General features: G+C 30.3%; 1 protein-coding gene across 1 annotated transcript; it reads right to left on the reverse strand.

The window, feature by feature from the left end:
- Window positions 1–30,139: 30,139 nt before the first annotated feature.
- LOC107441323 (G patch domain-containing protein 4) lies at window positions 30,140–46,389 on the reverse strand. The gene is made up of 7 exons (XM_016054538.4): window positions 46,100–46,389; window positions 44,374–44,447; window positions 43,095–43,187; window positions 40,147–40,230; window positions 37,203–37,282; window positions 35,164–35,205; window positions 30,140–30,300 (listed from the first exon to the last, which is right to left on the reverse strand). Exons 1-7 carry the CDS (start codon window positions 46,176–46,178, stop codon window positions 30,222–30,224), a joined length of 531 nt encoding a protein of 176 aa, XP_015910024.1. The 5' UTR covers window positions 46,179–46,389; the 3' UTR covers window positions 30,140–30,221.
- Between the last annotated feature and the right edge of the window lie 25,700 nt (window positions 46,390–72,089).

Below are 72,089 nucleotides of genomic sequence, written 5' to 3' on the forward strand. Positions count from 1 at the left end.
ATGCCATCACAATTTTGATCCTCTGCGGAAGGGATGGCACCCCCGCTTCGGTAGCCCGACGACCTGCGCGTGAAGTCGAGCACTTTACGGTAGCACAGTTTAACGAGGACCAATACCGCACACCCTCGGTCCCTACGCAGACTGATCCAAGTGGTCACCCACCCGCACACTGACCGCAGCCAGTGATGCTTGACTTCGGTGATCTGCTGGGAACCGTGTCTTAACGATCAGTCCACTGCGGGACACAGCCGATCGAAGACTTCCCGTGTAGTAAATGGTGACTGATACACGTTAAATCTGTCGAGTCCTCCATGTTCCCATAACAAATTAATACCTCTGAGGGTAACGATCCAGAAGTTTCCTTGTCTTCTGGATTGAGTTCAAAATGACAAGGCCACGGAGTTGAATATTGGTAGTTGTAAACCCAAACAATTGGGTCGGCTGTTCAACGACGGATATAAAATAAAATATAAAAAATACTTCTGGGGGTACAGAATTGGATATGGATCGTTCTCTGGATCCGGTCAAAATTACGATCTGTGGATGAATTAATGGATGTATGAATTAGTCCCCCCAATAAACTGGTGTGGGAAAAGTTGAATTCTTGTCGATTGATGACTCCATTGGCAGACGAGAACAACAACAACAACAGCAAAAGATGATTAGTAACTAATTTTTTTCTGAAAAAATAAATATCTTTGATTACTATTTACCAATTTTTAATTTAAAACCGTTGCTTGACATTTCTGTACGGAAAAGCGGTCAAACTTTCTCACCCAGGTTAGACTGTTTGTCTTTTGTCACACAGTCTAACTAATTTCTTCTTTGAAAGCAGACAAAAAACAGGATTCGAATTATGTCATTTTCTTCAGCTTAATTAAATCTCTCTCTCTTATCTCAGCAGACGTGGACAGAAAGTAAAGAAAATGTAATTCCAACCAAAGATATATTCAGAAGTTAATATTACGTAGGCAGAGATTGAAAGTGTTTCTTCTCTTTTAGATTACTTGTACAAATATTTATGTATATCCAAGTCGTAATTAAAGCCTCTTTATCGAACGAAGACAAGATAAATTGCGGTCATTATACAAATCATACTCTTGAATATTTGTCTGAATTCATTAGGCATTCTGTAAGCAGCTTGGGAAACCAGTAATGACGGATGAGTGTTTTAATTTAATCTCAAATGTAAGTAGGATTGATGTATCTAATGGTAAATGTACTTTTAGTGTTCTGTAAATGGTTTATAATCCATTTCCTGACTTATCGGTCAGATAAGTAGCTAACATCCAGTGAGTATAGTAACTATTTACCATTTCGATGTTATACAGTGTAAATTTTGGAATTAAAACGCTCCAATCATTGACACTTAGTATATTCAAATATATCTGACCAGAGCCGTGGTGAGCTTTCGCTTTCCAATGAGGTGAACCGGGTTCAAATGTCCGCGATGTCTGGTCTATACGAATTTCACATCCGGCTTGCACCGACCACAGTGCTGCCGTAAAATATCCTCAGTGGTAAACGAATCATGGGTTAGAATCCCCTTATCGTCAAGCTAACCGTGGGAGTTTTCCGTGGTTTTCCCAACCATGTAACACAAATGCCGGTTAGCTCCATCAAAAAGTCCTCTACAGAGGCAAATTTCTCCCAATACTTGATCCAGGACTTCCCTTGACTTCTGGATTGGGTTCAAAATGACAAGGATACAGAATTGAACATTAATAGTCGTAAATCCAAACAATTGGTTCGGTTGTTCAACGACGGTTATAAAATAAAATAAAATGTATTTGACCCTGGTGTGCAGAAATTTTCTGCGCCAAAACCACTAACATCTTTCTGCAAGATACTTTCAATAATAACAAAGATGCATGTTACTAATTAAAGGTAACGCTGTGTTTACAGAAACAAAAATACAATATAATTTTTTTAATTGATTATGCGATATTTTTTTTAATTCTAAGGCGATATTCTTACATTTTGTTGGGGGTTGACGCACTAATTATTTCCTTTATCGCATTTTGCAAATCGTCATCACATTAAAAAAATAATTAAATATCATGACATTTGTAGCAGGAATTATAGAAAAACTGATCTACGACGAAATCACGCAAATCGGACTCTTCAGAAAGGGGTTACTCCAATTCATGTTTCGTATCAAGATTTCAATTTTGTAATAAATAATATTGCATAAAAAATATCGGGTTTTGAAACCTATGTGGAAATCAAAAGCAATAACAGTAAAAAAAAATCGATATAATCATTGCCTTAAAAAGTAAATGATCAAATACGCATTTCGAATTTCCCATATCGCCTGAAATATATCAAGATATCTAAAAGCCACGTGAAAATCAATGTCCATAACTGCCGAAAATACAATACGTTTTTTAATGGATTTACGATAAAATGATTATTTAAATACGCGATTCAAATTTTACGTATAAATTTCTGAAGAAAAGCAAAAAAAAAAATTTTTTTACTTTCCAAAAGAAAAATATTTCTACAAAAATATTTTCATAAATATTAAAGAAATTATTCGATTTAGAATAATTTGCTTATTAAAATTTTTTCTAGTCAAAAATCTTTTTTTTAAATTTTTATACCGCGCTATACCGCGGGAAAAAATTTTAATGGCAAATTCTATTTCATTTCCATTTGTATTTTAAAATTTAAAGAGCAGTGAGTTCATGCAAACATAGGGTAAACCATGAAGTTCCGAATGCTGAAAATGTAAGTCCTTACACAAGCTGATCAAAGTGGTCACCCACCCGCTTATTGACCGCAGCCAGTGAAGCTTGAATTCGGTTTTTTACTAGGAACCGTGCCTTTACAATCATTCCACTGCAGGACATAATATTTAGGATATGAGGGTAATTTAGCAACAGGGATATTTTTCAAAATAGAAAAAAGAATAAGATAGCGATATTGAAATGGAGATGTTATAGCGATACAGCAATAGGATAGCAATCGGTGGATAGCAGTATGGAAATAGAAATGTGATAGCAATCGGTAGATAGCGGTATGGAAATAGATATGTGATAGCAATACAGCAAAAGAATAGCAGTCAGAAGATAGCAATATCACCATCGGAAAATGATGTTAATATAGTAATAGCAATAAGAATCTGATAGCAATCTGTTTATAAAAGTAATATAACAATAATAATATGATAGCAATTGAGAATATGATAACAAAATAACTATAAGAATTTGAGCGCAATATAACACTGTGAGTATTATAGCAATAGGAATGTGACAACAATGTAGCAATGTAACTGTGACAGCAATATAGCAATAAGAATTATGATAGCAATATAACAATAAGAGAGCACCAGTAATATTATAGCAATGTTTAGTTTCCAGTTGCATTTACCTATTTATTTCATGAAATTTAAAATGAATTGTTCGAAGAAATTAAATACATCAGCTGCTCGATTATCAAATGTTCAGTAGATGAGATCCCGGTATATTTATCCTTCATTTTTGTATTTTAAACATCATCCATACCACAATAATACTTACATGATTAACATAAGTTGAATAATTTAAGGAAGTAAAAATTATACAAATTGCATGCAAAATATTCGACGATGTCACTCATAGTTTGCTTCTTCTTTTTTTACGAAATTGTACTTTAACTGATATAGAGAAGAAAAAAGAACTATTTCGTAAACTCGAAAATGAAATCATTTTATTGAATAACAAAAGTGGATAACCATTGTTGTTTCGGTATGTCCTTATTCTAGAAAGTTCTTCAAAAGCTTTGAAAAATCTGGCGTATTTTCCAATGTTTTGGGGTGAAAAACGTCAAAGAACGCCACGACTTCCTCAATCGCAATTTAAAAGTGAAAGAAAAGGTCATTCCGAAGTCAGGAAAAAATACAATTAAGTGATTGGACGGAGAGTGAAAATGGCTTTTCAGTTTAAAAGATTTATCTGTGGGGGAATGGCAACGCAAGGACAACTGAATCTTTATCTTTGGTAGCGTGTGAGTGGCAGCCTGAACACTGACAAGAAGTAGGTGTAGGTGTTATAGGGATTAGTGTCAAACATAAGAAAAGAAGTGCGTGCCTTCATGAGCACTTTATCGTGACAAATGCCTCGGATGGAATAAGTAGGAAATCAAAAAACGGTAATGCCTCGGCTCTTTTTAAGCCACAAGAGAGGCTGATTTTTTGATAATCACTTTTATGGACGCTTTCAATTCTACTTCGCTGCAGTTTATGATAGATTACGATTTCATAAGAGTGACTAATGTATTTTTTGCTCACATTTTATTATTTCTTTTACAAAAGGGACCTGATATTGCATAGCCGGAAATTAATAAGCTTCTGCGAGTTATTTTTAGGTTGAGTGGGTTAATGAAATCCGACAGAAATGAGCAAATCAGGACTAAGACGAGAGAAAGGTGGTTTAATTGTGAATGGATCCGTTGTACTAGAGGACCTAAAAAATAAAGCAAGGTGCAATTTCAGGCGCAGCTACACCGCGGGACCCCAACTGGGTAACATGAACACTATAGTGTTCGATTTTCCGTGGTTCCTAACCTTAGTAATTTAGAATTCATTCTAACGTAACGCGGTTATAGAGCCATAAATACGTCGGTTGAAATACGTGGGGTGATTACTACTATTACTTGCTTATTAATCAAAATTTCGAAGGTAGGTTGGTACTTTATTTACGTCGCACTAGAGACGCACGATGGACTACTGGTGACAGTCGGGAAAACATCCCTGAGGATGATCCGAAGGCATGCCATCGCAATTTTGATCCTTTGAAAGAGCTCCCCTTCTTTGGTAGCCCGACGACCTGCGCGTGAAGGTACTTTACAGTAGCAGGCACTTAACGATAGAATAGTTTAACGAGGATTGATACCGCGCACCCTCGATCCCCTACGCAGGTTGATCAGAGTAGTCACCCACCCGCTTACTGACCACAGCCAGTAATGCTCGACTTCGGTGGTATGCTGGGAATCGTGTCTTTACGATCAGTCCACTGCGGGACCAAAATTTCGGAACTCGCGTGCACTGATATTGCCTTCTGATCACCACTAGACAGTTGTTGCCGGTATAGCTCATTAATGTAGCTTTGGTGAAACAGAAACAGTCAAAATCAAACCGTATTTTTAAAGAAAAGTTTTGAAAGTAAACCTCTGGTTTAAAATATTTCAGTCGTGCAATAAAATAACGAATCTTCTTTTGGATGAAAGGGTGCAAATATATCAGCAAACATTGACAGACGTGAAAATATTGGTAGATTGTCGACCCTAATGATGAATTAGGTAATCTGAAAACTGTTTAGTAGGTCTGCACATCACGAACAAAGCGTTCGTTAAAGATCTAATAAGATCTTTAACGAGCTCCTTAAGATCTTTAACGAGATCTTTGCTGCTCTTTAAGATCTTTAGCAATCTTGATCCTTGTAAGATATTTGCTGGGACAACAGCAATGTCATTGTAATTTAAAGTTAGGAAGATTTCGCACTTATACCTTAGCTTCCGTACGCTTCCATACATAAGATTGAAGCAACTACGCATTTTTGTGTTGATTTTAGGTGCTAAGCATCATGTTGGCGTGATTTACCATAAAGACAAAGCTATAAGCACGCTGTTTATAGACATTAAATGTTGTTTTCTGTTTCTTCGAACCAAAAACAAGGAATGCGAATTTGAAGAAATGTATTGATGAAATTTAGAAATGAATCGTGTGATCTTACAACAATTTATTCATTAAATACAAAAAAAAATTATTTTTTTTGGTTTTTGTCTATTATTATGGTAGTCTAATTGCATTAGTTCCGTAAGAAACTAGATATATTTTCGCTATTTCAAAAATATTAATTATATTTATTTTAAAAAATTTAGTTCAAAAATGTTCAATAATCAATAGAAATTCAATATTTTTTTAAAAAAATATTATTAATAATAATAAGTTTCATTCTTTTCCACGGAATTCATCAAAATCTATAATCTATCACATTTTTCTGCTCCCAGATCCGCAGTTTTAAGTAGGGGGAAGCATCTTAAATAGTATGCCTCAGATTTAAAGAAATAGTCTACATCCATTGTAAATGTTTGCTTTGATTTTGTGGTCGAAGTTAAAATGATAATCCACGACGCTAGCGTTTTTAACTTAAGGATTTTTGCTAAATCTCTTATTTTCACTTACGTAAGTTTGATATTTTATCCACGGTCGAATGCTCATTTTACCAGAACTGACGCATGCGCACAATCAATCACTTTAAAAACTATAATACAAGGAATTAAACGGTTTAAAAAATTATCATAATGTTATTGATTTATCTTTTAATACATGCAGAATCAAGTCAATGAATACAATTAACAAATTAGTTGATGGAATGAGAACTTTCTGATTAAGTGAATCCCGCAAGACAATGGTTTACAAAAGTGGTCATGGAGGTTAATATCAAGACCACCAGCATGTGATCAGCATTGCACACCGGCTGGCTTTACATTCCCAGACTAACTGGTACCCACTGGTCTGAAATTGAGTGGGCTTCAAGCCGTCATCTAGGTTGAAACCCTTCACAAATATGCCCTTTAATAAATGCTGTTAATGGATAATTTAGCGCCTTCCTGAAAACAGGACACGTCAAACACCCATGCGATAAAGAGGCCCGGTCAATTAGGCAAATGTCTCAAGGTTTACATACATCAGTTTGAGTTTTATAACTGGCGCTGAACAGCCAATGCAATTTTGAGTTTACGTTTCTCAATGTTCAACTCCGCAGCTTTGTCATTTTGAACACCAACCCAGAAGACAAAGGAACCCCTGGATCAGGGACTTGTTTGCCTTTGTGGAGGTTTTGAGGGAACTAACCCGTATTTGTGTTAAATGGAGAGGAAAACCACGAAAACCTTCCAGGATTACACCAACGACAAGGACACTCTAATCCAAGATCCATGTATCACTGATGTTTTTTTACGTCATCATTATAGTCAGTGTGAGCCGGGAGCAAAATTGGTATCAACCATCTACCGTTGGGATCCGAACCTGGGTAACCTCATTGTGAGGTGAACACTCTATCCCCTGAGCCTCCTCGGGTCACATGATTGTCCATTAAAAAAGTTTTTTTAGAAAAACACAGCGAGCATGCTTTGTACAGTGTCATTTATGCGTTTTGTCGAATATTACACCTTTTGTGTTTTGTATATTTTTCCAGCAGTTCCTGTTTGTAATAAGTATTTAGGATCAGATTGTCCACTTTTTTTCCTAAAATATCCTCCCATCCATTAAATATTTTCCAGTATATTTATTAAAAAAAATATTATATTTAGTCCATGCTTCTGAAAGAAACCTTATCCACACATTCATAATTCATCCTACGAACTGTATGTTCATTAAATGCAAAACTTGCAATTTCATCTTTTTGGATTAAAAAATATTTCTAACGAGGTTGATGCTAGCCTTCAGCTTAATCAAGAAGTATTAGCTTAGAAGAAACAATGGCAAGACGCAATAAAGATCAGACATGTAGAGCACGCGTCTGACGAAAGAGAACACAAACTGTCAAGAAGCCGTTTTTGTACACATTAGTCCCTCTTGGCTTCAGTTAAGAACAATGATTTGTGAGGTTTAGCCTTCAGCATCTAATTACACGTTCTGCCTGTTGGAAAAAAGCTTTATGTCTAGTAATCATAAATCAAAATTCAACCTTTTCTCGACTACCTGAATAATCTGAACTGCAATTATGATTTTTCCGAATCTCTTCGAGGAGTGGCCATATGCGCGCGCACCTGTCTGTTCTACGTTTGACCGCTTCGTATTGTGTAATAGCTTTTATTTTCAACACGGACCCTTGTTTATTTATTTTTTTAAACTGATCTCTTTGGTTGATGGGGAATAAAGAGGAAGGAAATTGGAATAATTGAAATTCGCACCCAAATCTGCTAACTGTATCGTAATTCTCATTCTTACCATTTTCAAATGATTTTGAGTAATTAAAGACTTGGAAATATTGTGACATAAAAAGCTTCAACTGATCTATTTATGTTATTCCTTTTCTGTAAATTTCTTACATAATTTATGATTCAAAACGAGACGCTCTTTTTCACACCTAACACCCTGTCCTTGAATCTATTTTTAGTTCAAGTATGCATTATATATATAATTAACATTTTGGCAATTTCCCCTTTGCTAAATTTTCCTAGACCTATTTAATAGAGCAAAAACAATTACAAAAATGTCCCTTATTCTCTAAAGTGAAACATTTTACGGATTTACTTTGAAAGATTTCTCTTAAATTGTATTGAGGAGCCGAGGCTTCCCAGGAGTTGCCTCCTAAGTCATGTAAATACTGCAATAAGTTTGGAATTACTAATGCTTATCGTTGGTGCCAAAATTGTCTAAACAAACCTAATTACGGTTGATTTATGGCTGAGAATCAAACCCAGCCTAAACAAGAAAGTGACCAACCACGAATATGACAATTAATAGTATCTTGATACATTCGAAATAAAAATGTAAACAATAAAAGTTACTAATACTCGATTGTGAAACTATCACGTTAAATATTGACACAGGTAGTACTTTAAATGTAAACCGAACTAAAATTTTTAAAAAACTAAATGTCCAAAAAGAAAGAAAAACTTTGTGAATGTAAAACAAACAAAATGTAATTTTTAGCTTAACCAAACTTGCATTTCAGATTAAAAATTGGAAAAACAGCTGGGTGAGTTAAAAATTAAAGACTGATTCACCTTACGCCATATCAAGTTTGAAAGCTTGCTTTGGATTTCAATTAGCAATTGATTCTGTTAAACAGATTGTACTGTAAAATCGGAGAAGACTGATCACCTTTTCTGATTATAAAAGCAACTTATCCTTACACATTTTTCCTGAAATCCTGGTTAATGATAACAATATAAATACTAATAAAGAAAATAAAAGTATAAATAATTATAAGGGAAAGTAGAAAGAAAAGAACAATAAAAGAAAGAAAATCGAATATAAGAAACAAAATAATAATGAAAATGTAAAGGAAAAAAATATGCGGGGCATAAAAAAAATATAAGTAACAAAAATGCAAGCGAAGTGAATATAAATAAAGTGAATATCAAAAATAAATAAATAAAGATTTGATAGAAAAATTGAAAATACTAATCTTGAATTTTCTAATATTCTTGAGACTGATTATGGCAATCGGGACCATCATTGTCAGGATCAAATTGACAGAATTGTGTTGTTAATCGAAGATGATTTTTTTTTAAAAATCCCAACTTGAGGAAATTCTTATAAAAATATTTCTATAAAAATATTTTTTTCAATATTTTGGTATTGACATGACATATATAAAAAAGTAAAGTAAACAATACTGAAGTCTAACTTCAGATTGAAATTTTTCCCATAACAGAAAATTTCAACTGTTTTTTTGCATTTTAACTTAGACATTTTTAAATATTTATAAATTTTTCTCATCTCGATTGAAGAGTTTACTTAAATTGTGTTATTATGAGAAATACTACTACTTGGTGAATAACTTAGTGATCTTCAAACAAAGGTCTTAGAACTAAAAAAACTGTTAAGTCATAAAAAGCGTTAAAAATGAAAATCAAACTCCTTAATTTGCTTAAATCTGGTAGAGCCACTACAGAATTTTTTTCCTACAACATTTTGATTGTGTTACAATTTTTACCATGCGTACAAATGTGTATTTTTTATAATTCTTTTTACCTTTATATAGTGTTAAAATTACAAATTTTATTCGTTTCATTTTAATTGTGCTTCTTTGATAGGGAAGATTTTGCAAGTAGAAAATAAAATTTTTTAAAAACGTTTTTAGATGGTGGTTAAAAAAAAAAATTTTGGGGAAGCATAAAAAGCTTCAACTAATCTTATGTTATTCCTTTTCTGTAAATCTTTTTGTTTATTTATTATTCAAAACGAAACTCTTTCTCAGATTTCACATCCTGTCTTTTAATCTATTTTTAGTTGAAATATGCATCAATTAACATTTTGACATTTTTCCCTTTGCTTACTCCTGAGAAAGCTAAATTTCCCTAGACCAACTTAATAGACCAATTACAAGTACTAAGATTTCCCTTATCACTTATTATGAAACGTTTTATGGACTTACTTCGCAAGAATTTAAAACTTCAAGTGGCAAAATAAAAAATTTGTGCGAAATCGGTTGAATTGTTCCTGAGAAATCGGATTTTAAATAAACAACTTATAAAAAATTTAATTTCTCAAGAACTATTCAACTGATTTCGCTCAACATTTGCATTTTGTCATGTAAAATTGTATATTTTAAAATGACGTAAAAAAGTGTATACCTTACAATTCAAAATGTTTTAGACTAGTGTTTAATAAAATAATTATTTAACTAATAAATATTCATTAAAACTTATTTTTTGCATGGGATTATCTTTGGATAAACGAATTTTATGACTGTGTATCTTGCGTATTTAATAATTTTGAATTGTGTGCAGTTTTATAATTGTGTACAATTTTTTTTCTTGTCATTTTAAAGAATGTAATTTTTAATGGCTAAATACAATTTTAAATACACGGCTTGTTTAAAATTCATGTACTGTTTGACCGATTTTGCTCAAATTTTGTAAAATTATATCCTTTAAAATGATGTAAAAAATTGTATACCTTATGATTAAAAATTTTTTTTACTCTATTTAAATCCGAATCCGTTGAAAAATTGGTATGTTTATTCAGAGAAAGTACATTTTTGAGTCTGATTTCTTAACTTAAAATTTCGTCTGCATTAATTAGTTAGCCTATTTAAGGTCACCCCCTCGAGCCATTAAAATTGAGTCCTTGAACGTGAAGATCCAATCATTCCATCAAAAGTTATTCAGGGTGTACCGTTTTTTTATTTTGCGCACTGAATATTTTTCTCTCCTGACTATTTTTTGTGTGTATAGTTTTATTCCTTTGAGACCCCGCATATATATGTCTTAAAAAGTGATTCCATGTGATTTTGTGATAAAAAAGTGATTTTGTTCCCCCGACACCACAGATTTCCCACAATTATTTTTTCAGTTAACTATTCGAAATCAGAAGTTAATTACATTTTCAATATATGCTTTAAATTTATTAAACAAAAGAGAAAAGACATAAATTACACAAATTAACTTTAAAAAAACATCGCCAAAAAACGATTAAGAAATTTGAGGAAAGTGAACACAAATTCAAATTAAACAAAATTTCTTTAAAGTTTTTTGACTAAAAATTTGCAAGTTTTTTAACTCACAGTACAACGTTAAAATCGTTCAGTGGTTATGACAGTTATTTCTGGTTATTTATAAAAAAGCGTTTTAAAAAAAGAACTAACACTTTCACTACATAACGGCAAAAGTTAAAACTAAAATAAAGAAAACAGTATCATTACAATATTATCACCTTCAATTGAAATTCTGAAAATAAAATATGTAAGATTAGAAAGAAAATTTTCGAATTCTCCAAATCTAAAATATTTTTTCTAAATATTAACACTTTTATAAATATTTAAAGGAAGTATTTTTGGGATATCACTGCGTTCTCTAAAGTTCTTGAAATGCGTGCGGCCCTTTACACCGTTATCAACACCGTGCGGCCCTTATCACCGATCTGATAGTTAAAATGTTCAAAACGAATATGCGTGATTAAACAAAATCATAGTTGTGTCAAACTTCAGACATCAAATTCCCAAATAAAAAACAATGATACAAGTTCAAAACTTATACCAAAATTAGTCAGTATTTTGTATTGCATAATACCATATCGTATTGTATCGTAATAATGTATTTTGAATTAGTTCATCATTCAGAATTTTCTATGTATCACATTTCATCGCATTGTATCAATATAATTTTAATAAAACTACTACCATTAAGTGATTTAAAATAAAAGTTAAGATACTTTTCATATTTAAATGTTTAATTTTATATTATTGAAATTAGTTGATATTAAGAGTATTTATACATTTTACAATACATTTATTTGAAAAATTGTATACTTAAAAAAAATAAAAACACTGATACAAACATTTTTAATTTAAAAAATAATTTTTTAAATGTTCCAAGTAGAATTAGGATTTCAACACGAAATTTGAAGGAAAAGAAATTTAAATGCAGAATTATGATAATTGACTCTTGAGAAGGAAGTTAATCCATCACTTTCAGAAAGACATGATCCAAAATAAAATTACAATCGTTGATTAAATTTTAATCTTTTACTTTTTCGTATTTTTAACGATCACAATGAATTTTTGAGTTTAAAATAAATAAATAAAAAGCTGACGTTTTTAATACAGCAGCAATGATCACGATGGTGTCTAAAGTTTTGATTAATTAGCTAAAAAATTCATTTTAATCCGCATAGATTCGCTATAAAAAATTTAAAAAAAAGAAAGCGTAATAAATTCTTCTTCAAAGGAAAGTAAGGCAGCCATGTTTTTTCTACGCCTAATCGAATACAAACACAGAAGAGATTATAGTTTTTAATTGTAGGAAATAATCGGTTGCTGCTCGAAAATTAAATTTGTGATTTATGACAGGAGGGTTCAAAAAATGAAATTGAATATGAGAATCAATTTGAGCCATGCCCCCCGTTGAGAATCATTAACCTCAGTCATAAAATGAGAAACATGACTCGCTTTGTGGTTTAATTTGAAATGACGAGCGATACTGTTAGCCAGTTAGAACACAAAAGGTTTGGTTATTACTTGACGCAGTAAATAGACCATTTCTGCGCAGCAGGTGGCTTAGTGGGAAAAAAAATCGTTTTGATTCTTATTAGAATTCAATGCTGTCTGTAGAACAAAAGAATCTTCCCAGCAGAATGTTTTTTGTACTCCTAAAAGGATATATGTGTCTGCAGCATGACACGTGGTTTCAATCTTTTTCGTCAATCAAAACTAAATCGCATTTAAGATTTCAAAGCATTTTCCGGATTTTTCTTTACTTCTTTTTAACTTCACCTTTAAATTTATTTATTTTTTTTAAAATACAGTCGAACCCCGGTTTAACGAGCCCCTATTTACCGAATTTCGTGATTTAACGAATTTTATGAAGTTAATGAAGTTGATTTTTAGGAAACAATGAATACCCAGAAAGCATGCAACCTTACCTTGCGTCGGAATTCTCATTTTATTGTCGCGAAAATATTTGTTCTAAAAACCTTTTTTCGATAAAGCAAAAATATTGTAGTTTCAAACCTTTCATCCTAAAAGGATTAAAAATTATTTTTTAAAGCCTTTTTAAAAAAGTATTGTTACTTGGGTAAAATGGTCACTTAGGTCCATCATGACGTTCACACTAGCGATAAGATCAAACTAGCGATAAGATCACACTGGCTTCACACTAGCGATAAGATCAAATTGCATGGTCCATTAAAATTTCATAACAAGGTGGATTTTAGCTGAGCATAAAAGATGTTGCGAAAAGAAACCTTATAATTACCTAGATTTAAGATTATTTTCACCTTGAGACTAGCTTATATAGAAGGTTGTTTTACAAGGTTTTGGATTATGGTAATGTGCGTTGAATAGAGCAGATTGCAACAGATCTCGTTTTAAGATTAGAAGGTTTACACGTAAACCGCATAAAAACCTTTTTAGGTTTACATTAAAAGGTTTTTGCTGAATGAAAGTAAACCTTATTTTGCTATCTGGGGCAGATTGCAACAGATTTTTTTCAAGATTAGAAGGTTTACACGTAAACCGCATAAAAACCTTTTTAGGTTTACATTAAAAGGTTTTTGCTGAATGAAAGTAAACCTTATTTTGCTATCTGGGGCAGATTGTTACAGATTTTGTTTCAAGATTAGAAGGTTCACACGTAAACCACATAAAAACCTTTTTAGGTTTACATTAAAATATTTTTGTTGTGCGAAAATGAACCTTATTTTGCTATCTGGGATAGCACAGAAGTCGATGATAAGGAATCTGCTGTGAAAATAGTTACTTTTTCTGATGCTTTGCACTGTTTGGAAACAGAGAAAACTTACCTAATACAGCAAGATTTAAAAGAAGGAGTATTTTCTTCTTCTCATGACATCGAAAAAGAACTTTTCAAAGTAAGAAATCGGAGAAATAAGCAAACCTTACTCACGAAATGCTTTAAAATTTCAAATGAATCAGCGCGTAAACATTCGAATCATTCAATCTGAATAAAAAGTGTAAGATTTCTATTTATTTTGTGTATTTGCTTATTAGAGATGTTCGAATATTCCATAAGGTTAATCAATTTTATTTTTTATTTTACCCCCGATATTACGAATTATCCCCGATTTAACGAATAATATTTTCGGCCCCTATGAATTCGTTATGTCGGTTTCTGACTGCATAAAGTAATTTAAAGTGAAAAAAGAAGAAGAAAAAAACTGCGCGTTTTGAAATAAAATAAAAGAAGATGATATTAATTGCATAATATTTGAAATTTGCAAATGCAAAAAATACTAGGCGTTTTTAAGAAAGTAAAATGAGATTAATAATATTATTCTCAATTTGCAAATACAAAAATTGAGAAATTATTTAAAAGAAATTTGAATATAACATATCACTATTCACAAATGCAAAAATGCTGTGCTTTTTAAGAAAAAAATATGAAGTTAATAACATGCATTTTTTATTACATACGATTTGCACTATAAAAAACCATTTATACAATTTGGAAATTTAAGGACCAATGCATTTTGAAAAAAAAATGTGATTAATTAAATATATGCTCAATTTACTAAATTACAAAATACTATGTGCCTAAGAAAAAAAGAATTGATATTAACAAAAGTTTTTTTTTTTTTTTTTTTTTTTTTTTTACAATTTTTCTATGCAAAAGAAGCGAGATTCATAGATGCTTGTATATAATTTAAAGAATAATTAATTTCATTAAAATAATTATTATCTTATTTCTTAAAAACTCTATCTCATTTCGATAAAAAAAAAAAACTATTCTCAATTCTTTTACTAATAACATAGGTAAATTAAAAGAAATAAGATTAATAACATTATATAGTTCCAGGAAGACACAAACAAAGAACTTCTCTACTTACTGCATAAACTATTAAATGCATGAAGTTTCATTTTATAAATAATGTTTGAAATCAACCAGAAAATAAGTGCAATTAATGGGAAAATCTAAAGAAACAGATTATTATTATTTTCTCCTGTGGCAGAATTGCCGCGACGAAGCGACATTGTTGCAGAACGTTACCGAGTTCTTGCTGAAAGATTTTTCGTTGGGAAGTAAAAATTTTAGATTTTTTTTTTCTGCAGAAATTTTTGAAAGATTTTTTTTTTCAGAATTATATTCAAAAGATGTCTTTCTCGTTCATCGGAGTGGAAGAAAATGCTTGTAATTTTTTTATTAGTGTAAAACAGAGAGTAATGAAGTAAAAAATTTTGATTTTCTTTTCTGCAGAAACTTTCTTTCTACAGTTATTACTATTGGTTTCCACATAGTTATAAAATTCCGATGTTTTTAATACGATATTATGTATTGCAACAACTGAATCTCGAAATGAAAACATTCATTTAGTAACCCGTTTTTGAAGAGTTCGATTTACGTGATTTCGTCGATTTTTTTTTCGGTAGTAACTGCTACGGATTTCACGATTTTTTAATTATTTTTTTAATGAGATGATGATTTACAAAATGCGAAAAAAGATATAATTAGTGTGTCTTCCCCCTACAAAATGCTGGAATATCGCCCATAATATAGAATTACAAAAAAATATTACATATTTAATTAAAAAACTATTTTCTTATCTCCGATTTTTTTTTTTTAAGTTGACCTTCAGTTACTTTAATTTAGTAACATGTATATTTGTTGTTTTTATAAGTATCTTGCAGAAAGATATATTATTATTAGAGAGGTATGTCGCTGGAGGCCCAAAAAATCTATTGCCTAAAATAATATAATATTTCAAACATAAATTTTTATATAAATAATCGTTTTCAAACATAATTACTTTGTTTTTATAACTAATCGTAATTCATGAAACCCGGCAGAAATGAAATTCTATTCAGATAGTGCTCCAACAATCAAAATTGTCACCGATAAAAAGATGGGTTGTCAAAAATTCTTGTTGTATTCGAAAGCAATCAAATAGTGTTGGTAAAATTAAATAAATAAAAATAATAACACTAATGCAAAGGTTTCTACTTAAAGAGATATGGATTTTGATGTAGATATACGATGCAGATCTACAACACTTAGCATTTAAGGGTCAAATAACTCAAATTAATTTAGAGTTTAAATCAAAAATGTATAATGCATCTCGTTATTTGAGAGTCATGATAAGATTTCTTTTTGAAACTTTTTATAAAATTCAAAATAGTAGTTGCTGTTTCAGTAAAAGTTAACTTTTGTTAACATAAAGCTTTGAAGTCTCTATTTAATAAAATAATTTTCGAAAATGCGATTGTAAAATTTTGACATTCAGCAATATTATAACAGTTACCTCGTGAAACTTTGGATGCAATAGCCGATTATTGAACTTCAATAGTGATTGAGACTGAAACTGCCTATTTAGACTACTGATTTAAAATTTTGCGCATATATTTGTCCATCCCTTTTGTAAATATTTTTTAAATAAAATCAATGCAAATATGTGTTCATTAAAAAAAACATTAAAGAAATATCAATATAAAACTTTTAAGATACAATCCAGGTGTAAATAATCTGTACTTAAATTCGAAAAGCATCGATCATATAATAAACTTCAATAACGTTTACCTAATTTTTTTTTCGAAAAAAAAATCAATTGATCAAGAGATTAATTTGTGATTTTCAAAATATTGTATGAAGTATTCAATATATGTACTAAAATAAAAATTGCTTACCATTCGAAATTACGGATTTTTCCTTCCAAATTTAGAATTTTAATAGCCACGCGAGATTTCGACAACATCACCAGTTTTAATCAGAAAACTCTTCCATTTGAATTAGTTAACGGAATTTGGCGAGAACACGCTGGAGAGAACTAATTACACGTTCCTTAAAGATTTATCTATTAAATGATAGTAAGAGGTTCATGTGAAATATTTCTTCAGAATATATTGCAATTTCGGCAAAAATTCATATTAAATAACTATCTGTACAACTAAAAAGCTTTTAAATTAATTAAGTGTAGTGTAAATTGAAAAAAAAAATATCCAGCCGATGGCACTATGAGGGAAATTTTAACAGAATTTTTTCTTTTGTTAACTATTTTGAATACGATTAAAACATATCGCTCATGGGCTGCAATAGTGGCACAACTCAAAAAACACGCGTTTTGGACTAAGAACAGGCATAAATATGAAAATACTCATTCTTTTCTGCTGAAATACTAGTAGAACTCATAATTTAACTTGAGGGTAATCTTAGTTTAAGCAAGCGAAAGCATTTCTTATGAATTTTCCTCAGCAATGAAAACTTTAAACCCACTTATCTCAAAACATGATTTTTTGAGTTGTGCCGCTATTGCAGCCCACGAGCGATATAAAGTATACAAAATAAAAATGTCATCTTGAATAACTTTGGTCGAATTTTCACGAACTAAGTGCCAATCCTAATGGTTTCAAAAGGGGTGAACTCAAATATCCTAATTAATTATTGCTAACATAGAATCATGCACAAAAGCATATCTTCTTTGAATGAACATACCTTGTTTATTGTTGTTGTTGTAGTTCGGTAGCTCGACGACTTGCACGCGAAGTTGAGCACTTTACAGTGAGAACAGTTTAACGAGGACCAATACCGCACACCCTCAGTCCCTACGTAGGCTGAGGTCACCCAGCCACACACTGACAGTGACTTCGGTGATCTGCTCGGAACCGTGTCTTAACGATCAGTAAACTGCGGGACACCTTAATTATTACTAAAATGTTTGAGATAAGAGTCACAATAGTCGTAAGAGCGATCGAAAGTTTGGGTTCCTTAGTGTTAATTTCACTCTTTCGCCATAACTCGAACTTTTTTAAGTGAATCGAAAAACTTTTGCGCACAATTAAGTTTATACAAAGCTAATTCCACGTGTTTAATGATAATTTATTACGATAGTCGAATAAATTTTGAATCGTTAGTTATTCAAACTTTTACATAATTTTAGAGAACGTAATTTTAAAAGTAAAAATTTTGAAAAAAATGGAGCTGAATCGGTAAAATAGTTTCTGAATTATCGATTTATTTTTTTAAAAAAATCGTACAATTAAATTGGATTTCTCGAAAACTATTGAACAATTTTGATCAAACTACGTACGCTTTTTGTGTCTGTTTTCGTAACTTAAGTCATAGTTATTAATGATTATTTAGGATATTTAAGATCACTCTTTTGAAACATTTAGATCAGCACTTAGTTGGTGATGATCTGATGATTAGAGCTGAAATTATTTAAAGAGTTACCTTCTTGATTTTGGCAACAGTACAATAATTAAAAACGAAACGTCCCTATCTTTACTGATAATGTGAACGATAAATTTAGCTAGAAACACATAAGATTTTTAAGAATTATCCATATCCCTAAAAAACAGAAATTTACAAAATTGATACATCTCATACAATTTTAAATTTTTTCTATCAAGATACAGAATTTTTTGCATCTTTACATTAAAAAAAATTTTGTAACTAGTGCGTTTTGGTTTATGTTGGAGATTTTAGTTATATGCATAGTCCTTATAGTTAATTGAATTATAAACTATGTTTCTTCATAAAATACCTTAGAAATATTAGATCAAAATTGTCTCTCTTTTTTTTTAAATTGTCTGCTTTTTTTTATTTTAGTTTGTTTTCCCCTAAATAGCAAGGATGACGTATTACTCAAGACCACCTGTTGATCAACATATAACTCATAGATTTATATGAATTATAAATTTATGAGTTCTATAAATAAAAGATTAATTACAAAAGATTCTAATGAAAGATTATAAATATTCCACAGCGCATTCAGATTTTTATTTATGCATAAATAACTTTTAATTAAACGAAAACAAAGAAAATCACCTCACTGAGTTTAACAAAAGTTGCAAAGTAAAAACGTTTATTGAATAAGTAATTAGGCTAATATCAAAGGCATTGTTTTTCAAAGAAACAATGCATGCGTTGCTACTTGACGAGTTGAGCGGTGGAAATATAAAAGAAGAAATATCGTTTGCATTTCTCAAAAAATCGTCTGATCTGATATTTTCTGTCAGGACGTGACTCAATCAAATTTTGATATCTTGACCAAGCCCTCTGTTATAAAATATTAAAAAAAAATGTATAACCTGATTTCAATCTATTTATCATCAGCATCAATTATCAAATCGAATTTTTTTTAACAAAGGAAAGTGCAATATCGTGTAAGGTCGCCAAGAGTCAAACTTCATTAAGTATTCAAGACATAATAATACTTTAAAACCCTGCAAAGTACATAATCTATCAATTAATTGGAATTAATTTCACGTATAAACTGCGGATAATGAAGAACTTAAATCGATTATTCTTTGGCAAGAACCCCCTGCTCGTTTCGCTCCTCGACCCCACGCTTGCAACAACCATTTCTTTTTGGAGACGATAAAAAGATTTGCACATCAAAATTTAAAAGTGTTCCATTATTATATTAATACAGATTTGGTTTCACACACAGTACTTGGCCAAATTATTAGACTGAAAGATTCTATGTAAAATCATAATTATCGGTGATACTCTATACGGCTTTATTGTTTTTACGCCGTTTTGTACTTGTTTACGTTCGCGTGTAAATTTGTTACATCAGACGAAATATAATATAAATTCGACAATTGGATAAATTAGACAATATATTATATAAATATAGAATATTTATTATATCAGGTATTATATTAGTATATTATAATAATTAGGCCAAATTATTAGACGCACTTACGTTTTTTTAATAATCGCATGTTTTGCACGAGTTTATATGCAATACTTATTAAATTAATTGCGAGTTTATATGCAATATTTAAGCATAAATGCAATGAGTTTTTATAGAGATTTTTTATATACTTCCCATTTGTATTTATTTTTAACGCATTAGTAACCAATTAATACACGAACATAAAAAAGTGTAAACCGGTTTCAGTCGCGTAAAGATAATACAGATGTATTATCTTTACGCTACAGCTGTATTATCTTTACGCGTAAAGATAATACAGCTGTATTAACTGTACTGATTATCACCTGATAATTAAGATTTTACATAGAATTTTACAGTGCGTCTAAATAATTTGGCCAGGGACTGAACGTAGTTCTTGATAATATAGTGAGATAAAATTCTTTAACCGATAGTTTCGGCCGATTACCATTGGAATTTTACCCACAAACTATCTTTAGAAATTTAAGTTATTAAAAAAAAAAATTCGTCAAATATGTTTTTCACATAAGAGATTATTTAACATAAGATAATTCCTAAGATGATTTTTCAATAAATCTTTATTTTCAGTATTTTAATTACATATGTTAACTGGACCAAGAACAAAAAGCTTGTAATTAAAAGGTAATTCACTGTTTAATAACTGTGAACATAAATTTCTGCCACCATGGATCACTCAAAATTTGTGAGCTGCTTTCATTTTGTAAGAGTGAAGTCTAAATTCTTTTTTGCACTTAGAACGGACAGTTTCTCTGATGAGCTTTATAAACTTTTTACATAAGCTGCTTCAATTTTCTTTTTAATCACTTTCTTGAAATGACCACTGATTTTTTTTTTACCGTTCCTCACTGTCGTAGCAAAATATTTGTAACCCTTCAATGGCGCAAATAACAACTCCCCCCCCCCCAGATACATGGGGGCATACTCACCAGAAGAAAAGAACACTATGAGTTAAAATAAAAATATTTTCATTTATAAAATATTTTGTAGTTTACTTCATAAATAATAATAACTCTAAACTAAATTTCGAAGATACTTACCATGAGTTATTTTCTTCTATTAGAAAAAAAATCATCGCTGCGAAGTATATACAGTGTTTCAATTTATTACCCTAATTTTACCTTTTCATCGTAATTGCTATTTTCATTTTTTTAAGCCTACAGTGGACTCTTAATAAGTTTTTCCTAAAAAATAATGTTACATTGCTGTAACTTGCAGAGATTGTTTATATTTAGATAGAGAACATTAAAAAAATGATAATTTGATACATAATTCATGCTATAACATGAAAATTGTAAAAAAATGTCTAAGAAATTGTCGATTTATTTAAGTTTAAATAAGCTCCTTGGCCTAATTTTTTTTCTTCTTAAATTCAAAAATTATTTGTTAATTTCAACTCTATTTACATTTCTCTTCAAATTCCTGGGGAAAAATTTACACATTTATCTACTAATTTTCGTACAGAGTACAAAAAAAAAAAAAAAAAAAAAAAAAAAAACAGAAAAATCGTCTCTCTATGAACATTTTGGAACATTGAAGTGACTATAAAATTTGTGACACCCTATTTAGAATTTTTTTTTTCTCTACACGTTTTTTCATTGATCTACAGATTGTGTCAAAAAAGTTTAATGGATTAATATCAAAATTACACAGCGCAAGGAACTATTTCAATTCACAGTTCCATGCAAAATTTTTGTTTTGAAAAACACTGCACAAAAACAAGCTTTTGTAATAAAAAAAGCAAAATAACACTAATATTATCAAATGTTTTACAAATTCTTATAATTTCAATGATTATTATGCTTTTTTAAATCATTTAATTATTATAAAATGGTAAAAATTAGATAATTGATTTTTCAAGTGATTTTCCCGATTTTGGATGTCCACTGTAGCCTGAAATTGAAATAAAATTATGTTTTTTTTATAAATATTCGAATAATTCTTCACCTCAGTGTTTTGTGCTTCATGTCATAATTTTAAATTTTCATGGTATGTCTAAGATAGAGCGCACTTGCAGGGGAGGGGGCACCTCTGTATGCTATTGAAACCTTTTATTAAGAAACTATTTCGACATTTTAAGAAAATCATCAAATTTACATTGTTTCTCGTCTGATCGAAAACACAACCAACATTCATACAAATATGTTTGGATGTGCACTTAAGGGCTATTTAAACATTACGTAAGCATATTATCGGTTAATTTTGTATTTTCCCTCCTCCGCCATCAGTAAACGTAAGCACAGCAGAAATCCTTCCCATGCTTACGTAAAAAAATCACCTTCCCAGCTTGATTTCTCTTTGACTTTAACTGGCTAATGCAGTTATCTATAACAATTTCATAATTTTTGGATTAAATTCAAATAAAAGCTGTAACTTTGCTAAAAAGTAAACAAGATTTATATAAATCTTGAGGGGGGGGGGAATATAAATATTTAAAAAATAAAATATAAATTGAAATAAAAATCCCATATAAATTGCTCAGTTCATTCGAATTTAAGAGAGACGTAAAAGAAACTTTCTTGGTCTCTCACAGCCTTTTTGTTTGAAGCATTTTTACCATTAAATTTACGTTTATGATCCCAAAAAATAACGTAAATATAACTATGCAACATGACGTCAATTTTCCGTTAATGAAACGATTTTAAAAAAGTCCGAAAAAGGGGTAAAAAGTGCATGTTAAAATATATCTTTAATACGTTTTTTTTAAGGAAATATTTAAGGGGAAAATTAATAACGTTAAAATACCGTTACTTATACGTTTTAACAAATGAGCAAAAGGTGAAAATCATGACCTAAAATTGACGTAATTTTAACGTTAAGTCTAAAACCCTATAACGAACTAACGTATTTGTAACGTTTATCTGCCCTTTTATGCTGCATGGGATGTTTTAATTAATTTCTTAAATAATTCAGTAGAAAATTCTGTTTAGAAATCTTTTGCGTTTTCCCTCAGTGGTTATAATAACCCTTGACTCTTATAACTCTTAGAAAAAAATGCTTTTTCAATATTTTCTCCAAATTTAATTCTAATTTAAAATGCTTCCAAATTTAATATTTTTTGTAACTTTTTTTTTAGAATTTTAAGAAAAAGTATTAAAAATAATGCTCATACAATTTCTCCCCCCTTTGTCAGCAACTCGCAAACCCCCTGTCCCGTTACAGACATGCATATTTGACTGGCCCCTTGGACTTACAATAAACATAAACATTTCCAATACTTTTAAAATAAATAAAAAATATTTGGTATCAAATTTTGTTAAGTTCACTTGTCACCCTGTGTATTTTATTAATTTTTTTCTCGAGTATCAAATGAATCAAAAGCGCGTTTATGTTGAAAAACACAAGGAATTATATCGACATGAAAATTGTGGTGTGGCGTTTTTATTTGTTACATTTAATAAATTTCGAAATTCATAAAGGTATCCGTTTATAACAGTTTGATGTAGAAATTACAACTTTGGAAAAAGTGTGTTAGCTAGATTGCCTTCAAGGAAGAGAAAATTCAACCAAATAAATTGAACATAACTGTTATAAAAAAAATAATAAACATTTAATATTATATCGGCACTAATAACTTGAAAAAAAAAATTAAAACTATTCACAATTTTGATTATGTAAATTAACTTTATTATGCAAATCGAGTTACGTATTTGTAAATACTGCAATGTCTAACTCAGCGCAATATCTAACTGCAATGTGCTGAGGGTTAAAACGTAAACATTTAGAAATAATTTTACTCATCTCGGGGTTTAAAATTTTAATCCAGAAATTTAGGCAAGAAAATCCATACGAATTGTTTTTCCTGGAATGCACGTCCTCAATAAATTGATTTGCTTTATCTTTAAAATTTGCAAAATTTAAAGTAGCTGATTAAAAATAGTGTTTATTTTATCCGACTGTTGTTCGACATAATTTCTTTTTTACAGTTTTATTTTTAATTGGCAGGGGTCCTAAAATTTTAAATCGAAAGTAAATTTTAAAAATGTATCTAAAGATAAAATGTTTTGTTTTCTTTTTAAAAAATTGAGGCAAATTTGAGTAAATAAACTAAAAAAAAATTTTATGATAGCCATCAACTCTGCAACAATTTTAATAATTAACATTAAAATATTTTTTCTTCTTTTTTTTGTGCTTTAATGCAAATTTTTTGAAACATTTCAGATATACAAAGAGAATTAAATAAACTATTCAGTATTGATTTTTTAAAGAAAATTTCTGGGCCTGGATAGCCTGGTTGGTAGGACCCCGGACTCACGTCTATGAGAACGGAAGTTTGAATGCGTGTAGTAAATGGTGACTGGTGCACGTTAAATCTGCCGAGTCACAAAGTCCTCCATGTTTTCATTGCAAATTATACCTCTGGGGGTCATTGAATTGGAGATGGATCGTTTTCTGGTTCAGATCAAAATTACGATCCGTGGGTGGCAGGTGTGACCTATTGGTGTAACAGAAGTCGAATTCTTAATCATAGATGGCGCCACTGGAAAACAAGAACAATCGCACTCCTTGTCTTAATGACCTACGCCAACAATAACATCATTAATTTATAATGCATGTATATGTTACTGTGAATGACCGAAATTGCTGGTTGTTGACTTCCACCGGTGAATGTTGACAATCAAACAGTCACTTTGGTAAATGTCCGAAATGTATACTAGGTCTAGTTAAGTGCCACTGCATTTGCAATTAAAGTACATTCTTAGTTAAAGTACAATAAAAGATAATAAATTCACACTCAAACCTTAGCTTTAAGTTCAAAACATAGCTAACATTATACAAAACCTACATACAAACTTTTCAAGAATTCTATAAAACTCTTGTTTTCTTGTTCTTGTTTTCAAGAATTCTATAATAAACCCTTGTTTTCTTGTTCTTGTTTTCAAGAATTCTATAATAAACTCTTGTTTTCAAGAATTTTATAATAAACTCTTATTTCAGTAAATAAAGAAACAACAATAACTTCGATTCTAAAGATTGGAGGACAAAGGAGAAATAGGAAGCTAATGAACAAAAATTAAAATATAAATAATCATAATAATAATAAAAATCATAATTACATAGAAATTGCCGATTTTGACACAGTCTGATACTTAAAGACAGCGGTTCATAAAAGGTGTTCCACGGAACCCTAGGGTTCTAAGGAAAGGTCACAGGCGTTCCACCACAAAGGACCTTCATTTATTTAACCAACAATGACTTTTAAAACCTGTAATAGGCTTCATTCAATCAATAATCTATCATTTATTTCATAATAAAATTATTATTATAAAATTATTTAAGTAAAATGTCGATAAAAAAGGAAAAGTAGATTTTAAAATGCATATTACATAAAACAAAGCTTAATTTTCTTTTTTTTGTGTGTGTGTGTATTTTAAGATACATGGAAGTTTTAAGAAATATTAGCATAAAAATTTAATTACTCTTATCAGTAGAGCAATTTTTCTTGTCAATATTTTTCCAAAATTTTCAATAATTTTAAATTTTGTAACAGAATTTTAAAAAAAAATAATAATAATAACATATATTTTTTTGCACATCTTTAAAGAATTTGTACTGTTTTTCATTGATAAATTTTAAAAACTATCCTAGGAAAGATATGTAATTTTAAATTACTATTTCTGATTAAAGAAGAAAATGTTAAGTTACACATCTCATTTACGTCATTACAAAAAAAATATTATAAGAGCAATTTTTCAATGTTAAGGATTAAAAAAAGTAAATAAATAAAATTATTACTTTTTATTATATTTTGGTAAAAAAAAAATTTTTTTTTTAAGGTATAAATTATTTTCAATACAATAGATTAAAATTTTGAATTGTAATCTAAACAAAATTTAAGTAAAGAAAATCTTTCTATATCATAATCTATCTCTCTATATTATACAAAACATAAAAGAACTAAATAGTGACGCCACCTATACATTATTTTCGCAACCAAATTTATAACGCGTAAAATGATTAACAGTTAAGAATTTTCTCCAACATTATAAAATGTGCGATAATAAGTTTTTATCGAAGTAAGTTAAACCTTCAAACCCACATCAATGTAGGTTTTAAAGGATGGGGGGAAGCCTATTTTCTCCAATTTTTTTCAGCGTTCTCTTATTTTCCTTAAAAAATTACTGATTTAAAAACTTACAAAACATTTTAAAATGAAAAAACATTTTAAAATAAAATTTTCATTATTTCTTAGCATTATTAGTATTTTTGTTAATATTTTTTTTAATTCAATTTGTTTTTTCCACACTACACTAGCCCCATTAAATAAGGCATCCATAATGCCATAAAATTGATTGTTTAAATAAATTATCGCTCATAAATATATATAAATCAAAATAATTTCAATCAAAAATATACATTTTTTTATAATGTTTACTAAACTGTTGTCTTATATTAATTTAAAACTAACAACTGAACTACACTGCAATTAAGTAAAAATATATTTCAAAAAATAAATTAAAAACTACCGTATAAGAAATCTGTTCTTCATTTTCATTTAATGGAAAAAAATTATTTTATTAAGAGGAATTATGTTTAATTATTTATTATGTTTACTTATTTATAGCACTTAGTTGATTATATAGTACTTAGCTGAATCAATATTAGTCAGCAGATCATATTAATCATGTGAAGTAACCACTACACGAATTTTGGAAAAACACATTTTACAAAAAGAACACACAATTCCTTAGGTAATTAACATTTTAAAAGAACAAAACACTTTTAATATGTACAAGCATTTGTATTTTTCTTTGTACAAAAATTAATATTCAAAATATATTATAATTAAATACTTTTGTCAGTTTCACCCACAAAAATCTCAAAATGTCTGCACAACCCAGTTTCCTCATTGGTTCATTGAAATTCATTTATTTTAATTCAAAAAAAAAATCTAAAGTGAATATTAAATATATAACAGATACATGGATTTATAAAATAATTATAAAATCCGAATATATGTAAAAAATTGTTTTAAAAAGTATTCTAAGTAGTAATTAAAAACAAAATATAAAAATTTACTTTCATACATAAAAACATAGTTCTATTGAATTGAATTCATTGAACTATATGCTTAAAAATCAAGTGTGTAGTAGTCAAACTCTTATAATATTGTCTTGTCTGTTAGCAAAAAATACAGTAATATTGTGACTTAAAATAGGAGAATAATTCCAGTTATACTTCCTCAAGAAATAATTAGGGATCAGAGAAAACATGTTCAATCACTAGTCAATTTTATCTGAAAGATAAGTGTGAAATTTCAATAACTTTTGAATTAATATTTGAATAGTGTCCACCAACTTAAAAAAAATATAGAATTTTGCAAAAACTCTATTTTTCTATATTTGCTGCCAACTACTCAAACCTAATGAGAGGAGTTTCCAAAGGCTCTTCTCCCTTGCAATGTTGTTCAAACTTTGAGAAAATATTCTTAATATGAAGTACTATAAGATTTTTAAAAAAATATTAAAAGAACTTTTTTTTCTTCCTTAATAGAGATTATTTGGATTGCTGCTTATTTAGGTGTATATATGTTTTTTTTTTTTTTGCTCTAATCTAAGTAAAAAAAAAGAAATGCATAGATGCGTGTAAATACTTTGTTTTAAATATTTATTTTTATATGCTACTTATTTTTTGTATATTATTGTACATTTAATGTTAACATATCCCACATTGGCGTTTTGTGAGGAAAAGAAAAGACAAAATAAGCAGGAAATTATTGATCATGAAAAATATCATACTTATGTAAATATTTACTGTTCTTTTTTTTATAAATAAAAAATTCAAATTTTTTTTTTTTTTTAACTGTAAAAGTAATTTTTTTCTGAAATATATTTGCTTGTTGAAATATATTTAAGCAAGCTAAAGATTAATAACTTAAAAAAGAAGCCATCGATTAATAAGTAACAAAATAATACAAACTAACAAAAAAACATGCTAACATTTAGTAATTAACAACAAAAAAAGAAGAAAAAAATCTAACAAGGAATCACAACAAAAAATTAACTATTAATGCACGCAAAAAAATTTATAGCTATAACAAACGAGGTAACAATAAATAATTAGTAAAAAACAACAAATTGTAGATTAACATTGTGAAAACAATTAACAGTTAAAAACTAATAAAAAACAAAAAAGAACAATTAAGCGATGCGAGTGAAAGAAAGCGAAATAAGAACTACACTAGAGATAGGACACTTAAGCAAAGGCAAGGATAATGGAAAGAGCTGGCTGACCAGTGTAAAAGTATAGCCAACACAGCAATTTCCTTGGCCTTGAAAACTAATTCAGCGCCAAACTAAAACACCTCCTTTTTTTTGTACATTCACTTTACTGAGAAGGTATTTATAAGTTAAATACATTTAAACATGAAAAACTTCTAATACATGTTTTAAGATAAACTTTTCTTATTATGCAACATTTATTTATATTTGTATGCGCATTTAAACTGCAATTAATTCTAAAACAGCGAAGAACTACTTTTCAAAGGCGGAGTATTACATTCCCTGCAGTGCCAACTTAAGATGAAACGTAGTATAGGAAGGGTAGAGTACTTCCTGACAGCTCAAAGTTATATAGCAATGCAGGATGGGAAATACTGAAACAGTGATATACATCATAAAGATAAAGACGGTAAGTGAATATTCATAAGTGAGTATACAGCATTCATACATGGACATATATATCTCCCCTTAATATTAACCCATATTATTTAAAATTGGCCAGGTATTATATTACAAGGTACTACAGAATCATGCCAAAGGAAATTATTTTAGGCCCATTAGGGAGCCCCCAATTTGGCACTATATGTAACTATGCATGCATATATAGTTACATAACTATTATATATAACTATTTTTAATACTAAATGAAATTCTTTGAATTTCTCCTTGCACACCTCACATCTATGACAAAAGTAATTTCAACTATTCTGAAAAAAATTCAGGTTCATCTCGAATTTCTGTGACAGTTACTGCGATTCTTGCAATCAACTCCTCAGAAATATCAACAAGAGTTGTTAGTCATCTCAGAAATATCACATGCCAATGCAGAAAACCCTGCATTACTATGTGATTACAAGTCACCAGGATTAACCCTAACCTTATTAGAAGTTTTGAAAAGTTTAACAGAGACATGACAAATGAAGTACCTGATTAGGAACTTCATTTGCCTGAAAAATATAATTAGCAAATAACATATTTCCACCTTAGTCAAGTCAGCTTTTCTTGATGCCCTGGAATCTTGTTTTATCAATATGAATGCAGATGATTCCTTTGTTAATGCCATTAGTTCCTTACGACCTCTACATAGCAAGTGGAAATGCATTTTACCCTGATTTGACCATCTGGGCCTCTGAGGTTTTTTTCTTCTCTCTCGTCTATTGTGGTTTTCCTAGTTTTGTTTCTCACCTTTATTTTTCAAATGCAACTTTACATTTTTTATTTAAAATCACTTTTGTTTCTTCTCATTCACATGTATCAAGTCTTGAAAATGTGCCCATATTTTTGAGGTGCTTGGAACATGTTGACTGTTATTTATATTTTTGAAGGGAAAGAAGTTTCTAATCAGGTAATATCTTTCCACTTCAGTTTCTAGGGTTTATTTAATGATAAAGGTTACAAATTTGGATGAGAGGTGGGGCACATCTTGAGAATTAGCAATTGCACAGCAATTCATCTCCGAAAATGTTATCATACATATCAAGGAGCACCTCCCCATCTCTTGCAGTTCATACACATGGATGAAATGGTACTTTTAAATTACTAAATTGTCTTAATTTTATATCAGTTAATAATTTTTTACTCATCAACATCAAAAATAGCTCTTAAATAGGCCTGAAAATAGTTTTTTTTTTTCATTACACTTTAATGATTTGGTAATTAATTGAGTTTGCTATTGGCAATCAAAATGAGCTACAGGCTGAAGTACAGCAGAACAATCTACCTAAGGCAACAATCTGCATGCTTTCACCATTAGCGCGTGGAGAGTCATAGAAAAAGGAAGTACATACATCAGTTTCTGACTTGATTTTCAAATAGATTAAAATCTTTTAAGTTAGGAAACTACATGGAATTAAAAACTACATTAAACATAGTCCTAAAAGAAAGCGATATGGAAATTTAAAACATTATTTTTAACAATTAAATATGAAAGATGCTAAGAAACATCGAAGTAGATTCCTATACAACTGAAAAGAGGAAAGAGCTAAAGTCTTGGAACCGGTTTTCTCCCTAGATGGCGTATTCGAGCATTGCCTACAACATTTTTAGTTTTTGTGATTCTCCTTGGTATTGATTCTCATAAATTAATATACAGAAACAACAAAACAGAAGCTTTGCAATAGAAAAACAATTTTATAAAATTTAAATAGCATGTACAATTAGCTAATAAACAATAATACTATATTCAATGTATATCAATTTTCTTTCTTAGTTTTACGAGCATACAATGCATCTTGTTCCATAAGTCTTATATGCCTCCTCTTCAATGGTGCCCTAAAAGTAAGAGAAAAGAGAAGTTACATAATAGTAATAGAAAAGATATAAAAATCAATATAAATAATATTTTACTTTCCTTAGATTGGTGAATTAACACACTGCAAAATAAAACAACTTATATTTACCAAAATCTGCAAGAGAGTGAACTTTTTTTTTATCCTATTAATGCAGAATGAAATAATTTGAAAAAACTTAAAACCTTGTTCACAAATACAATATATTTTTGTCTGTGGCATATGTCACATGAACACTTAGCGTAATGTAATAATTTATTCTTAATTATATCTGATCTTTCAATTTTCTTAAATATTTACAGGGTATCTGCTAAATTTTAGATTTTCAAATTCATGACTTTTCAGGATTTCCCATGACTAATTCCAAGAATTTTTCATGACTTAAGAAAGCACAACAATAAATTTAAAGTATTATAACAACATTCATTGAAATGATAGGAGTAACCAAAAACTGTAATACTCTGCATCTTCACATTTATAGATTTTATATTTAAGAAACAGAATAAAGAAAGAGTTGAAACAATAAAATAGCTAGTAAAATTACAATAGCAAATTATTATTTTTTCTTTTTTTCTGCAGAATTACATTTTAAAGATACTGTTCATCGGAAAAGAAAGAAATATTCCTGATTTTTCTGTTCTCAATTCGGAATAAAAAAATTCGCCAATGACTGGCTAGCTTCAGCTAAAATTTTAAATTGATAAAATAAAATAATAATAACAAAAATTCTGAAATCACAGAAGTTTAAAAGATAATTCACTCCAGAAATTATATTTTTTCTTTCATTTTTTTAAAGAACATGATGAAAACATTTTATATTTTAATCAAATATGACTGTGAGTGGGAATTTTGTTACAAATTGAGATATTCAGAACACCATGAAATTAGGGGGTTAATTCCATTTTAAAAATGAGATTTTTCATGATTTTTTTAAAAAAATAATTAAAATCATGACATTTTATGACAAATTTTGTTCAATACAGAAATCCATGACTTTTCAGGTGCATTTATTTTTATACCTTGCATTTATTTCCCTTTTTTTTAAATAGCAGTTTAAATTAATTTTAACTTTCTGTTCGCCCTCTCCTCGATGGTCAAGACGATCATTGCACTTCTTGTGGGGAGATATACCCCTCTATCCTGCCTTTCTTTTTTCTTCATTTATTTTTTGAAGGGGGGTTCACTTAACCAATTTCTTTCATCTAATTTTCTAACTCTACCTTCTTTAAATTTAATTGGCTAAAGCTTTTATGTTTCTACACCAGTTAAAGAATTTTTTTAAGATGCATTAACACGTCAACATTCTCTCTGGTGCATGCTTGCTTGATGACACCAACGGGTGTACACTCTGCCTCTTTTTCTCAGATGCAGACTTACGTCTCTCGGATTTCATTTTTTACATCCTTTTTTTCTTCTTAGCCTTTAATTTTAAGTAAATCTACAGACCGTAATCAATTTTTGTAAATTAAATATCTACATTTATACCTCTAAGTTTCTTTAACATTAAAGACCCTCTCAAGTTTAAGCTTTCTTTCTACATTCTTTTTTTCAACAGTTAAATTTTTCGTTTGCCTATATTTTATTTTTATGCATAATGCCTTCTTTTTTAATTCTCTTGTCACTCATTTCTATTAAAGGCCTTTCTTGTGTTACAAAATGCGTCAAAAGATATTTTTTTTACTAAATAATATGCTAGTTTGTTCATAATTAAATGTTGTGGTGAAGTTAAAGAAATGTGTGAATTCATTTGTCTCCTTTTGGTGACCTTTGGTATTTCTTTTATTTCTCCAGTATGTGGTGAGAAATTATAATTATTGTTATGAGTAATTGTTTAATTTCTCTTAAGAAAAACATCTCTAAATTGTGCTAAATGATATATTTATATTTGGTTATAGCATGTCATAATCTTATTATTTATCTTTTAATCTTTGATTAGGTTCATTTTAGTTTTCACCCTTATTCCAAATTTGGTGATACCAATTTCTCCAATCTGTTCAAACCTCACACTCTGTGACCTTTTGAACCTATTGGGTTATTGTAATACCCCGATAGCGCTGTACTACCACTTTCCTCAATGATCACATTCCACCTAATTTAATTACTTTCACTGCAGGGTTTGTGCCGCGAGCAGGGGTATTATTTAGGCCGTCGACTTTTCTTTTATGAACAAATTTTGGCACACACTTTAGAATATTTCTCATCATTTTAACACTTATCTTCTTTATTTCTGTTTTCAAAGTGACATATTTTCCAATCAAGTTTATTGAAAAGTACTTACTAACTAAAAATAACAAGAGTTCCCCTAAAACACACCTGGCAACAACAAAGCACATAGTGCTTGTTGTTACTGATTGTGGTGTGATCATGGGATCACCACAATGTTTACTTTTCCTACTGGGCTGTCTCCAACAGGAGCGCCCTCTTCATTGCCTTTGCAGGATCTCTAGGGCTCGACTCATAGCTCGTCTTTAGAGATTCTTGCAACCGCTAAGGAGGAGATGCTATCTTTTGGAGATAGACCAGTATTCCCCGTGGATCTCGAATAGTTGGTTGCTTTCTTAAGCAGCAGGATAATTTTTGTTTTTACCCCCTGTGTGCTCTAGAGTTTAATCATTGATTTTTACCATAATAAGTTTTTCCTTATCTCCTAATTATTTGATGCATCAGGTAAATTCAGCAAGAAAACAATTATTATTCAAATGACTTAAATTAAATTACTATCTACTCCCTGGAGCACACAGGGAGGATCCAGCATGCACGTGGTGCAGTTAGGCTCTTGTGCATTGATGAGCCGTTTAATGAAATGAACATGTTTCTCAAAACCGAAAGGAAATAGAAATTTTGAATAAAATGCCTTCGTCTACAAAAATCTGTGTTTTTCATTTGAATGGAGATATACTACATCTAGCACAAGCAGATGGCGAATGATCTTCACCACATGGCCCTTCCATCAACCACACCTCCCGACAAAATACTGATGTTAATATATAGTGAATGCAAAATACCTTCAACCTCCTACGTAGCACATATAATTGGGTACTCGCACTTCAAGAAGAAGAAAACCTCCCTTATCCACATATATGACATCAGCACCAGCTATTATTTATCAGCAAAATGGCACATTGAAGTTGAGCTAAGTTTCTCTATTTTAGTTAAAATGTTATTTAACGATAAATTGATGAAATGCAGAGCCGCATCGCACATCAAATTCGTTGAATTATAATTCTTTCTCGTCAACTTCTTTTACATAACTTAGCTTTATTATTTGTTGATGTCTTATATTGTAAAGAGGATGTACTTTTGTTTAGCATACCTGGCAACTTCGATGCATAATTAGTTTGTTCATGCTCCGCGTGGCTTCATGCCTGTTTTTGTGTTAGGTAGTTGAAATCTCGAGAAAGAATCTTTGCAAAAGAATTTAGAACGCACCACTTATGAGAATTGTAACTTGTTGAGCTTGGCTTACTCAAAATAGAATGGAAAAAACAGTTGCTAACATAAACAAATGCCGTATTTCAACAACCAATCAGGATTGAGATACCCACACTATATCACTTGCGGGTATCCCATTGAACCAGACAAGGCAAGGTCATTGTCATGTGGATAGCAATTTTAAAAAAATAATAACTGTCAAATTCATTAGCAAAAGGAATGTAAGGCATAAAATGTGAGTTGGTCTAAATTATAAAAAAATATGAAGTTCAATATATAAAAAATCCTCCACAAAATTTTTAAAAGAGGCTTCCTATTTAAAACTTTTCATTTGCTTGCATTTGAATAAAGTTTGAGTATTTTATTGCTTTGATTGTTAAAACTTCAGAAATTGTTGAACATACAACACGCATAGCAAGGCATTATCACTAAGTATTCAGTGATTCCACAAGACTTTCTAAATTGTGGGTCCTTAGAACTCAGAACACTTACTAAAACTATTAATTAGTGTATTTTTAGCGAAAATAATTAGTGTATTTTTTCCCTATAAAATATGAGAATATCGCCCATAATATTAGAATAAAAATACATTACATATTCATTTAAAAAATTACATAAAATCTTATTTAATCCAAATAGCTTTTTCTTTTGTCAACACAATGCTTACGTTTCCTTAAATTAGTAATATTTGTTATCATTAAATGTATCTTGCAGAAAAATATTTGTGCTAGAGAAGTTTGTCCCAGAAAACCCCAAAAAATTCTGCAATAGAGGTCAAGAGCATGCATGCAAACACATAAGAAATTAAGTCAATGGTTCCAAGCAATAGGTCAATCTATTCAATGGTTCATAAATCAACATAGTCTGACAGTTATAGCAGTTGACATGGTTTATGTTATTGAATAATTTATGACAAGGCACACAATGAAACAGACATGGTAATTCTTCATACACAGTTTTTAAGTAAACCCATAGCTGCCAACATGGATAGGAAAAAAATCCAGTAGATATTGCAAAATAATATACTCTTCATGATAATTGTTGCATAAAGTACTAAATATTTTACACAAAGGGAATTTCATAGTCATCAAAATAGAAAAACGGCAATATTTTCCAGTTATGATTGACAGTAAACATACTTGAAATGTTATGAATTATGTTTACTCATAATTTCAAATAGTAATAGGCATTCAATTTATCAAAGACAGTTAAAAGATTTTTATTAATGAATTTAAATAGAGAATACTGAATAAAATTAAACGGAAAATTTTCGAACAAAAAAAAGTTTTGAACTGATTTTAACAAATGAGGTTCGCTTCATTATGTATCAGTAATACTTATTTAAATATTCAAGCATGCATAAAAAAAACATAACAAAAAGTTATAATATTTATAAAAATAGATTTGTACTCACTTGATTTTTAATTTATCGTACTTCATGTTTACAGCATTCAAGCTGAAATAAAATAAACCCATTTAGTATATAGAGTAAAAACACAATCAAGAATATATAAGGGTGCATAGCCGCATTTTTCAAAAAATAAGCACATTTTAAGTAATTTTTTAAGAACTCAAAAAAAATTTTTTAAGCACTTTATACATTAAAAAAAAAGAGAAAATAATTTTCAAAGACTTTACATAGTCGTGATAAAACAAATAGTTTCTGACAAACTCTTTTCTTGATTATATTCGTCATTAACTATAACTATTTAATGAAAAATAATTTATTGATAAGATTAACACAGAATATAGATGGAACTTCAAAATTTCCTTATGTAAGGTGCAGTGAAGCGGAATTCTGAGCATCTACAAGTTCATTAGTGAAAATGACCAGTCCCGTTCAGAAAGCATTCTGTGCGTTAACAAAAATTAACAAGTGTCATTCCTTATCATAGTACAGAAAAAATTTCATTAGCGTTACAATCAAGAACCACTAAATGAGAACAACATACACAGATGGCATAGGATGTTTGAAGTAATGGGATGTTTGTACAAGAGGAAAAGTAGCAGAAGGCCACTTGTTTCAGCGGAAAACGTTGACGTATGGTGTGAAATGGACTACCGTCTAGATGTTGTCCGTGCAGCCAAGGGAAGTAATAGAAAATCTGTGATGCATCTATAAAGGATTTTGAAGTTCTTTCTACATTCTGCGTAAATTTTATTGATAATTTTTTTTTCAAAATAGTTATAGCTATTTGTAATCGCTATCGTCATTTTGAAGCAAACTAAAGCCGAAATCTTAAAAGCAAATAGAATTTATGTATGAACTTGGGAGCATAGCCTTTTTCTCATATGAACTTTAATTAACTGTATAATATATTTACAAGAATTGGAAAAAGTACTTTCAATTCTAATACATTAAAATAGTAATACACTATCTTTGATGTCATTGGAAAAAATATCTAACACTACAGAAAACCTGTTGCAGAATTCCTATCAGAGCGGCACCAATAATACATATTTCCAAAATTAATTAAGCGCCATCTGTGTATGGAGATTTTCTACGATTGCCCAAAACAAATTTTCCTCAACTCTTTCACCATTAACTTTGGTTTGCAGGACTTAGCTTATTTTTTATTTCAATTATACTTATCATCAATATAAATTAAGCATCGGTATCAATAATAATATGGCAATTCTTAATGGTGCCCCAAAACAAATATCTTCATTATCATCATTTTTTTTCATTAACTTTGCTTTTCAGTACAAAAGCTATTTTTGTTTTATATATATATATTTCAATTAACCTTGTCATCAATAATAGCATGGCAATTTTTTACGGTTCCTCTAGTGCCTCAAGTACCTTTACTATTAATTACTTTTATAGAAACAAGTTTTAAAAGAATTACAATAAACAAGATAAACATGTGATATCAGATAACTTAAGAAAAACTAATTTTGTGACATAGTCCATGCATGCTGCATGTTAATGTTGTTCAATGAATTTATCTGACATAACACCAAACAAAATTAAAATAATAAAGGACATGAAATAAACTCTTTTTTTGATCAAATAAAGTTATAAGCTAGCAAATATCACTGACGTTGTCTTTAAAATAATTAAAAAATACAATGGTCTACAATTAAAATTAAAATTTGGCAAATGCTTAACCAATCAGAAAATTCCATTTAGTTGTTAACCATCTTGCTCAAATAGTTTGGTGTTGAATGATCTTATTTGACCCTTCCCATGCTTCAAACTATCTGTATGCCTAATTTTATTACTTTTCGTCAGATTGTTTCAGAGTCTTTAAAGGACACACAAATAGATGTTCATTTATAAATAGATAGATGACTATAAATTGTGTTTCTAAAGAGAGAGCTTTAAAAACTTGATAAAAACTGCAAAATATTAAACTTAGAGAAAGAAACTTTAATTAATTGATCACTAGCAAATGAATGCAAATAATTAAAAATTCTAAAAAAAAAAATTTAAAAAAAAAGGAATTTTACCTTGAACAATTTGAAAAGTTAGGAATTAAAGTATTAGTGGTCACATCAAAAATTTCCTCTTTATCTGCATTTGCTCCTGCCTACAAAAGACGAAGCAATTATTATTTACATATTCAAGATAAGCATATATTAGGAATGAACAAAAAAAAGTATATTTAGTTTGACAGTAAGGGAGTTACGTTTATTTTTCTGCGACAAAAATGATAAATTTTTCAGCTCCTTTAGTTTCATTGACACAATGACATAAAACTGCTTTGTTTGAATGTACCTTAAAAATATTGATGATTTCGTAAAAAATGTTTTCAGCGAGATGTGTTAAGATGTGCAGCGGTGATTGTGAGCCCAATTCAAAATTTCAGAAAATTTCTTGAGTTTAAAAAAATTTTTTAACAGGTTTTTTTTTATCCTTTCTCTCAATATTTCTTAGTTTACTTAAAATATATTTAAAATTTTACACATACCTATACCATTTACACATACCTATGATAACCTGGAGAAGTAATTAAAATTTACAAATATGTCTTTCTTTTTTGAGTTTATGATTATAACAACTATTTACTGATAAAAAATGAATATTAATCATGAATATAAGCTTATAAAGTATCTCTCTGGCTCTCAAGCAAAGCAAATAAAATAAACTGTGTTTTTAAGTTCCACCTTTGAAAATTTGTTTTCTAGAAACTTCTGTGATCAATGATTTTTTCAAACTTCTGGACCTTCGATCTCCGGATCACTGTTAGCGAAAAATCGGGAAATCCGGATTTTGGTGAAATGTTGATAAGAAGTTGGTTTTCAACTGCTTAAATATACTTTAGTGTTCTGAATTTTTCTTGTTTACTCACACATAAATCAGATTCAATTTTTTAAACTTTTACATAAGACAAGAAAATGGATGGAGAGAAAAAATTACTATTATAGTTTTTTTATCATTATTATTATTACAACTTTTAAAGTTTTGTATTTTGTTTTTGATTAATTTAAAAGAAAAAATAATAATGTAAACAATAACAAAAACTAATTCTTTTTCATAGAACAAAAATAATCTTCAACAGAAGTAAAAAGGAAAAAACATTTACTTTAAAAATTCTTTAATCAAAATTTACTATTTGCATTTATTTGATAATTGGCAATTTTGAGGGAAAAAAACATTTAGAGATTTTTTTTCAAGTAGAACAATTATTACATTTTAAATGATAATGACTTGTATTTATTGTCTGAACTTTTCATGAAAAATTAAACATTAATTTATATCTACATAAAAAGTCATTTCTTATTACTGTATTGTCACTCCCAATTAAACAACAAATTGAATAACAGTGGCAATGGTAATAATCATTTACAAATTTTGTAAACCTATATCACTCATTACACATGCATGCAAAATAAAGTGCTTACTACTTCACCAGTTTACACTTAAAGTACATTACAAGAAGTAACTAATCAAATTATAATCAAAATATTTAAAAGTTCTAAAAAAGTATGAAAATTAAACTTTATTGAACTCTTAAATTTTTCCATATATTTATTACTTGTTTATTATCTTTTGTTTATTATCTTTTATTTATTTTTGTAAAATCTTTTCAACTTTGTAGAGATTGATTCCTAGAATTGTTAATTCATTGCCATTTAGTCATAGTATTTTTTAAAAGGTCAAATAATAAAATTAAGAAGGGCTGAAAATTAACAGTGGTGTTTGATCCAGGACAACTAAAATTTGATTTGGGCTGCCATGAAAAAAATTATCCATTGTTGCCCAGACAAACGACAACGAGAAAATGCTGTTTCGGTTTTCTTGATTTCCATTTTATTTTTAAACTGCTATTTTGTTCTAAAATAGTTTATTTTATCAGAATTGTAAACATCAAACTTTACAAAAGCATTCGACAATGTCGATTGGCTGATCAACTGACATTCCTAAATTCCTATTTATTATTTACATTTTAGGTTTTATTTACACCTATTTGAGTGAACATGCGGTCTGCCATTATAGAGTAGTATAGCTGTAGCTAAATATTTTAAACATAGGGAATTTTAGGAATTTTTATAGCCATCAAAATAGAGAAACTGCAATATTTCCAGCTATGATTGTCATTAATTACACTTGGAATGTTATGTTTACTCATAATTTTGAATATTAATAGGCATTTAATTCATCAAAGATAGTTAAAAGATTTTTTAAATTAATTTAAAAAGATAGTTCTGAATAAAAATAAACAGAACATTTTGAACAAAAAAAGTAATGAACTGATTTCCATAAATGAGCTTTGCTTCATTATGTATTAGTAGTACTTATTCAAATATTCAAACAAGCAAGCAATACATAATCTGTACAAAAATTCTATTTCAATAGGGAATTTTTTTTTAGGTAACTTACTAAATTTTAGGGAATTTTCTAAAATGTACAAAAACCAGGAAAAATTTCATTAAACCAGGGGAAACTGGCAAAATGCAGTAGTCTACTGGAAAATCCAGTAGAATTGGCAGTTATGGAGTAGCGTTATTGAATGCTGTGACATATCAATTTAGTTTAATGATACCCACAAAAATTTACAATAGAGTAATTATAGAGGTGAAAAATGTCTTACTAACACTCAAAGTTTTTCTAAAATATATATCACAAGGGAAAAAATCATACTTTTATATCTATGTATTCTGCTGGCAAAATTTATTTAAAGAAAATCAAATGCATAAAGGTAATAATTAATTTGTTTAACAACACTGCATATGTCTGGTGGACAATATATAGGTAAAAGGGGCGTTTTTACTGTCATGTGATTATTGTCCTATCATACATTATTAATGTTATTTGTTGTATTTAAAAAAAAGTATCTGTTTCGCTGCATTGCGTTATTTGGTCCGTACCTCAGCCCTACAGAAACATGCCACCTGAATTACTAAACACGTCATATTAATTCAAAAAAGGAATAATAAAACAATGCCTTACTCTTACAAACTTTTTCTTGGCATGTCTTAAAGAAGTCTGTGAGTCATTTGTTTGAGACTTTTCACTTTTTATGCACACACCTTTCTAAGGGAGGAAAAAGTAAAATCTACAATTAAACATAAGCTATTTAAACATTTCTGATTGTCAACAATTGCTAAAAAGATCAGAAAAATGTACAAAATCTTTTAATAAAATTGAATTTAAAATTGAAACATGAATAAAATTTGAATTTCAAGGGTCAATCAAGAAAAAAATTATGACTATTTAGACTCTTCTTCACATAATTTTTATCTACTTGATGGTACAGTTCAAAGGAAAGTTCTGATCTCTAAAAATTATTCTTTTACCGCACTAAACCAATTTTTTGATTAATATTCAATTTTCTTTACATCCCTACAAATTAAAAAGTGATTGTCTTATTCTTAAAAATATGCCTTTGTAAATGAATTATTAAAAAAATTAATTTAAAAAAAGAAAAATGAGATGCAGTTTTATTAACAATAAACTACAAGTAAATTAGTTCAAATAAATAATGAAAGTTGTAGTAAGTAAATAAATTGCATTGATAATACTAATAACAACAAAATCTTTAATTAATAAAGTTATAAGTAGTATATTGTCATTTCTTCTTCATAAAAGTATAAATTATTAAGAAATAGTTTTGTTAACATTATAGTTTGCAATAAGTTTATATAATACCTATTGTAAACTTTATATTTTATATATTTAATTATTATTACAATTTTAAAACAGAATTCTTGAAAAATTTTTGTGCAATTCATAGTTTTTCCTAAAATTACTTGTGTATGCTCACCAAATTTACTATTGTTAATTATTATTTGTTTACATTGTTGATCTTTAGACAACACATAGAAAATACACTACTTATAAAAAATATAAATACATAACTTTTAAGAGAGCAATGTAACAGTTACAGGGTGCATAGCCAAATTATTTAACAAAACCAAATTATTCACCTTTTAAGCACTTTTCAAGCACTCAAAAAGTATTTTTAAGCACTTTAAAAAAATATCTTAATTGGGCAGGGTTGACAAGTTTTTGGCAATTAACAGTTTCATCCGATTTTAACCCTCATGCCGAAAAAAAACCTTTTAACATAGTTTTTGACAATTGTTAAAAACACAAAATTCTGGCATAAGGATAATTATTAGCTATTATAAATATGAAGCATATTTAAATTAACATAGAGTTAAAATTACAAGTTTTCCATCAATTATGCTTTTGAATTATTTTAAAATAAAACTTTCTATTTTTAAAATTACTGTCAAAAACCCAAATTTTGAAGTATAAAATAATAAATAAATATGAATAAAAATTTGTCAAATTGCAATTCATTCAATAACTAATTTTACTTTAATTATTGAAAATATAACAACAAAAAACAATTATCTTATAAAAAAAACACTTAACAGTTATCTTATTCTTTACATGTAAAATCAGATTTCATTTACTTCCATTTTAACTTTTCTTTTTTCCAAAGCAAGAGATAACAAAAAAAAATAAATAAATAAATAAATAAATAAAATAAAAAATAAAAATATTTTTGAAGCCATCAGTACTCCAAGTTCATTTATCAGTCCTGTATAAATAAGACAGAAATTTGAAACTGTTCTTTTGTTAAGTTGAAAGTTTTGTTAAGTTGGAAGTTCTTTTGTTAAGTTGAAGATGCTCAGCTGTATAGAAAAGAATGTTGACCTTCTAAACTATTATATTAAAATAAAATAACCCGTAATTGGAAATTTATTCTAATAACAGTACTAAATATTGAGGTTAACTAAACTAAACCCTTTATATTGATTTAAAAAATTAACTCATTTAAACAAACATTTATATTTTTTGTAAATTATAATTAATTTACTTATTAGGGAATACATTATACTCATGATTTATTGGAAATATTCATGTACATATAAACTTCACAGTCCCTCAGAACAAAGTATTTTTTTCCTTCCAAATTTAGACAAAAATTTTAACTTTTTTCTTTCTTTTCCACTTAACAGGTGTGATTGTGAGCCCAACACAAAAATCCTGAAAATGTCTTGAGTAAAATTATTAATGACGCAATAATTAATGTGCTTATAAATTTAAATCAGTGATAACATGAAATTCTAAATAAATTATATGCAGCATAATTTAAATGAATAATTATGTATAAGTTTACTTTTATCTCTAATCACAATTATTATGCTACCAAAAAAAAAAAATTCCAAATAAAAGAGATGCCAAGTAAATCAGTGATAACATGAAATTCTAAATAAATTATATGCAGCATAATTTAAATGAATAATTATGTATAAGTTTACTTTTATCTCTAATCACAATTATTATGCTACCAAAAAAAATTTCCAAATAAAAGAGATGCCAAGTATAAATTCTAGTTCTAATATTTTTAAATAAAATATACAAGAATTTCAATACATAAATGTGATCGATGATTTCTTGCAACTTCTGAACCTTAGATGTCCGGAAACTTCCGGATCGCAGTAAGCGAAAAATTGGGGATTTTTCCGGAGCACAATCATCTTTGTTTTAATAAAATTAATTTTTTAAAAATAGTTTTGTAAAGTAAAGTTTATATAAGAAAAGAAATTTGTTTGATTTTGCACAATTCTTGAATAAATGAGCATAGGTTAAAAATTATAAGAAATCAAAATATATGGAAATAGTAGGAATTTTTTTAAATTAAAGATCCCTCTCATAAACTTTAGGAATTCAAACTAATAAATACACAAATTGACATTTAATGTTTTTTAACAACGAAAAATTACAAAGAGACACATTGAACAATAATAAATTGGAAATTAGTTAAATACTTATTAACTCTGCATTTTCGTTCATTAATAAAAAATTATCAGTAACATTTAAAAATATATCAAAAATAATTGTGTACATAATTTACAAATAAAGAATCTGAAAATGAATTTTACTTCAGTTTCTATAACTTTGATTCTTTTAGATGCGGCATTAAAAGCGTCACACCACCACATTGAAGTCCAAGCATCGAGACAATTATGTCCTATCTGTAAATTTCAAGAATTTTATCAATACAATATTTTACTCTCAAACAAAAAATTAACAAAAAAATTATACAAAATCTTTCAATAAAAAATTTCAATATTTTAATCAAAAATAGTTTTTTTTAAATAATTTTAAGCAAATAATAATTTCAATTTTATTAAGCTAAAATAATTTTAAGCAAATAATTTAAAGAAGTGATGTAGAGGTAGTATAACAAAAATAGTTATAAGAAATAGGGAACTAAAATTTAATAGATTAATAAGGTAATCATCATTGCTATGCTCGAATTGTACAGCAAATATGGATTAGTTCCATTGTCTTCTGGATTGGGTTCAAAAGTATGCTTTTCAACTCTTGAACACTTGCGGGTATATCCCCCGAAATTTTTTTCTCATTTTCATGACAACCATCTAAAGCAAGCATTAAATCAGATATTGAAGGAAATGTGACATGGCGATTTGATATACGTTTTATCAACTTCGGAAGCTATTCAAATATGTTCTTTTATTACGAAGGGCCAGTGTTCCTGTTGGATACTGAAAAGTAATTAAACAAGAGAAGCTTTATAAAACCCATTTTAGTCATCACTGTTCAACGCTAAAAAAATCAAATTCACCAGAATCAAGAAAAATAAAGAATTACCTAGCCAGTTATTTAGTGTATAACGTTATTTTGATGATTCAAGAATTCCAAAATTCATTAAAAAATCCCATTGCAAATTTTACAATTTATGTAGCCATACTTTCTATAACCACCAATCTCATGCTTTGCCCATCTCATCACCTTTCTGACTTTGACTCATATGGAAAATCCCTTCTCACAGACAAAAGGACAATAAGCTAGAACAGAAAGAACGTCAAAAAAGCTACAAACAGTTAATAAAAAAATTTTTTTTTAAATAAATGAATAAAAAAGAAAAAGAGCGAGCTTGGTCAAAAATTATTTTTATCTGTTAGAAAAATGTTCAAAGGAGAATTTGTTTTACAAGGGTAAAATCCAGAATATTTTAATGTTATCCATATGGCAATTTCCACTGAGCAACAGTATGTAAATGATGTAGGAAAGAGTATAATGTACAAAATGAACATTGTAATACATAGACACATATATGGGAGAAATAATAACATACATATAAAAATAAACATCATAAAATGAATAGAGATAATTTATTGTTGAATTTGAACTAACCCCTTGGTTATCTAACTTGATTGAAACTTTTATTGGCTTTGTTATTCCATTTCCATCTTTACCTAAACCTTTGCCTAAAAAAAGAGGAAAGATTAATAGTCAAATTGAAGAATGTAAATAAAACAAAATTTTGTTTAATGCCACAACTCAACTGAGTGTAAAATAGGACAAAACTTAATATAATTTTTTAGTAAAAATTTAGTATACAGAAATTAAGAAATGCTTAGAATTAGGGATGTAACAAATACTAAACTATAAGTTTAACATTGCTGATTTTCTTTAAAATTATATTTAGGCAAATTAAGGTTGTGGTTTTTTTTTTTTAACACTTTTTACTTTAAAAAATAAGATTTTTTTTGTTGTTACGTCTGTGCTGTTATTCTGCTTCAACTTTAGTAGAAACATTTTAACTAAGAGTTTTTAATATTTTTTTTCTTTTATTGTCACTTTTTTCCTGTGAGGTAAGAAAAATAACCGGTAACATAGAAAATAGTGATTGTCCACATTAAACTTATATTTCTGAATTAAGAACAATTATTTTCCTGCTTCTATTTTTTATTAAGAATTTCATTATAACACAATGTTTCTGGTGAATATTATTTTTTATGGGTTATATTTTAACATTACATTTTTCTTTAAAACATTCAGAATTTTTGTTTTTTTTTTCCATCTACGTATTTCATTTTTAATAAAGCATTGGCTTCAATAGACATTTTTATAATGACACAGCGATTTCTGTATACTGATCTGTAGCACAATTATCGCAATACAGTAAGACCTCGATTATCCGAGCCAATTGGGACCGCTAGTACCTCGGATATTGGATATCTCGGTTAATAGAAACCATGTATAAAAACCTTCCCTGCTTGCGAATTTAACTACTTTTAAACTAAAAGCAATAGAACGTTTTTTAAATGATAAAAATAAACATATATGAACTTATGTTTCACAGCTAAAAAGATTTAAAAAGGAGATCAACTGGTATTCAATAGGGTCACATGACCACTGTTAACACAGCATTCATAGATGTTGTCTTCTCAGTGTAATATTTCTTGAAAGTTGAGGGCTTTTGTGGGGAAGAAGTGCCTGTAATACGGAAAACGAACTAAAATGTGTAGAATTTTTTCCAAGCTCATTTTGGAAAGGAGAAGAAAAATTAGACTTCGTTATTGCCTCGGTTAATCGAGATTTTACTGCTTGCAAATGTTTTTTTAAAAAAACATGTAGATGTTTGCCAGGGGGTGGCTATGAGTTATACTTTCTGAGTTGGTCCTTCTCTGTGAATTTTTCTAGTTTCTCGCGGGCCACTGCCCGGAAGTTTCCAAGAATTGCCACAGATCTTATTCAGCCACAGATCACATTACGGAAATCGCCCCCTCTAACTCATAACAACCTACAACATTTACATGCGTTTCTGAAGAACTACACCCTTTTTTAGCATTTTATGAATACGTCTTTTCTGTAAAATATTATTCTCAGTAATTAAGTTTTGTTTCAAGAATTATGAGGATATATTTTTTTTTCTATTTTTCAACCTCAGTTTGTTTTTTTATTTTTAAATAGCTGTTAGTCAAATTTGAATTTATTTTAAATAGTTCTGATTCTTAATAATCGCCTCTGGATGAATATTATGATCCTAGTATACTTCTATATAAATTATGAAATGCATAAAAGTTTTATCGGTCCATTAAAATAATTTTTTTTTAAAAAAATGGCAATACATCACCTTCTGACCATCCATATTTTTCGAGCTGTTTACGTGCAAAATTACTAACATTACAGGAATTTTCTAACTTTAAATTCATAGTTTTTAAGAGTTTATGAAGACGTCCAATCTGCTTAAATATTGAATAAATTAACAATATAGATTATGCGTTATATTTTATTAAACTTATACAACGTTCTTCAAAGCATTTACAAGGTTATTCTAAGTTTAATTTAACTAAAAACAATAACAACAACAAAGCTTCCGAAAGACAAATATTTAGGTGCTGTAGTTCGATTGTAGAAGAATGCGACGAGCTTTTTGCATTAGCTTATAGCTTTGTATTTCCATTAATGGAGTTTAGAATTAAGGTTAAATAGATAACCGGGGGTTGGAGTAATAAGTCAGAAGCGGTTTGTGGCTTGGAAGAAATTGTTGAGGGATTCGAGTTTAGTCCGAGGATTAAAAGCACAATATCGGCATATATGTTGGATTCAGAAGCAATAAGAACTGGTAAAGTTCCTTTCGAACGTTCAGGAGTAAGGGACATTCCAGGAGGAAGTCATCACTTCTGTTGATAGCCCCGCAATACGAGCAGTGTGCGTTTTATATAAATTTATGTCCCGCAGTGGACTGATCGTTAAGACACGGTTCTCAGCAGATCACCGAAGTCAAGCATCACTGGCTACGGTCAGTGTGCGGGTGGGTGACCACTTGGATCAGTCTGCGTAGGGACCGAGGGTGTGCGGTATTGGTCCTCGTTAAACTGTGCTACCGTAAAGTGCTCGACTTCGCGCGCAGGTCGTCGGGCTACCGAAGCGGGGGTGCCATCCCCTCCGCAGAGGATCAAAATTGTGATGGCCTGTCTTCGGATCATCCTCCGGGATGTTTCCCAGACCGTCGCCAATAGCCCATTGTGCAGCCTAGTGCGACGTAAATTAACAACAACAACAACAACAGTATAAATTTACACTTGTGTAAAATCCATACTCTAATCTCCATGGTAAAATCACATTTGTCGGAAGAGATTTAGTTCTGAGCATGGCACATTTTTAAAATTATGAGCACCGAGAAGTTTAAAACGGTAGGCACTTCCCCGGTAGGCGAGTTCTCTGTACCCTGAACCACCATGACTCACTCGTTTATTTGCGCATATTCTTTTTGCAAATAGTTTGTATTTCTTAAACCGGTTTAAAAAAAACCTAGATAATTGACGTTCTTAAATACTATTCAAATCGTGTAAGGGACACAATTTTCAACCATTTTTTTTTTCTATTATTATTGTTATTAACACATGTGTCAACAATGAAATAGATTCGCATAGAACAGAGGAAAAAAGCGGGACATTCGTTAAGACTGCAAATTAAAGCAATGGATGAATTTGCAATTAAGGTATTGATTTATCCAGCCAAACGACTTTTTTATCGATTAGATAATTTAGATATATATAGGGGTATATGTTGAGGCACATTCTCTCTAGGAACAAAAACATAATTATTAGTTGTAATGACTCATCTCAAAATTATTAACAAATCTTCTGCTTAGGTTTTCATTTTGATTAGAGAATACGCCTATACGTAGGTCCACTTGGTCAGCTTCCAATCATTATATAATTTTCTGAATCGAATTTTGAAAAGAATATTCTGTAGATCATTTAAAAAAAAAGGGAAGTTTTAAACCCCTCCACGTTCAAATCGATCCACGTTGTTATCGCTGGGCATACTTAGTGTTACTCTTACACAGCACAAATTAAATTTATACATTTATGAATATCTACGAGGATCCTAAGACGCGTTGTTTTTACATCAGTTGGTTTTAAATTCTTCATTCACATTTAAATTATTTTTCCCGCTGCAATTACTTAGGGCAGTTCATTGATTCAAAATGTTAAGAAGCTATTTCAGCTCCCCTAATTCATCTATAAAAATTTTCATTGGTAGGTAGATAGGTTCGGCTCAAAGAGGCCAACTTTCGGTCCCAGTTTGAAAATTATAGCTTAATATTAAAGAAGTTCCTTCCGGTTAATTAACAAAATCTATTTTGGCCCATTATGTGCTCCCTAATTAGTGTATAAAAATTATCTTTGGTACGATTGTTTGGTATATAAAACTCTAATTACTGGCAGAGTTTGAAAATTATAAGTTAATAATAGAGGGAGTTACGGAGTGAGTCGTATGCGTAGCTCCGGAGTCAATATTTATTCCTTTTTTAGCTAATATTCACTCTATCCGAAAGAAAAATAATTATTTTTTATATATATAACACTTTATTCACGTTGAAATATCGAAAAATAAGTTTTAAAAAATAAAATAAAGTAGCTAGAAAAAAAAAACTAAAAATTAATCCGTTACCAGGACCGAAACCCTAACCACCGAGTCTACAAACTTCCTTATCATGGCGTTAACAACCATACCATGACTCACACGTTGCGTCCACGAATATATAGCTTAAAGTACTTTCTTCCGGTTAATTAACAAAATCTATTTTGGCCCATTATGTGCTCTCTAATTAGTCTATAAAAATTATCTCTGGTACGACTGCTTGGTATATAAAACTCTAATTTAAGGCAGAGTTTCAAAATTATAAGTTAATATTAAAGGGAGTTACGGAGTGAGTCGTGTGCATAGCTCCGGAGTCGAAGTTAATCCGTTTTTTTGCTAATATTTCCTACTTCCCAAAGAAGAAGAATTATTTTTATGAAGCGAACATTTATTCACGTTGAAATATCGAAAAATGAAATGTAAAAAATGATAAACAAGAAAGAAAAGAAAAAAAAATTAAAAATTAATGTCCGATCAGCACCGAACCCCTGACCACAGGGTCTACAAACTTCTTTACCCATGGCTCTAACAACCTCACCACGACACACACGTTGCTTCCACAAATATGTAGCTTAATGAAGTTCCTTCCGGTTAATTAACAAAATCTATTTTGGCCCATTATGTGTTCCCTAATTAGTGTATAAAAATTATCTTTGGTACGATTGTTTGGTATATAAAACTCTAATTACTGGCAGAGTTTGAAAATTATAAGTTAATATTAGAGGGAGTTACGGAGAGAGTCGTATGCGTAGCTCCGGAGTCGATATTTATTCCTTTTTTAGCTAATATTCACTCTATCCGAAAGAAAAATAATTATTTTTATATATATAACACTTTATTCACGTTGAAATATCGACAAATAAGTTTTAAAAAATAAAATAAAGTAGCTAGAAAAAAAAAAAAAAACTAAAAATTAATCCGTTTCCAGGACCGAACCCCTAACCACCAAGTCTACAAATTTCTTTATCATGGCGCTATCAACCATACCCATACTCACACGTTGCCTCCACGAATATATAGCTTAAATAAAAAATATAAGGGAAAAAAAGAAAGAAAAAAATGTAAAAATTAGAAAAATTGACCTCTGCCGGTGTCCGAACCTGCACCCCTTCGCTTGAGGCGTAAGTCACTAGCACGCGGTCTTATCCGTTGAACCACGTTTATACGGGGATCGGGTTACTACATAGATTCAAGTACCCTCTTCCGGTTTGCTGAACAAAATACATAAGGGGCGTTTGCGGACCCCCCAATAGGTCTATAACAAATTTTCTTTGCAGGGTGGTGCGGCTCATAGAGGACAACTTTCCGTCCGAATTTGAAAATAATAACTTTATATTAAAGGGAGTTAGACGGACTTGAAATTTGAACCATTCTCCCGCCATTTTATTTTATTTTATTATTTATTCCTTTATGCGTTCTTTCAAAAAGAAAGACGCTAGATTTTAAACATAGAACACATTTCGGATGCTAAACTTTCGTGAAAATTTTGTAAAAGGTGTAAAAAAAAATATTATAATATAAATAAACTAATTATACGGGATTTTTCCAGTTTTTAAGCATTATTTGAAATTTTTCGAATAAGAAAAAATTATTTTTTACATATAGGATCCTTTAATAGATCGAAAAACACATTAAATATATAATATAATGGAAAAAAAGAAAAGAAGAAAATGTAAAAAATTAGAAAAATTGACCTCTGCCGGGGTTCGATCCTGCACCCCTTCGCTTGAGGCGTAAGTCATTAGCACGCTGTTTTATCCGTTGAACCACGTTTATACGGGGATCGGGTTACTACATAGATTCAAGTACCCTCTTCCAGTTTGCTAAACAAAATACATAAGGGGCATTTGCGGACCCCCTAATAAGTCTATAAAAAATTTTCTTTGTAGGGTGGTGCGGCTCATAGAGGACAACTTTCCGTCCGAATTTGAAAATTAGAACTTCATATTAAAGGGAGTTAGACGGACTTGAAATTTGAACATTTTTCCCGCCATTTTATTTTATTTTATTATTTATTCCTTTATGCGTTCTTTCAAAAAGAAAGACGCTAGATTTTAAACATAGAACACATTTCGGAGGCAAAACTTCTGTGAAAATATAGTAAAAGGTGTAAAAAAAAATATTATAATATGGATAAACTAATTATACGGGATTTTTTCAGTTTTTAAGCATTATTTGAAATGTTTCGAATAAGAAAAAATTATTTTTTACATATAGGATCCTTTAATATATCGAAAAACACATTAAATAAATAATATAATGGAAAAAAAGAAAAGAAAAAAATGTAAAAAATTGACCTCTGCCGGGGTTCGAACCTGCACCCCTTCGCTTGAGACGTAAGTCACTAGCACGCGGTCTTACTCGTTGAACCACGTTTATTCGGGGTTCGGGTTACTACATAGATTCAAGTACACTCTTCCGGTTTGCTGAACAAAATACATAAGGGGCGTTTGCGGACCCCCCAATAGGACTATAAAAATTTCTTTGTAGGGTGGTGCGCCTCATAGAGGAACACTTTCCGACCGAATTTGAAAATTATAACATCATATTAAAGGGAGTTAGACGGTCTTGAAATTTGAACATTTTCCCCGCCATTTTATTTTATTTTATTATTTATTCCTTTATGCGTTCTTTCAAAAAGAAAGACGCTAGATTTTAAGCATAGAACACATTTCGGATGCTAAACTTTCGTAAAAATATTGTAAAAGGTGCGAAAAAAATATTATAATATAAATAAACTAATTTTCCGGGATTTTTCCAGTTTTTAAGCATTATTTGAAATTTTTCGAACAAGAAAAAATTATTTTTTACATATAGGATCCTTTAATATATCGAAAAACACATTAAATAAATAATATAAAGGAAAAAAAGAAAAGAAAAAAGTGTAAAAAATTAGAAAAATAGACCTCTGCCGGGATTCGAACCTGCACCCCTTCGCTTGAGGCGTAAGTCACTAGCACGCGGTCTTATCCGTTGAACCACGTTTATACGGGAATCGGGTTACTACACAGATTCAAGTACCCTCTTCCGGTTTGCTGAACAAAATACACAAGGGGCGTTTGCGGACCCCCTAATAGGTCTATAAAAAATTTTCTTTGTAGGGTGGTGCGGCTCATAGAGGACAAATTTCCGACCGAATTTGAAAATTATAACTTCATATTAAAGGAAGTTGGACGGTCTTGAAATTTGATTATTTTTCCCGCCATTTTATTTTATTTTATTATTTATTCCTTTATGCGTTCTTTCAAAAAGAAAGACGCTAGATTTTAAACATAGAACACATTTCGGATGCTAAACTTTCGTGAAAATATTGTAAAAGGTGCCAAAAAAAATAATATAATATAAATAAACTAATTATACGGGATTTTTCCAGTTTTTAAGCATTATTTGAAATTTTTCGAATAAGAAAAAATTATTTTTTACATATAGCATCCTTTAATATATCGAAAAACACATTAAATAAATAATATAATGGAAAAAAAGAAAAGAAAAAAATGTAAAAAATTAGAAAAATAGACCTCTGCCGGGGTTCGAACCTGCACCCCTTCGCTTGAGGCGTAAATCAGTAGCACGCGGTCTTATCCGTTGAACCACGTTTATTCGGGGTTCGGGTTACTACATAGATTCAAGTACCCTCTTCCGGTTTGCTGAACAAAATACATAAGGGGCGTTTGCGGACCCCCCAATAGGTCTATAAAAAATTTTCTTTGCAGGGTGGTGCGGCTCATAGAGGACAAATTTCCGACCGAATTTGAAAATTATAACTTTATATTAAAGGGAGTTAGACGGTCTTGAAATTTGAACATTTTTCCCGCCATTTTATTTTATTTTATTATTTATTCCTTTATGCGTTCTTTCAAAAAGAAAGACGCTAGATTTTAAGCATAGAACACATTTCGGATGCTAAACTTTCGTGAAAATATTGTAAAAGGTGCGAAAAAAATATTATAATATAAATAAACTAATTTTCCGGGATTTTTCCAGTTTTTAAGCATTATTTGAAATTTTTCGAACAAGAAAAAATTATTTTTTACATATAGGATCCTTTAATATATCGAAAAACACATTAAATAAATAATATAATGGAAAAAAAGAAAAGCAAAAAATGTAAAAAATTAGAAAATTTGACCTCTTCTGGGGTTCGACCATGCATCCCTTCGTTCGAGGCGTAAATCAGTAGCACGCGGTCTTATCCGTTGAACCACGTTTATACGGGGATCGGGTTACTACATAGATTCAAGTACCCTCTTCCGGTTTGCTGAACAAAATACATAAGGGGCGTTTGCGGACCCCCTAATAGGTCTATAAAAAATTTTCTTTGTAGGGTGGTGCGGCTCATAGAGGACAAATTTCCGACCGAATTTGAAAATTATAACTTCATATTAAAGGAAGTTGGACGGTCTTGAAATTTGATTATTTTTCCCGCCATTTTATTTTATTTTATTATTTATTCCTTTATGCGTTCTTTCAAAAAGAAAGACGCTAGATTTTAAACATAGAACACATTTCGGATGCTAAACTTTCGTGAAAATATTGTAAAAGGTGCCAAAGAAAATAATATAATATAAATAAACTAATTATACGGGATTTTTCCAGTTTTTAAGCATTATTTGAAATTTTTCGAACAAGAAAAAATTATTTTTTACATATAGGATCCTTTAATATATATCGAAAAGCACATTAAATAAATAATATAATGGAAAAAAAGAAAAGAAAAAAATGTAAAAAATAGACCTCTGCCGGGGTTCGAACCTGCACCCCTTCGCTTGAGGCGTAAATCAGTAGCACGCGGTCTTATCCGTTGAACCACGTTTATTCGGGGTTCGGGTTACTACATAGATTCAAGTACCCTCTTCCGGTTTGCTGAACAAAATACATAAGGGGCGTTTGCAGACCCCCCAATAGGTCTATAAAAAATTTTCTTTGCAGGGTGGTGCGGCTCATAGAGGACAAATTTCCGACCGAATTTGAAAATTATAACTTCATATTAAAGGGAGTTAGACGGTCTTGAAATTTGAACATTTTTCCCGCCATTTTATTTTATTTTATTATTTATTCCTTTATGCGTTCTTTCAAAAAGAAAGACGCCAGATTTTAAGCACAGAACACATTTCGGATGCTAAACTTTCGTGAAAATATTGTAAAAGGTGCGAAAAAAATATTATAATATAAATAAACTAATTTTCCGGGATTTTTCCAGTTTTTAAGCATTATTTGAAATTTTTCGAACAAGAAAAAATTATTTTTTACATATAGGATCCTTTAATATATCGAAAAACACATTAAATAAATAATATAATGGAAAAAAAGAAAAGAAAAAAGTGTAAAAATTAGAAAAATAGACCTCTTCCGGGATTCAAACCTGCACCCCTTCGCTTGAGGCGTAAGTCACTAGCACGCGGTCTTATCCGTTGAACCACGTTTATACGGGAATCGGGTTACTACACAGATTCAAGTACCCTCTTCCGGTTTGCTGAACAAAATACATAAGGGGCGTTTGCGGACCCCCTAATAGGTCTATAAAAAATTTTCTTTGTAGGGTGGTGCGGCTCATAGAGGACAAATTTCCGACCGAATTTGAAAATTATAACTTCATATTAAAGGAAGTTGGACGGTCTTGAAATTTGATTATTTTTCCCGCCATTTTATTTTATTTTATTATTTATTCCTTTATGCGTTCTTTCAAAAAGAAAGACGCTAGATTTTAAACATAGAACACATTTCGGATGCTAAACTTTCGTGAAAATATTGTAAAAGGTGCCAAAAAAAATAATATAATATAAATAAACTAATTATACGGGATTTTTCCAGTTTTTAAGCATTATTTGAAATTTTTCGATCAAGAAAAAATTATTTTTTACATATAGGATCCTTTAATATATATCGAAAAGCACATTAAATAAATAATATAATGGAAAAAAAGAAAAGAAAAAAATGTAAAAAATTAGAAAAATAGACCTCTGCCGGGGTTCGAACCTGCACCCCTTCGCTTGAGGCGTAAATCAGTAGCACGCGGTCTTATCCGTTGAACCACGTTTATTCGGGGTTCGGGTTACTACATAGATTCAAGTACCCTCTTCCGGTTTGCTGAACAAAATACATAAGGGGCGTTTGCGGACCCCCCAATAGGTCTATAAAAAATTTTCTTTGCAGGGTGGTGCGGCTCATAGAGGACAAATTTCCGACCGAATTTGAAAATTATAACTTCATATTAAAGGGAGTTAGACGGTCTTGAAATTTGAACATTTTTCCGCCATTTTATTTTATTTTATTATTTATTCCTTTATGCGTTCTTTGAAAAAGAAAGACGCTAGATTTTAAGCATAGAACACATTTCGGATGCTAAACTTTCGTGAAAATATTGTAAAAGGTGCGAAAAAAATATTATAATATAAATAAACTAATTTTCCGGGATTTTTCCAGTTTTTAAGCATTATTTGAAATTTTTCGATCAAGAAAAAATTATTTTTTACATATAGGATCCTTTAATATATATCGAAAAGCACATTAAATAAATAATATAATGGAAAAAAAGAAAAGAAAAAAATGTAAAAAATAGACCTCTGCCGGGGTTCGAACCCGCACCCCTTCGCTTGAGGCGTAAATCAGTAGCACGCGGTCTTATCCGTTGAACCACGTTTATTCGGGGTTCGGGTTACTACATAGATTCAAGTACCCTCTTCCGGTTTGCTGAACAAAATACATAAGGGGCGATTGCAGACCCCCCAATAGGTCTATAAAAAATTTTCTTTGCAGGGTGGTGCGGCTCATAGAGGACAAATTTCCGACCGAATTTGAAAATTATAACTTCATATTAAAGGGAGTTAGACGGTCTTGAAATTTGAACATTTTTCCCGCCATTTTATTTTATTTTATTATTTATTCCTTTATGCGTTCTTTCAAAAAGAAAGACGCTAGATTTTAAGCACAGAACACATTTCGGATGCTAAACTTTCGTGAAAATATTGTAAAAGGTGCGAAAAAAATATTATAATATAAATAAACTAATTTTCCGGGATTTTTCCAGTTTTTAAGCATTATTTGAAATTTTTCGAACAGGAAAAAATTATTTTTTTACATATAGGATCCTTTAATATATCGAAAAACACATTAAATAAATAATATAATGGAAAAAAAGAAAAGAAAAAAGTGTAAAAAATTAGAAAAATAGACCTCTGCCGGGATTCGAACCTGCACCCCTTCGCTTGAGGCGTAAGTCACTAGCACGCGGTCTTATCCGCTGAACCACGTTTATACGGGAATCGGGTTACTACACAGATTCAAGTACCCTCTTCCGGTTTGCTGAACAAAATACATAAGGGGCGTTTGCGGACCCCCTAATAGGTCTATAAAAAATTTTCTTTGTAGGGTGGTGCGGCTCATAGAGGACAAATTTCCGACCGAATTTGAAAATTATAACTTCATATTAAAGGAAGTTGGACGGTCTTGAAATTTGATTATTTTTCCCGCCATTTTATTTTATTTTATTATTTATTCCTTTATGCGTTCTTTCAAAAAGAAAGACGCTAGATTTTAAACATAGAACACATTTCGGATGCTAAACTTTCGTGAAAATATTGTAAAAGGTGCCAAAAAAAATAATATAATATAAATAAACTAATTATACGGGATTTTTCCAGTTTTTAAGCATTATTTGAAATTTTTCGAATAAGAAAAAATTATTTTTTACATATAGCATCCTTTAATATATCGAAAAACACATTAAAAAAATAATATAATGGAAAAAAAGAAAAGAAAAAAATGTAAAAAATTAGAAAAATAGACCTCTGCCGGGGTTCGAACCTGCACCCCTTCGCTTGAGGCGTAAATCAGTAGCACGCGGTCTTATCCGTTGAACCACGTTTATTCGGGGTTCGGGTTACTACATAGATTCAAGTACCCTCTTCCGGTTTGCTGAACAAAATACATAAGGGGCGTTTGCGGACCCCCCAATAGGTCTATAAAAATTTTTCTTTGCAGGGTGGTGCGGCTCATAGAGGACAAATTTCCGACCGAATTTGAAAATTATAACTTCATATTAAAGGGAGTTAGACGGTCTTGAAATTTGAACATTTTTCCCGCCATTTTATTTTATTTTATTATTTATTCCTTTATGCGTTCTTTCAAAAAGAAAGACGCTAGATTTTAAACATAGAACACATTTCGGATGCTAAACTTTCGTGAAAATATTGTAAAAGGTGCCAAAAAAAATAATATAATATAAATAAACTAATTATACGGGATTTTTCCAGTTTTTAAGCATTATTTGAAATTTTTCGAATAAGAAAAAATTATTTTTTACATATAGCATCCTTTAATATATCGAAAAACACATTAAAAAAATAATATAATGGAAAAAAAGAAAAGAAAAAAATGTAAAAAATTGCCCTCTGCCGGGGTTCGAACCTGCACCCCTTCGCTTGAGGTGTAGGTCACTAGCACGCGATCTTATCCGTTGAACCACGTTTATACGGGAATCGGGTTACTACATAGATTCAAGTACCCTCTTCCGGTTTGCTGAACAAAATACATAAGGGGCGTTTGCGGACCCCCCAATAGGTCTATAAAAATTTTTCTTTGCAGGGTGGTGCGGCTCATAGAGGACAAATTTCCGACCGAATTTGAAAATTATAACTTCATATTAAAGGGAGTTAGACGGTCTTGAAATTTGAACATTTTTCCCGCCATTTTATTTTATTTTATTATTTATTCCTTTATGCGTTCTTTCAAAAAGAAAGACGCTAGATTTTAAACATAGAACACATTTCGGATGCTAAACTTTCGTGAAAATATTGTAAAAGGTGCGAAAAAAAAATATTATAATATAAATAAACTAATTTTCCGGGATTTTTCCAGTTTTTAAGCATTATTTGAAATTTTTCGAACAAGAAAAAATTATTTTTTACATATAGCATCCTTTAATATATCGAAAAACACATTAAAAAAATAATATAATGGACAAAAAGAAAAGAAAAAAATGTAAAAAATTAGAAAAATTGCCCTCTGCCGGGGTTCGAACCTGCACCCCTTCGCTTGAGGCGTAGGTCACTAGTACGCGATCTTATCCGTTGAACCACGTTTATACGGGAATCGGGTTACTACATAGATTCAAGTACCCTCTTCCGGTTTGCTGAACAAAATACATAAGCGGCGTTTGCGGACCCCCTAATAGGTCTATAAAAAATTTTCTTTGAAGGGTGGTGCCGCTCATAGAGGACAAATTTTCGACCGAATTTGAAAATTATAACTTCATATTAAAGGGAGTTAGACGGTCTTGAAATTTGAACATTTTTCCCGCCATTTTATTTTATTTTATTATTTATTCCTTCATGCGTTCTTTCAAAAAGAAAGACGCTAGATTTTAAACATAGAACACATTTCGGATGCTAAACTTTCGTGAAAATATTGTAAAAGGTGCGAAAAAAAAATATTATAATATAAATAAACTAATTTTCCGGGATTTTTCCAGTTTTTAAGCATTATTTGAAATTTTTCGATCAAGAAAAAATTATTTTTTACATATAGGATCCTTTAATATATATCGAAAAGCACATTAAATAAATAATATAATGGAAAAAAAGAAAAGAAAAAAATGTAAAAAATAGACCTCTGCCGGGGTTCGAACCTGCACCCCTTCGCTTGAGGCGTAAATCAGTAGCACGCGGTCTTATCCGTTGAACCACGTTTATTCGGGGTTCGGGTTACTACATAGATTCAAGTACCCTCTTCCGGTTTGCTGAACAAAATACATAAGGGGCGTTTGCAGACCCCCCAATAGGTCTATAAAAAATTTTCTTTGCAGGGTGGTGCGGCTCATAGAGGACAAATTTCCGACCGAATTTGAAAATTATAACTTCATATTAAAGGGAGTTAGACGGTCTTGAAATTTGAACATTTTTCCCGCCATTTTATTTTATTTTATTATTTATTCCTTTATGCGTTCTTTCAAAAAGAAAGACGCCAGATTTTAAGCACAGAACACATTTCGGATGCTAAACTTTCGTGAAAATATTGTAAAAGGTGCGAAAAAAATATTATAATATAAATAAACTAATTTTCCGGGATTTTTCCAGTTTTTAAGCATTATTTGAAATTTTTCGAACAAGAAAAAATTATTTTTTACATATAGGATCCTTTAATATATCGAAAAACACATTAAATAAATAATATAATGGAAAAAAAGAAAAGAAAAAAGTGTAAAAATTAGAAAAATAGACCTCTTCCGGGATTCAAACCTGCACCCCTTCGCTTGAGGCGTAAGTCACTAGCACGCTGTCTTATCCGTTGAACCACGTTTATACGGGAATCGGGTTACTACACAGATTCAAGTACCCTCTTCCGGTTTGCTGAACAAAATACATAAGGGGCGTTTGCGGACCCCCTAATAGGTCTATAAAAAATTTTCTTTGTAGGGTGGTGCGGCTCATAGAGGACAAATTTCCGACCGAATTTGAAAATTATAACTTCATATTAAAGGAAGTTGGACGGTCTTGAAATTTGATTATTTTTCCCGCCATTTTATTTTATTTTATTATTTATTCCTTTATGCGTTCTTTCAAAAAGAAAGACGCTAGATTTTAAACATAGAACACATTTCGGATGCTAAACTTTCGTGAAAATATTGTAAAAGGTGCCAAAAAAAATAATATAATATAAATAAACTAATTATACGGGATTTTTCCAGTTTTTAAGCATTATTTGAAATTTTTCGAATAAGAAAAAATTATTTTTTACATATAGCATCCTTTAATATATCGAAAAACACATTAAATAAATAATATAATGGAAAAAAAGAAAAGAAAAAAATGTAAAAAATTAGAAAAATAGACCTCTGCCGGGGTTCGAACCTGCACCCCTTCGCTTGAGGCGTAAATCAGTAGCACGCGGTCTTATCCGTTGAACCACGTTTATTCGGGGTTCGGGTTACTACATAGATTCAAGTACCCTCTTCCGGTTTGCTGAACAAAATACATAAGGGGCGTTTGCGGACCCCCCAATAGGTCTATAAAAAATTTTCTTTGCAGGGTGGTGCGGCTCATAGAGGACAAATTTCCGACCGAATTTGAAAATTATAACTTCATATTAAAGGGAGTTAGACGGTCTTGAAATTTGAACATTTTTCCGCCATTTTATTTTATTTTATTATTTATTCCTTTATGCGTTCTTTCAAAAAGAAAGACGCTAGATTTTAAGCATAGAACACATTTCGGATGCTAAACTTTCGTGAAAATATTGTAAAAGGTGCGAAAAAAATATTATAATATAAATAAACTAATTTTCCGGGATTTTTCCAGTTTTTAAGCATTATTTGAAATTTTTCGATCAAGAAAAAATTATTTTTTACATATAGGATCCTTTAATATATATCGAAAAGCACATTAAATAAATAATATAATGGAAAAAAAGAAAAGAAAAAAATGTAAAAAATAGACCTCTGCCGGGGTTCGAACCCGCACCCCTTCGCTTGAGGCGTAAATCAGTAGCACGCGGTCTTATCCGTTGAACCACGTTTATTCGGGGTTCGGGTTACTACATAGATTCAAGTACCCTCTTCCGGTTTGCTGAACAAAATACATAAGGGGCGTTTGCAGACCCCCCAATAGGTCTATAAAAAATTTTCTTTGCAGGGTGGTGCGGCTCATAGAGGACAAATTTCCGACCGAATTTGAAAATTATAACTTCATATTAAAGGGAGTTAGACGGTCTTGAAATTTGAACATTTTTCCCGCCATTTTATTTTATTTTATTATTTATTCCTTTATGCGTTCTTTCAAAAAGAAAGACGCTAGATTTTAAGCACAGAACACATTTCGGATGCTAAACTTTCGTGAAAATATTGTAAAAGGTGCGAAAAAAATATTATAATATAAAAAAACTAATTTTCCGGGATTTTTCCAGTTTTTAAGCATTATTTGAAATTTTTCGAACAAGAAAAAAATTATTTTTTACATATAGGATCCTTTAATATATCGAAAAACACATTAAATAAATAATATAATGGAAAAAAAGAAAAGAAAAAAGTGTAAAAAATTAGAAAAATAGACCTCTGCCGGGATTCGAACCTGCACCCCTTCGCTTGAGGCGTAAGTCACTAGCACGCGGTCTTATCCGCTCAACCACGTTTATACGGGAATCGGGTTACTACACAGATTCAAGTACCCTCTTCCGGTTTGCTGAACAAAATACATAAGGGGCGTTTGCGGACCCCCTAATAGGTCTATAAAAAATTTTCTTTGTAGGGTGGTGCGGCTCATAGAGGACAAATTTCCGACCGAATTTGAAAATTATAACTTCATATTAAAGGAAGTTGGACGGTCTTGAAATTTGATTATTTTTCCCGCCATTTTATTTTATTTTATTATTTATTCCTTTATGCGTTCTTTCAAAAAGAAAGACGCTAGATTTTAAACATAGAACACATTTCGGATGCTAAACTTTCGTGAAAATATTGTAAAAGGTGCGAAAAAAAAATATTATAATATAAATAAACTAATTTTCCGGGATTTTTCCAGTTTTTAAGCATTATTTGAAATTTTTTGAACAAGAAAAATTTATTTTTTACATATAGGATCCTTTAATATATCGAAAAACACATTAAATAAATAATATAATGGAAAAAAAGAAAAGCAAAAAATGTAAAAAATTAGAAAATTTGACCTCTTCTGGGGTTCGACCATGCATCCCTTCGTTCGAGGCGTAAATCAGTAGCACGCGGTCTTATCCGTTGAACCACGTTTATACGGGGATCGGGTTACTACATAGATTCAAGTACCCTCTTCCGGTTTGCTGAACAAAATACATAAGGGGCGTTTGCGGACCCCCTAATAGGTCTATAAAAAATTTTCTTTGTAGGGTGGTGCGGCTCATAGAGGACAAATTTCCGACCGAATTTGAAAATTATAACTTCATATTAAAGGAAGTTGGACGGTCTTGAAATTTGATTATTTTTCCCGCCATTTTATTTTATTTTATTATTTATTCCTTTATGCGTTCTTTCAAAAAGAAAGACGCTAGATTTTAAACATAGAACACATTTCGGAGGCAAAACTTCTGTGAAAATATAGTAAAAGGTGTAAAAAAAATATTATAATATGGATAAACTAATTATACGGGATTTTTTCAGTTTTTAAGCATTATTTGAAATGTTTCGAATAAGAAAAAATTATTTTTTACATATAGGATCCTTTAATATATCGAAAAACACATTAAATAAATAATATAATGGAAAAAAAGAAAAGAAAAAAATGTAAAAAATTAGAAAAATTGACCTCTGCCGGGGTTCGAACCTGCACCCCCCCGCTTGAGACGTAAGTCACTAGCACGCGGTCTTATCCGTTGAACCACGTTTATTCGGGGTTCGGGTTACTACATAGATTCAAGTACACTCTTCCGGTTTGCTGAACAAAATACATAAGGGGCGTTTGCGGACCCCCCAATAGGACTATAAAAATTTTCTTTGTAGGGTGGTGCGCCTCATAGAGGAACACTTTCCGACCGAAATTGAAAATTATAACATCATATTAAAGGGAGTTAGACGGTCTTGAAATTTGAACATTTTCCCCGCCATTTTATTTTATTTTATTATTTATTCCTTTATGCGTTCTTTCAAAAAGAAAGACGCTAGATTTGAAACATAGAACACGTTTCGGATGCTAAACTTTCGTGAAAATATTATAAAAGGTGCGAAAAAAAAATATTATAATATAAATAAACTAATTTTCCGGTATTTTTCCAGTTTTTAAGCATTATTTGAAATTTTTCGATCAAGAAAAAATTATTTTTTACACATAGGATCCTTTAATATATATCGAAAAGCACATTAAATAAATAATATAATGGAAAAAAAGAAAAGAAAAAAATGTAAAAAATTAGAAAAATAGACCTCTGCCGGGGTTCGAACCTGCACCCCTTCGCTTGAGGCGTAAATCAGTAGCACGCGGTCTTATCCGTTGAACCACGTTTATTCGGGGTTCGGGTTACTACATAGATTCAAGTACCCTCTTCCGGTTTGCTGAACAAAATACATAAGGGGCGTTTGCGGACCCCCCAATAGGTCTATAAAAAATTTTCTTTGCAGGGTGGTGCGGCTCATAGAGGACAAATTTCCGACCGAATTTGAAAATTATAACTTCATATTAAAGGGAGTTAGACGGTCTTGAAATGTGAACATTTTTCCCGCCATTTTATTTTATTTTATTATTTATTCCTTTATGCGTTCTTTCAAAAAGAAAGACGCTAGATTTTAAGCATAGAACACATTTCGGATGCTAAACTTTCGTGAAAATATTGTAAAAGGTGCGAAAAAAATATTATAATATAAATAAACTAATTTTCCGGGATTTTTCCAGTTTTTAAACATTATTTGAAATTTTTCGAACAAGAAAAAATTATTTTTTACATATAGGATCCTTTAATATATCGAAAAACACATTAAATAAATAATATAATGGAAAAAAAGAAAAGCAAAAAATGTAAAAAATTAGAAAATTTGACCTCTTCTGGGGTTGGACCATGCATCCCTTCGTCCGAGGCGTAAATCAGTAGCACGCGGTCTTCTCCGTTGAACCACGTTTATACGGGGATCGGGTTACTACATAGATTCAAGTACCCTCTTCCGGTTTGCTGAACAAAATACATAAGGGGCGTTTGCGGACCCCCTAATAGGTCTATAAAAAATTTTCTTTGTAGGGTGGTGCGGCTCATAGAGGACAAATTTCCGACCGAATTTGAAAATTATAACTTCATATTAAAGGAAGTTGGACGGTCTTGAAATTTGATTATTTTTCCCGCCATTTTATTTTATTTTATTATTTATTCCTTTATGCGTTCTTTCAAAACGAAAGACGCTAGATTTTAAACATAGAACACATTTCGGATGCTAAACTTTCGTGAAAATATTGTAAAAGGTGCAAAAAAAATATTATAATATAAATAAACTAATTATACGGGATTTTTCCAGTTTTTAAGCATTATTTGAAATTTTTCGAATAGGAAAAAATTATTTTTTACATATAGCATCCTTTAATATATCGAAAAACACATTAAATAAATAATATAATGGAAAAAAAGAAAAGAAAAAAATGTAAAAAAATAGAAAAATTGCCCTCTGCCGGGGTTCGAACCTGCACCCCTTCGCTTGAGGCGTAAGTCACTAGCACGCGGTCTTACCCGTTGAACCACGTTTATACGGGGATCGGGTTACTACATAGATTCAAGTATACCCTCTTCCGGTTTGCTGAACAAAATACATAAGGGGCGTTTGCGGACCCCCTAATAGGTCTATAAAAAATTTTCTTTGTAGTGTGGTGCGGCTCATAGAGGACAAATTTCCGATCGAATTTGAAAATTATAACTTCATATTAAAGGGAGTTAGACGGTCTTGAAATTTGAACATTTTTCCCGCCATTTTATTTTATTTTATTATTTATTCTTTTATGCGTTCTTTCAAAAAGAAAGACGCTAGATTTTAAACATAGAACACATTTCGGATGCTAAACTTTCGTGAAAATACTGTAAAAGGTGCGAAAAAAAATATTATAATATAAATAAACTAATTTTCCGGGATTTTTCCAGTTTTTAAGCATTATTTGAAATTTTTCGAACAAGAAAAAATTATTTTTTACCTATAGGATCCTTTAATATATCGAAATACACATTAAATAAATAATATAAAGGAAAAAAAGAAAAGAAAAAAGTGTAAAAAATTAGAAAAATAGACCTCTGCCGGGATTCGAACCTGCACCCCTTCGCTTGAGGCGTAAGTCACTAGCACGCGGTCTTATCCGTTGAACCACGTTTATACGGGGATCGGGTTACTACATAGATTCAAGTACCCTCTTCCGGTTTGCTGAACAAAATACATAAGGGGCGTTTGCGGACCCCCTAATAGGTCTATAAAAAATTTTCTTTGTAGGGTGGTGCGGCTCATAGAGGACAAATTTCCAACCGAATTTGAAAATTATAACTTCATATTAAAGGAAGTTGGACGGTCTTGAAATTTGATTATTTTTCCCGCCATTTTATTTTATTTTATTATTTATTCCTTTATGCGTTCTTTCAAAAAGAAAGACGCTAGATTTTAAACATAGAACACATTTCGGATGCTAAACTTTCGTGAAAATATTGTAAAAGGTGCAAAAAAAAAATTATAATATAAATAAACTAATTATACGGGATTTTTCCAGTTTTTAAGCATTATTTGAAATTTTTCGAATAAGAAAAAATTATTTTTTACATATAGCATCCTTTAGTATATCGAAAAACACATTAAATAAATAATATAATGGAAAAAAAGAAAAGAAAAAAATGTAAAAAATTCGAAAAATTGCCCTCTGCCGGGGTTCGAACCTGCACCCCTTCGCTTGAGGCGTAAGTCACTAGCACGCGATCTTATCCGTTGAACCACGTTTATACGGGAATCGGGTTACTACATAGATTCAAGTACCCTCTTCCGGTTTGCTTAACAAAATACATAAGGGGCGTTTGCAGACCCCCTAATAGGTCTATAAAAAATTTTCTTTGTAGGGTGGTGCGGCTTATAGAGGACAAAGTTTCGACCGAATTTGAAAATTATAACTTCATATTAAAGGGAGTTAGACGGTCTTGAAATTTGAACATTTTTCCCGCCATTTTATTTTATTTTATTATTTATTCCTTTATGCGTTCTTTCAAAAAGAAAGACGCTAGATTTTAAACATAGAACACATTTCGGATGCTAAACTTTCGTGAAAATAGTGTAAAAGGTGCGAAAAAAAAATATTATAATATAAATAAACTAATTTTACGGGATTTTTCCAGTTTTTAAGCATTATTTGAAATTTTTCGATCAAGAAAAAATTATTTTTTACATATAGGATCCTTTAATATATATCGAAAAGCACATTAAATAAATAATATAATGGAAAAAAAGAAAAGAAAAAAATGTAAAAAATTAGAAAAATAGACCTCTGCCGGGGTTCGAACCTGCACCCCTTCGCTTGAGGCGTAAATCAGTAGCACGCGGTCTTATCCGTTGAACCACGTTTATTCGGGGTTCGGGTTACTACATAGATTCAAGTACCCTCTTCCGGTTTGCTGAACAAAATACATAAGGGGCGTTTGCGGACCCCCCAATATGTCTATAAAAAATTTTCTTTGCAGGGTGGTGCGGCTCTTAGAGGACAAATTTCCGACCGAATTTGAAAATTATAACTTCATATTAAAGGGAGTTAGACGGTCTTGAAATTTGAACATTTTTCCCGCCATTTTATTTTATTTTATTATTTATTCCTTTATGCGTTCTTTCAAAAAGAAAGACGCTAGATTTTAAGCATAGAACACATTTCGGATGCTAAACTTTCGTGAAAATATTGTAAAAGGTGCGAAAAAAATATTATAATATAAATAAACTAATTTTCCGGGATTTTTCCAGTTTTTAAGCATTATTTGAAATTTTTCGAACAAGAAAAAATTATTTTTTACATATAGGATCCTTTAATATATCGAAAAACACATTAAATAAATAATATAATGGAAAAAAAGAAAAGCAAAAAATGTAAAGAATAAGAAAATTTGACCTCTTCTGGGGTTCGACCATGCATCCCTTCGTTCGAGGCGTAAATCAGTAGCACGCGGTCTTATCCGTTGAACCACGTTTATACGGGGATCGGGTTACTACATAGATTCAAGTACCCTCTTCCGGTTTGCTGAACAAAATACATAAGGGGCGTTTGCGGACCCCCTAATAGGTCTATAAAAAATTTTCTTTTAAGGGTGGTGCGGCTCATAGAGGACAAATTTCCGACCGAATTTGAAAATTATAACTTCATATTAAAGGAAGTTGGACGGTCTTGAAATTTGATTATTTTTCCCGCCATTTTATTTTATTTTATTATTTATTCCTTTATGCGTTCTTTCAAAAAGAAAGACGCTAGATTTTAAACATAGAACACATTTCGGATGCTAAACTTTCGTGAAAATATTGTAAAAGGTGCAAAAAAAAAATTATAATATAAATAAACTAATTATACGGGATTTTTCCAGTTTTTAAGCATTATTTGAAATTTTTCGAATAAGAAAAAATTATTTTTTACATATAGCATCCTTTAGTATATCGAAAAACACATTAAATAAATAATATAATGGAAAAAAAGAAAAGAAAAAAATGTAAAAAATTAGAAAAATTGCCCTCTGCCGGGGTTCGAACCTGCACCCCTTCGCTTGAGGCATAAGTCACTAGCACGCGATCTTATCCGTTGAACCACGTTTATACGGGAATCGGGTTACTACATAGATTCAAGTACCCTCTTCCGGTTTGCTTAACAAAATACATAAGGGGCGTTTGCAGACCCCCTAATAGGTCTATAAAAAATTTTCTTTGTAGGGTGGTGCGGCTCATAGAGGACAAAGTTTCGACCGAATTTGAAAATTATAACTTCATATTAAAGGGAGTTAGACGGTCTTGAAATTTGAACATTTTTCCCGCCATTTTATTTTATTTTATTATTTATTCCTTTATGCGTTCTTTCAAAAAGAAAGACGCTAGATTTTAAACATAGAACACATTTCGGATGCTAAACTTTCGTGAAAATAGTGTAAAAGGTGCGAAAAAAAAATATTATAATATAAATAAACTAATTTTACGGGATTTTTCCAGTTTTTAAGCATTATTTGAAATTTTTCGATCAAGAAAAAATTATTTTTTACATATAGGATCCTTTAATATATATCGAAAAGCACATTAAATAAATAATATAATGGAAAAAAAGAAAAGAAAAAAATGTAAAAAATTAGAAAAATAGACCTCTGCCGGGGTTCGAACCTGCACCCCTTCGCTTGAGGCGTAAATCAGTAGCACGCGGTCTTATCCGTTGAACCACGTTTATTCGGGGTTCGGGTTACTACATAGATTCAAGTACCCTCTTCCGGTTTGCTGAACAAAATACATAAGGGGCGTTTGCGGACCCCCCAATATGTCTATAAAAAATTTTCTTTGCAGGGTGGTGCGGCTCTTAGAGGACAAATTTCCGACCGAATTTGAAAATTATAACTTCATATTAAAGGGAGTTAGACGGTCTTGAAATTTGAACATTTTTCCCGCCATTTTATTTTATTTTATTATTTATTCCTTTATGCGTTCTTTCAAAAAGAAAGACGCTAGATTTTAAGCATAGAACACATTTCGGATGCTAAACTTTCGTGAAAATATTGTAAAAGGTGCGAAAAAAATATTATAATATAAATAAACTAATTTTCCGGGATTTTTCCAGTTTTTAAGCATTATTTGAAATTTTTCGAACAAGAAAAAATTATTTTTTACATATAGGATCCTTTAATATATCGAAAAACACATTAAATAAATAATATAATGGAAAAAAAGAAAAGCAAAAAATGTAAAAAATAAGAAAATTTGACCTCTTCTGGGGTTCGACCATGCATCCCTTCGTTCGAGGCGTAAATCAGTAGCACGCGGTCTTATCCGTTGAACCACGTTTATACGGGGATCGGGTTACTACATAGATTCAAGTACCCTCTTCCGGTTTGCTGAACAAAATACATAAGGGGCGTTTGCGGACCCCCTAATAGGTCTATAAAAAATTTTCTTTGTAGGGTGGTGCGGCTCATAGAGGACAAATTTCCGACCGAATTTGAAAATTATAACTTCATATTAAAGGAAGTTGGACGGTCTTGAAATTTGATTATTTTTCCCGCCATTTTATTTTATTTTATTATTTATTCCTTTATGCGTTCTTTCAAAAAGAAAGACGCTAGATTTTAATTATAGAACACATTTCGGATGCTAAACTTTCGTGAAAATATTGTAAAAGGTGCAAAAAAAATATTATAATATAAATAAACTAATTATACGGGATTTTTCCAGTTTTTAAGCATTATTTGAAATTTTTCGAATAGGAAAAAATTATTTTTTACATATAGCATCCTTTAATATATCGAAAAACACATTAAATAAATAATATAATGGAAAAAAGAAAAGAAAAAAATGTAAAAAATTAGAAAAATTGCCCTCTGCCGGGGTTCGAACCTGCACCCCTTCGCTTGAGGCGTAAGTCACTAGCACGCGATCTTATCCGTTGAACCACGTTTAAACGGGAATCGGGTTACTACATAGATTCAAGTACCCTCTTCCGGTTTTCTGAACAAAATACATAAGGGGCGTTTGCGGACCCCCTAATAGGTCTATAAAAAATTTTCTTTGTAGGGTGGTGCGGCTCATAGAGGACAAATTTCAGATCGAATTTGAAAATTATAACTTCATATTAAAGGGAGTTAGACGGTCTTGAAATTTGAACATTTTTCCCGCCATTTTATTTTATTTTATTATTTATTCTTTTATGCGTTCTTTCAAAAAGAAAGACGCTAGATTTTAAACATAGAACACATTTCGGATGCTAAACTTTCGTGAAAATACTGTAAAAGGTGCGAAAAAAAATATTATAATATAAATAAACTAATTTTCCGGGATTTTTCCAGTTTTTAAGCATTATTTGAAATTTTTCGAACGAGAAAAAATTATTTTTTACCTATAGGATCCTTTAATATATCGAAATACACATTAAATAAATAATATAAAGGAAAAAAAGAAAAGAAAAAAGTGTAAAAAATTAGAAAAATAGACCTCTGCCGGGATACGAACCTGCACCCCTTCGCTTGAGGCGTAAGTCACTAGCACGCGGTCTTATCCGTTGAACCACGTTTATACGGGGATCGGGTTACTACATAGATTCAAGTACCCTCTTCCGGTTTGCTGAACAAAATACATAAGGGGCGTTTGCGGACCCCCTAATAGGTCTATAAAAAATTTTCATTGTAGGGTGGTGCGGCTCATAGAGGACAAATTTCCGACCGAATTTGAAAATTATAACTTCATATTAAAGGAAGTTGGACGGTCTTGAAATTTGATTATTTTTCCCGCCATTTTATTTTATTTTATTATTTATTCCTTTATGCGTTCTTTCAAAAAAAAGACGCTAGATTTTAAACATAGAACACATTTCGGATGCTAAACTTTCGTGAAAATATTGTAAAAGGTGCAAAAAAAAATATTATAATATAAATAAACTAATTATACGGGATTTTTCCAGTTTTTAAGCATTATTTGAAATATTTCGAATAAGAAAAAATTATTTTTTAAATATAGCATCCTTTAATATATCGAAAAACACATTAAATAAATAATATAATGGAAAAAAAGAAAAGAAAAAAATGTAAAAAATTAGAAAAATTGCCCTCTGCCGGGGTTCGAACCTGCACCCCTTCGCTTGAGGCGTAAGTCACTACCACGCGATCTTATCCGTTGAACCACGTTTATACGGGAATCGGGTTACTACATAGATTCAAGTACCCTCTTCCGGTTTGCTGAACAAAATACATAAGGGGCGTTTGCGGACCCCCTAATAGGTCTATAAAAAATTTTCATTGTAGGGTGGTGCGGCTCATAGAGGACAAATTTCCGACCGAATTTGAAAATTATAACTTCATATTAAAGGAAGTTGGACGGTCTTGAAATTTGATTATTTTTCCCGCCATTTTATTTTATTTTATTATTTATTCCTTTATGCGTTCTTTCAAAAAAAAAGACGCTAGATTTTAAACATAGAACACATTTCGGATGCTAAACTTTCGTGAAAATATTGTAAAAGGTGTAAAAAAAAATATTATAATATAAATAAACTAATTATACGGGATTTTTCCAGTTTTTAAGCATTATTTGAAATATTTCGAATAAGAAAAAATTAAATTTTAAATATAGCATCCTTTAATATATCGAAAAACACATTAAATAAATAATATAATGGAAAAAAAGAAAAGAAAAAAATGTAAAAAATTAGAAAAATTGCCCTCTGCCGGGGTTCGAACCTGCACCCCTTCGCTTGAGGCGTAAGTCACTACCACGCGATCTTATCCGTTGAACCACGTTTATACGGGAATCGGGTTACTACATAGATTCAAGTACCCTCTTCCGGTTTGCTGAACAAAATACATAAGGGGCGTTTGCGGACCCCCTAATAGGTCTATAAAAAATTTTCTTTGTAGGGTGGTGCGGCTCATAGAGGACAAATTTTCGACCGAATTTGAAAATTATAACTTCATATTAGAGGGAGTTAGACGGTCTTGAAATTTGAACATTTTCCCGCCATTTTATTTTATTTTATTATTTATTCCTTTTGCGTTCTTTCAAAAAGAAAGACGCTAGATTTTAAACATAGAACACATTTCGGATGCTAAACTTTCGTGAAAATATTGTAAAAGGTGCGAAAAAAAATATTATAATATAAATAAACTAATTTTCCGGGATTTTTCCAGTTTTTAAGCATTATTTGAAATTTTTCGAACAAGAAAAAATTATTTTTTACATATAGGATCCTTTAATATATCGAAAAACACATTAAATAAATAATATAATGGAAAAAAAGAAAAGCAAAAAATGTAAAAAATTAGAAAATTTGACCTCTTCTGGGGTTCGACCCTGCATCCCTTCGTTCGAGGCGTAAATCACTAGCACGCGGTCTTATCCGTTGAACCACGTTTATACGGGGATCGGGATACTACATAGATTCAAGTACCCTCTTCCGGTTTGCTGAACAAAATACATAAGGGGCGTTTGCGGACCCCCTAATAGGTCTATAAAAAATTTTCTTTGTAGGGTGGTGCGGCTCATAGAGGACAAATTTTCGACCGAATTTGAAAATTATAACTTCATATTAAAGGGAGTTATACGGTCTTGAAATATGAACATTTTTCCCGCCATTTTATTTTATTTTATTATCTATTCCTTTATGCGTTTTTTAAAAAAGAAAGACGCTAGATTTTAAACATAGAACACATTTCGGATGCTAAAGTTTCGTGAAAATATTGTAAAAGGCGCGAAAAAAAAATATTATAATATAAATAAACTAATTTTCCGGGATTTTTCCAGTTTTTAAGCATTATTTGAAATTTTTCGATCAAGAAAAAATTATTTTTTACATATAGGATCCTTTAATATATATCGAAAAGCACATTAAATAAATAATATAATGGAAAAAAAGAAAAGAAAAAAATGTAAAAAATTAGAAAAATAGACCTCTGCCGGGGTTCGAACATGCACCCCTTCGCTTGAGGCGTAAATCAGTAGCACGCGGTCTTATCCGTTGAACCACGTTTATACGGGGATCGGGTTACTACATAGATTCAAGTACCCTCTTCCGGTTTGCTAAACAAAATACATAAGGGGCGTTTGCGGACCCCCTAATAGGTCTATAAAAAATTTTCTTTGTAGGGTGGTGCGGCTCATAGAGGACAAATTTCCGACCGAATTTGAAAATTATAACTTCATATTAAAGGAAGTTGGACGGTCTTGAAATTTGATTATTTTTCCCGCCATTTTATTTTATTTTATTATTTATTCCTTTATGCGTTCTTTCAAAAAGAAAGACGCTAGATTTTAAACATAGAACACATTTCGGATGCTAAACTTTCGTGAAAATATTGTAAAAGGTGCAAAAAAAAATATTATAATATAAATAAACTAATTATACGGGATTTTTCCAGTTTTTAAGCATTATTTGAAATTTTTCGAATAGGAAAAAATTATTTTTTACATATAGCATCCTTTAATATATCGAAAAACACATTAAATAAATAATATAATGGAAAAAAAGAAAAGAAAAAAATGTAAAAAATTAGAAAAATAGACCTCTGCCGGAGTTCGA

The sequence above is a fragment of the Parasteatoda tepidariorum genome, chromosome 6 (genome assembly GCF_982258835.1).
Source record: "Parasteatoda tepidariorum strain Cologne lab strain chromosome 6, Ptep-v5.0, whole genome shotgun sequence".
NCBI lineage: Eukaryota > Metazoa > Arthropoda > Arachnida > Araneae > Theridiidae > Parasteatoda > Parasteatoda tepidariorum.

Excerpts from the sequence above, each read along its gene's own strand:
- LOC107441323 (XM_016054538.4), bottom strand. The coding sequence starts at position 46,178 with ATGAATTTAAAGTTAGAAAATTCCTGTAATGTTAGTAATTTTGCACGT. Across the intron at positions 43,188-44,373 it reads TCAAGTTAGATAACCAAGGG|ATAGGACATAATTGTCTCGA; the intron begins GTTAGTTCAAAT and ends TGAAATTTACAG. Across the intron at positions 37,283-40,146 it reads CCAAGAAAAAGTTTGTAAGA|GCAGGAGCAAATGCAGATAA; the intron begins GTAAGGCATTGT and ends CGTCTTTTGTAG.